The sequence below is a fragment of the Sarcophilus harrisii genome, chromosome 3, assembly GCF_902635505.1.
Source record: "Sarcophilus harrisii chromosome 3, mSarHar1.11, whole genome shotgun sequence".
In the NCBI taxonomy this organism is placed as follows: domain Eukaryota; kingdom Metazoa; phylum Chordata; class Mammalia; order Dasyuromorphia; family Dasyuridae; genus Sarcophilus; species Sarcophilus harrisii.
The window spans coordinates 120,145,991-120,218,079 of NC_045428.1; the positions used below are offsets into that span (position 1 = coordinate 120,145,991).

At 34.1% G+C, this 72,089-nt stretch overlaps 1 protein-coding gene across 1 annotated transcript; it reads right to left on the reverse strand.

Annotated features, from left to right (window-relative positions):
- Positions 1-18,978: 18,978 nt before the first annotated feature.
- On the reverse strand, positions 18,979-46,560 carry EDNRB (endothelin receptor type B). Its single transcript, XM_012546287.3, has 8 exons — positions 46,458-46,560; positions 44,949-45,471; positions 27,523-27,635; positions 27,182-27,386; positions 24,742-24,891; positions 23,563-23,696; positions 22,977-23,085; positions 18,979-21,826 (listed from the first exon to the last, which is right to left on the reverse strand). Exons 2-8 carry the CDS (start codon positions 45,402-45,404, stop codon positions 21,692-21,694), a joined length of 1,302 nt encoding a protein of 433 aa, XP_012401741.1. The 5' UTR covers positions 45,405-45,471; positions 46,458-46,560; the 3' UTR covers positions 18,979-21,691.
- Between the last annotated feature and the right edge of the window lie 25,529 nt (positions 46,561-72,089).

Here is a 72,089-nt window from a genome sequence, read left to right on the forward strand (position 1 = left end):
GAATGTAGAATCTTGTTTAACTGGAATAGGAAACTAAAAAAAGCTTTTGATAAGACATAGTGATATAACTTAGGATGGGAGTCCTTTGTAGAGTATGTGTAGATTTTAAAAGATGAACGTTTCTATGAAAACATAATTTAAATGACCTGCATTCAACATGAAAATATGGTTCAAAGAGATCTTAATGATTCTCTGATGTGGCTAAATTTCAGCAAAAAAAATTGACAAAATCATTCATACCATATTTTTGTGGAAAGATTAAGAGATATGTTCTGGACGATGGCACAGATGATTGTGTAGTTGAATGGATTCAGAATTAGTCAAATGTCTGAATCCAAAGAGTAGTTGTTTTTGGTTATGTCAACTTAGAGAAGAGATTTTAGGAGAACATAGAAATATTTCTTTAGCCCTTTATTGAACAATGTTTTCTTTTTAATGAATAAAGTAAGACAGGAATAGTATGCTTATCAAATTTGCATAAGGTACAAAGCTAGGAGGTATAGCTAAAATTTTAGGTGACAGAATCATATAATAATAATAAATCCTATCCTTAGTTTCAAAAAAAGGTCAATTTTCCAAACAGGATACAGGTGAGGTATGCTTACTAAGAGTTCATTTTGAAACAAAACAAAAGAAAACAAAACAAAACCTAGGGGTTACAATAGACTTCGATTTTATTATATAGATCAACTATGACATAGAGAAAATTTATACAATCATAGGGTACATTAAGATAAGCTTAAATGATGTTCCTAACAAAGAAATTCTATCCTAGTCAGACCATATCTGGAGTATTGTCTTAATCTCTGGCCACAACATTTTAGAAAAAAAGAATTGACAAAATTGAGGACATTCAGAGGTAAGTGATCAGATAGTCAGGGAACTCAAGACCAATATGGGAATTAATTGAAAGTACTAGGCATACTTAAAAGATGGAGGGAAGACATAGTAGCTATTTTTAGTTATCTGACGTGTTGTTACATGGAAAAGGAGTTACACTTGTTCTGTTTGGTTTCAGAAAGAAGCACTAGTAGCAATGGATGGAAGCTCTAGAAAGTACAGTGTAGGACTCATTGCAAGTGAAAACTTCCTAATAAAGTTATTCAGAGTGAAAGAAGTTACCTCTGGAAGTGGTGGGGTTCCCTTCTAGTGAAAGTATTAAAGTATTCAAGCAAAGACGGAGTGACCAATAATTATTATGTTGTGAAAGGGATTATTGTTCAGGTATGCTTTGGAACAGATGCCTTTGCACATACCTTCTAACACTGAGACTTGGAAACTTTCCCCTTATTTTGACCAATTAAATTTGTTGAATCTCGAGTATCAGTTAGGAACTAAGAGAAATCTAAGTAACCTGGGGAGATGGAAGGGGGAATGTTTTTCAATGTAACTGAACCATGAAGAAGGATATTACCCCTTTGTTTTGTGCTCATCTTCCTTTCCCCCTTTTCAACTCTTTCTAAGGGCTGCCCAGTGAGCCTAGGCTTCTAAGGTCCTGTCTCCTCTTACCTGAATGATTAATCCTGACTTCTGTTTCCATACCATAGCCCTCACAAACTGATTTTCACTTCTGCCTCTCCCATAAAGTCCTGGGGAATTGCCCAATTTGACTGTAGAACTGGGAAATACTTGTACTTTCAAATCTTCCCTTCCCTTTTTTCTAAGGCTGCTTTACAAAACTCCATTGTACTGTATGACTTAATGCCATGCTTTTTTTTCACACATATCCTAGCCAAATGTATGCTACTTGATGAATTTTATTCCACTCCTTGCAGACAACTTGTTAACGATTCTATAGCTCACCGAAGTCCACTAAGCACAGAAAGTCTTTGTGATAGTTTGGGATCCTGGAGAAGAAAGATAACACTCCTCTTTGGGCATTTTCCATTTTTATCTATGGATTCAGGTACTGCTATCTCCCTTTTAGATTTTTAAAAATTGTATATAATGGAGTTATTTTATATTTCATGACAAGAAATATCATCTCAATCTCTCCAACTTTGCCCACATATCAACTTTGCCAGAATTCCTGAAGACAGTTGTGAATTAAAGGTGGGAAAAATAAGACTGTGAATTGGAAGAACCCAGAGACAGGATAATTAAGAGTCAAGAAATGAACACTGGTGAATTAAGAGCTTTTGGCAAAACAAGATAATGTGTTTTATATTTTGTTTTTCAGAAAATTAAATAACATGTCTGGTTTTATATCATTTTCAAGGACCTCATTGTAGCTACATGACATGGATTTGAAGTAGGTCCTGAGAAGCACCATTTCATCTGTCCAACAGTACCATAGTCTCAAAGAGGGAATGGAAGAGGCTTGCTTAGCTTTGTTAACCTATAAATGATGAGTATATTAGTTCTGCAAAAAGTTTGACAGACTTTGGAGTTCACTGGAGTCTCACAACAACCATTAAGGTAGGCACTGCAGATGTGATTTGGGTTTGGAAGTCAGGACTTGCCTCAGATATATACTAACTTTGTGACTCTGGACAAAATAGCTTCTGTTTCCTTGTCTATAAAATTGATAATAATCCTTTATTCTCAGATTTGTGTTGCAACACAAATTAGGTGAACATGTAAATCTTTTTGCAAAATTGTAAACATTATGCAAATACTAGTTATTAGTTTTCTTACTTTGTGGATATGAAAATTAAACCTGAGAGAAAAGCTGAGAGAAACTTGCTTCAGCTAATAAATGTCAGAGCTGAGATTCAAAGCTATGACCTCCTGACTTCGGGTTAGACCTCTATTTATTATACCATTTAAAGATATATTTGAACTGGTAAGATGAAGTGGTTTTGGTTTTGTCATTAGATTTTTTTCCCCCATTATTTTCTCCCTTTCTCATTTTTTTGGGAAAAATAGAATTCATGTTCTTTGTGATTTAGAAATACATATTTGGATGATAGAAGAACTGACTTGTTTGGATTTCAAAGGAAAGTAGCTACTGAAAGTTCAAAGAGGACTGGAAAAAAAAACTCAGAATCATGTGAGATAAAGTTTCTACTGATTCTTATCTCATTTCAACTAGGCCCTTACTGCTGTTATGTCATCTCTTTATTCAGTTCCAACATGCATCTTTGGGAGTTAATCTGAAATATTCTGAAGACGAGTCAGGAGGCAACTAAGAGAAACTCCAAATCAATCTACAGTGATTAGAGAGAAAGATTGATAAGAGGATGGGACAACTTTCTTCTGATAGGCATCTTTCCTCCTACATACTTTGTCTGTTTAATCTCTTGCAACTGTGGAGTCTGATGAACCAATTTTCTGAAAGGGGAGAATGATGTTATCTCCTGGGTAAACTTGAAAAGGGAATAAACACTGCATTCCTATTCCATTAGAGTACTTCACCCTGTTGGATCTTCCATGTAAAAGTTTACCAGAGACAATCTGGAAACACTAAATGCTCCTTACTCAACTAGTACCTTATAACCACAACATGTGGCCCTTTGGAGGAAAAAATAGCAGCAAAGCCAGAGATCTTGAAATTACCCAAAGTATCAAAACAGTATAAAGTCTCCTACTCTGGCATATGCTCTGAAATGTGTGGATAGTGAACCTCATTGTTAGGCTGCCTTACCTGCTGGGTTTGAGTTGAGGCAAACTGCCTGTCTGTCAATTTTAGTGAGCCTACATGTAGTCCCACTGAGTCCCAGCAAATATTGGAAAACTTTGGAAGAGAAGCGATTGCACACATTTTCAGATTACAAACCCCTTAGGCCTCCCTCTCACCTCTGCCCCTCCCCCCAATGCAATTTTGGGATTTCCTGTCCTCTTGTTTTCAAAGCACCTAGAGCTCTAGTGAAACCTGTTGGATATATCAACAATGGGATTTTTCTAGTGTAACTCTTAGGTGATTAGTATCATCAGGTTCCCAAAGGGTTTTGATTTAGCTTGTTTCATAAAGAGGATACTAGGAAGCAAAAAACCTTAGGTAAAATGTGCCCTGAAGCTAGATACTGAACCTGATAAATGGCTTTAGAAAATTCCTTTCAAGACCTGGGGTGGAAATCAGTCAATTAATCAACAAATATTTATTGAATTTCTTCCCTGGTCTCTGCATTGTGTTAGGTTCAGTGGGTCAAACAAAAGGAATCTAAGAAATAATTCCTACGCTTAAGGAATTTAGAAAAGGGGGAAATATCAACCCTTCTCCATTTTCTTCTTAAACTGTTTTGCATATGAAATGTTTAAAACTATTCCTAACACTCTCAAAACATGATTCACAGAATCTGTTTAAGTAAAGTGTGGGGCAGTAAGTGGGGGCTTTGTACTAATCAGTGCTCAGAAATAATTCATTTTTAGTGAATGTTGGTAAAAAATATACATATATGGAAAGTGAGGTGGTTCTTGCAATTGGGCTGAGGGTCCCCAAATGAGGATCCTGATTCATTTTGAATAATGAATCATCTGATGTGGTCATGTGTAATTAGTATTACATATTCTTCTTGAACTGGACCATTGACCATATAATTTTATATAATCATAACTTCAAATAATATGAATTTTAATGCATGGGACCACTTTATAATATTTATTATTTGTATTAATCGGGTCAGCATTGCTCACAAATGTATTAGTGTGATTGTAATCCCATATAATGACTGGGTCTTGGTCCCTCAAGCATATGCTTGTTCCTTGCCTCAAAGGTCATTTCAGTCTGACCTAGATCACCCATAATAGTATAGTTAAGTATAAAGAATACAAACTTGAATAAGAAGGAATTGGGTTAAATCCTGCCTCTGACACTTACTATCTTTGTGATCTTAGAAAATCATTCAGCTACTTTCTATCTCATCTTTATACATTCTTTATAGATTTGGGGGCCTCCTTATTGTGATTTCTGGTGGAACTACAATAGGTCCCCTTGTACCAGACTAAGGATATCTCCTTTTGAGACTACTAGGGGTGCCACTGAAAATCTACGAGATTTTCTCAATTGCTATCAACTCCATGCCTTATTTCAGGGTATTTGTCATCCTATGTTCTTTACACTGCACCAGAAAGCTTAGAAAGGGCTAAGACATAGTTCACTATTTTACTTTTATGCTCTGAAAGAAGAGCTTAGTCCTTAGAATTACCATTCTCCAGAATCATGATAGTTTTTTTTTCCCCTTATAAATCCTCCTAAGAGGTTCTACGCATGTGCTGATGATAGGGAGAGATTCCTCTTATTCCTTAATATCTTGGAATATTAATGCATCATTTGAAATATTGTTCTGTTCTGTCTTTTTTCTTAACCAGATCATTATCTTTTTCAGATAACACATAATTTCCCTTTTGGCCAGACCTTTAGTTTCATAGATTTATATCAGGAATGGGCCATAAGAGGCTCCCTCATCTTACATCCAATTCAGTCCTCTAATTTTACAGATGAGTAAATTAAGTAAAATAAGACGCAGTAAGGTTAAACATCTGCCTAAGATCAAGTAGCTAGTATCAGAGATGGGATTTGAAACCGGTCTTCTAACACAAGACCCAAGGTTTGTCCCACTGTACCACTTATCCCAGTGCAGGAACTTCCAAAGAGGCAGCTCCTCCAATGTACGATAGCAACTCTAAGGAGGCATTTTAGAGAGTGGCTTGGAGATTTCAAACTTTTAATTGACTTGCCCAGATTTACATTATCAGTATATGTCAAAAGTAGTATTTGAAATCTGATCGGGATCCAAGTTCAATACCACTGCTTCTCTTATATAAGCTAATCATATAAATAGTTTCAAAAACATATTTTATGCCACATCTTGTGGATAACTTTGTATTGCCACAATAGCCCATATAATTCCAAACAGTGTAAGTCTGCATGATTAGACAGATGCTTGAAGAAGGAAAGTGAAATTCATCAGAAAAAAATAACTCAGCTATCTATACTCTGGAACTGAATCTCCTCCTTTTTTGTATTCTTTACTCTGTGTAATAAATGTTCTATATCCCAAGTTTTGTTACTGGCAAGGGAAATAAAGAGGCCCTTAGATGAAAGCCAGAAATATTTCAAAATAATTTCCAGTGTACTCTGGGTAAAGATATAAATAATAAAATGAAATCATAAAAAAAATCATAAAATAATCAATTCTAGATTGAACCAGGTCACATTTCCTTCCTCAATATATGGGTTATTCAGTAGATCTCTATTTGTTTGTTTCTTCTTATCTTCCTTCAGGGTTCAGCTCAGATTCCATATCCTTATGAAGCCTTACCTGATTTCCCAAGGTACCAGAGCTCTTTCCTCTATATACCTTGTATCATACTCATTTACCTGTTGTACCCTTTCAATTGAACAAAAGCAGGATTTTTTTTTTCATTTTAATCTTGTTATTCTCAAGACTCAGCACAAGCTTCATACAGAATAGAATGAATGTGTTTGATAAAAGTTTGACGATGAAATTGAATTGAACTTCATTCTATTCTGCTGTGTAAACTGACAGTCTTTTCACCTACCCAAAGCACAATTTTCTCATGTAAGAAAAGAGAACACTTTATTTCTTGAAACTGTTGCAAAGGTCAGATGAAATGATGTATACAAAATATTTCATAGCTGTAAAATGCTTCTATTGTGTTGACTACTGTTATATATTATTTCTCACTCTCTAGAGTCCAGAACACTGCCAAGTATCTGAGAGAAGCACTAAATGATGAGAATAGGAAAGAAATTAAAATAATGTTTGATGGGTTAAAAAGCATCTACCATGTGCCTCTATTTTCCATAACAGCAATATTTCAGAGTGGCTAGTTTGCAAAGTAGAGTATTGGGCTTGGAATCAGGAAAACTTATCTTGTTGAGTTAAAATCTGGCCTTAGATACTAACTAGCTGGGTGATTCTGAGCAAATCACTTAGCCTTGTTTGCCTTAGTTCCTCATATGTAAAATGTGCTGGAGACAGAAATGGCAATCAGTCTACAGTATATTTGCCAAGACAACTCCCAAAATAGGATCCCAAAGAGTTGGGCATAACTGATAAGACTAAATGACAACAACAACAATAATAATATTGGGAGGATTCTTTCTCCATTGTTTGTCTTTTCGTAGAACTCCTAATAGAAGGCACTATTCAAATATAGTATATTGTTATTATAAGTACTAAACTATGTTGTTTGTATTAAATAACTTATTTGTTGAATCTAAAGAAAGTCTCTTAGAATAGTAACAGTAGATATATTGTTTTCAATAGACAAGATTTAAAAGTTGAGATTAGGTAATGCTCAGGAGGTACTTATACATGTATTTACTTGTTCAATTTGAACATATTGCCAGGAAGAAAAATAACTTATTTCCTGTTTCTGAGTCCCTGCTACGTCATACCTTTTAAAGAGCCCAAGTCAAACAAACTTTTAACTTAATAGCTGGATGTATCTATTGAGATCAAGGGGCCTAGAATAAGAAATTTTGTTTGGCACTTTGGGATATTGGATCTATTTTAACGCATACAACATTAACTTGAATTGTTCTGTGATCAAATTCATAGTATTTGTCAAAAAATACAATTCACAGCATCTTGAGCTGGTCAGTGCTGTCTATGCATTGACTTATTCCTATGAGATATCTTGTTATAGAGATTGTGACAAAATGCCTTAATGATTGTCAATTAGGATTATATGACTAATAGTTTAGAGTATTCCTTTTCAAAAGCCTAGTATCCTGACAAGAGAGACAGTATGGTAGAGAGAATAGCGGTGATAGAGACCTAGCAAGATATGCCATCAGTTCAACTAGGTATAACCTTACTGTTTGATTTAGGTGTTCTTTTTCTTTAGGTACTTTCCTCCTGCATTCCCGCTGCTAAAGTATTTCTGGTGATGAACTAGTGGAAATTCCAATCATTCCTAAGTATTATTTTGCATACCTCTGGTTGTTCTGGTTGATAGGGATATAGCTGTCTCTGACTATATTTCTTTGAAGGTGTTATATGCATATATCCAGTGTGCCTGTTAGGCAGATGGATGAAACTAAGGCAAGATGACTGAACCTTTTCAAATTTAGTTTCACCTTTGAATCTGAATATACTACCTGGATGTTGATTGTTTCATGTTTGTTGGTTTATATTAGGGGTTTAACAATTTTTTCTCCAAATTGAATTTTTCCTTTTTTCATATCTCATAATCACCCCCCTCACATTTAATTCAGGTAAGAAAAATGATTTAAAACAACACAAGTCTGACTAATATGTCTGTATGAATGTAGATTTGGAAAAATAGGATTCAACTATCTAAGAAATTATCTGGAAAAACTGCATGGTTCAGATAAACATGGTTGCGAAGCTGGCTATTTATAATAGAATGAGAAATTTATAGGACTTTTAAAAGACAAAGTTTTTGCTTGAAGGAAAGAGGATTTTTTTTTAAAAAGGTAGTATCTCATTCTAGACAACTTGGCTTTATTTATTATGATAGGGCCTATTAGTAATGTGACTAAGGAAACATTTTCTTTTCTTCCTCAGCACTTTGATTTGGACCTGGAGTTACAGTGGTATATCAGCAATCTCTTTCCATTGAAAGACCTGCATGCAATAAGCTTATAAAAAGAACAACATTTGTAGATCCTGGCTCTGTGCAGTCACTATAGAGGCAAAACAATGTACAGTGTTCTAACATGTACTCATATCCCTTTTCCTAAATGTACCTCTCCACAAAATTAGCAGCAACATTTGAGAATATGAGGGACAAAAACGTTTTGATTCATTTTTCTCTTTTCATTTTCTCATATATTATATGATATCTTCTTCTGTTCCTTCTCATTGCAAAGTCTGTTGCTCAGGGAATAGGAGGTCTGGAGAATGATCTGCCAGAAATTCCATAGGACAGACCATATCCCCTCTTTTATGGAGGGAAAAAAATAGTATGTCAGCTAGTATGTCAATGGACAGAATTTCTAGTTTTGAATGTAGTTTCAGATTAAACAACTGGACTGAGCAAGAACTGATTGTTCCACTGGGTCCCTCTGCTCTGAAAAAGAAACTGGATTCATATTGGTTGGTGATTGTTAAAAAAAGGGAGTCAATTGCACTATTCAAGCCTTGTCCTGATAATAATCTGAACCTTCTTTAGATTTACACAGTTTTGGTTTATTAGTTCCCCATTTCTCCCATGAGTAGAGTTGCCTGTAATTTGTTCTGGTCATATCAGAATTTCTCAGAATGTAGAGTTTTGGTGATCTGACATTTGATTCATACCAGATACCAAAATAAAAAAAAACTAACTAACTACTAATTAACATGAAAGATAACAATTCCTTTGAGGATATGCCCCTTAGACAACATTGCCCCCTTGGATTCCAAAGTGTCTATTTTGTTCCATGTGTTTTGAAATTCCCTTAAAAAATTAAATTAAATAAATCTTTATTAAGTTGTCTTTGTTAGTCACTGAACAAGGCAGAAAGGCAAAATCGATTTCATTTTTAAACATGATAAATCTATATGTGACATCAATAGATAAGAATCTAATAGTGAAAAGACAAGTGGAAAGAAATTTAATTTGATTCTAATCATCTTATTGCTAATTACTGATATTTATATGTCCTCCCAAAAGTACAACTGTGGATTTAGGATATGCCATATGGCACTTTATTGGAAATATTTTATATCTGCAATCTTATTTGAGTCTCATAATAGCCCTGTGAAGTGTGTACCACAGTATTATTATTCCCATTTGTATAAATGGAGAAACTAATACTCGGGAGTCCGTAGTCCAACAGCTACAGTTACTGCATCAGAAGCAAAGTTTTGATTCAAATATTTCTGACTCTAAGTCTGGCACTCTCTCTATTATACCATGCAGTTTCTCTCTAATAATTAATAATAGAATAAAAATGATAACTCATTTTTATTCAAGAGGATATGTCTAATTCCTTGAAGCAAATTCAGTGCAATTCAATCCATTTGAAATCAACAAACATTTATCAGGTATTTATTATATGATCAATAATATATTAAGCAATGGTTCTACACATTCAAAAATAACGTTCAATGAATACCTTCAATTTTATACTCAGCACTGGTATTTTATAAACTACTGAATCCACTCTGAGTTCCATAATTGGAGAAGTATACAATAACAGATTATCAGAGTTGGAATGGATTTCAGTGGTCACCTAGGACAACTTATAACCAAAAAGGAATTCCTTGAGACATGGCAATTGATCATCAAATTTCTCCTTGAAGATTGATTGAGTTAGCCCTTTTAACTTTTGGTTAACTTTTTGTTGTTGTTGTTTGGGAAATTATACTGACATCTAGGCCAAATTTGCATTACTGTGATTTCCAGGCCTTGATACTGATTTTGCACTCTAGAGTGAAACAGAACAAGTCAGGCTCCTTTTCCATGTGACATCCTTTCAAATACTTGAAGTATGTGAAGAAAGGAAAAGGTCCAGGGGAAAATTATAAAAATGAAATACTTGCTTAGGGACAAAAAAGGCTTTGAGTTGATTCTTGTTTAGCTTGAATAATATAAGCCCGAGGGGTGATTAAATAAAAGTATTTGATGGATTTCAAATATCTGATGGATTGTTTTTAGAGAGAATGATGAGCACCTGTTTTGCAGGTCTACCGAGGACAGATCACATTATACAGCATTAAGGTTTTAAGTGAGTTCTAAGAAAAGTTTTAGAACAATAAAAGAAAATTTCATGCCTACCCAGATAAAATTAAAGAAATCTTTTTCTGAGAGACTCCTAAAATCAAGATAGATTCCAATATACATGGGCTTCAATTCAAGTCATAAGCATTTATCGAAAAACGAATCTATGTGTGACACAATTCCTTGGCCTGGGGATGCAAAGACAAAGAAAATAAAACAAAACACAGTGGTTCCTCTTTTGAAGGAGCTTACATCTTACCAGCTAATCACTATCTACAAATTAACATGTCTCTAACTTATTATTTTGAGATTTTCGTTAGGGAATTATAACTGAGATCAAGAAGATCACATATCTGTATGAGATTCTCAGGTAGAAATTTTATGGTACTAATAAACAATGCAGTTGTCACAAATTCTTATAAAACTTTATTTTTTGCAAATGAAATAGAGGAGAATGTTATGAAAATGTCAGTTATCACTTTAAAGTCTGTGAAAAATTTGCATCAACATATATGTAGTCAAAGTAATGGCACTGTAAAATAAATCTTGAAAGATTTCACAAATATGGCTTTTATTTTATTGAGTATTTGTACATCTAATTAGAACATCATCTGAAAGTAATCATGAAACCCCTGGAGACACATCATCATAATGTTCCATGTGATTTCCCTTTGGAAAGAGAACAGGCTCTTGATTTTACATCTTATTCTTATTATTTCAAGGAGATCATGGATTTTTTTTTTTTGTTGGAAAATAGTGATCTGGTCCGAAATCCTTATTTAATAGATGAGGAAGTTGAGGCCCAAATTTACATTGATAGTAAAAGGAACAGAAAATTTTAAAATCCACATCTTTAGCTTCCAATCTTTCCTCTTCACCATGTTACATTGTTGGACACTTGAGGATCACTTCAATCTCCTGTATTTCACAAATATGGAGTGCAAGAAAAAGCTCTTGTTTGAATGACTATCAGATGAAATAACTTTGCAATTATTTCCACAGTAAGTTTTTTTTTTAAATAAATAAGCACCAAATAATTTCCTCAATTGATATAAACCAATCTCCATTATTTCATCATTTTCAAAGCTGGGTTATAGAAAATATCAATATTTATAAATTTTCAATACTAGTAATAGATAGGAAAGACAGTCATCTGGGCATTTTCTGCTATATAACATCTGTATGGAATATAATGTTACCTTTTAAAGGCTAGCATCCAACATTTGGGACTAGGAAGAGGAAACCATGGTTAAAAGAAATTGATGTGGATATTCAAGCAGGACCTCCTAAAACCTCAACAATTGAAGAATAGGGGGTAGATATAAAATATTTAGATCAATACTATGATGGATGACAAGCAAAAATGTTGATCACTGAATATTAGAAGAAAATTCTAGAAGTTCCTACACTCAACTTTCAATTTCAAATGACGAACCTCTGTATTACATTGTGATTTCTATTTTTGGCTTTGTTTCATAAGACAATAGACCTAAAAGGACCCAAGAAATCACCTAGTCCAAGGGTTCTCATCCTTTTTGTGTCATGAAGCCCTTTGGAAATCAAGTCAAGTCTATAGACTTTTTCTCAGAACTATGTTTTTAAATACATAAGATGAATACATAAGATTATAAAGAGAAACAATGATATTAAAATACAATCAAAATGTTTTGAAACAAATTTATATATTTGTGTATATATGAACACAGACATATATATACATAAAAATACACACACATACACACACACAAACACACACACACACACACACAGAGTTATTGGCACTTTATCTCCTTTACTAGAATATGAGCTCCTTGACAAAAGGATTGTCCTTTTGCCTTTAAAAAAAGATTTGCCCTAAGTTCAGTGCTTCACACATACTAAATGAATAATAAGTGACCTTCATTTTAATCCTAATTCAGTCTCTGACTTTAGATAAATCACTGAATCTCTGTGTTATTTAAAAGTTCAGGATTTAGACACAGAAGGATTTTTGGATATCATCCAGTCCAATCCATTAAAGCTTTTTCATCTGTAAAATGGGAGTCTTTAAAACATAGTTGTAAAAAATAAAAGTGATCTCACAGATAGTCTAATCCATCCCCACCATTTTACAGATGAAAAAACTGAAGTTCATGGTGTTCAGTTGCTTTCATAAAGCCACACCAAGAATAAATGATAGAGCCAGCGGCTCTATCTATGTTGACTCTTAAGTATGACATTCCAAATCCAGTGTTCTTTTGCCTTTAGGAGGAACAGTATTCTTCCCCTATCAACTTTATTGTGCCCTTATTATATGAAACAGTGGATGTGAAAGTACTATGAAAAATATATATTTGTTGGAATATTGAATGTAAATCATCATCATCAGCATCATTATTGCTATTATCTTCATCCTCATTGAATTACTGACTCATCCCTGGAGGTTGACTTTTTGCTGGTTGCCATAGTGATTGCAGATTTTGTTAGCATAGTCCCAAAGGCCCTGAGAATTAGTTAAACCACAAATATCAAAGTGATTAAAAACATGTCTTTCTTATCAGTCTATGAGAAGCCTGCATCTACAGTTAACTCCATATACTATATTGATGCTTCATGTGTGTTGCTGTTTATATGTGGGGGTGAGTGGAGCAGAAGGATAGACATAAATTCTTGAGTCTTTACTAGCAGAGCATACGCCCTTGAAGATATATCAAACTGAAAAGTCTCCTTTATTTGATAGACAACATGGTCACATAGTTAGTTACTGGAATAACTGAGATTATAATTTACATCTCTTAATTTACAGTCAAATATTCCTTATACTGCCTTCAGAAGGGAAGCCTGGTTTAATATAGTGAATTTGTCCTAAGAAAGGTCAGTGAATACAAATTTTCAAGTTTTAAAGGCAATGGATAGGATTTCAAGTTATAAGTTTGTGAACAGTAGTATGCTTTTTAAAAAGGTATAATGCCATCTATTTCTAATCACTGGACACCCAAACTGGGGGTAGAGATAGGGAATGGGAGTGGCACTTTAAAAACTTTAGGTAGGATTCATGAAAATGTTGTAGTTTTTATTATTCAGTCATTTCAGTTATGTCCAACTCTTTATGACTCCATTTGACTTTTCTTGGTAAAGATATAGGAGCTTTCTTGTCATTTCCTTCTGAAGACCATTTTACAGATAAGGAAACTGAGGCAAATAGGGTTAAGTGACTTGCCCAGAGTCACACAGCTAGCAAGTGTCTGAGTCTTGATTTGAGTTCATAAAGATGACTGTAGCCTTCCTCAGCCTCTTCAGACTCCAGACCGCCATTTAACTGCCACTAGAGAGGGAAGTAAGTATACAAATACATTTTTATTTCACAATTTCACCTAATCTAGCAGAGGCTTTTATCTTTTGTGCATTCCTATGAATATAATGTAAATACAATATTCCATGAATATTGATGTAAATGAATTTTAGGCACAAATGAGAAATGTATAAGATACATATTTTATTTGAAAAAGAAAGATAACAGAAAATGAGAATTATACTATTTAGGGATTATAATCATAATGTAAATACTAGAAATGTTGTGGCATAATGGAAAAAAGTATTGTAAAATGAGTTGGGAAAACTTGGGTTTTAGTTCCAGGAAAGACATTAATTCTGGCTATATTGGTTTGGGCAAGTCACAACCTCAGTTGGTCTTTATTTTCTCAATGTACAATTGGGGAGTTGGATTAAATATATTTTAACCAACCTTCTACTCTAATTGTAACATTTTGTGAATATAAGAATGAAAAAAATCTAATTTTTAAATTGATTCTATTCCTTAATCCAATGGGGTCAGGGAATCTCCTATCCCAGAGCTAGTCCCAGGAAGACTAGTGATGACTCTGTATACCTTGCTATTGGACCCAGATGGCTCTGGAGCTTCTACATGAGGTAGATGACTTTGCATAGCCCTCCCTCACCTAAATCCAACTCACTTGCATCATTCTACATCATCACCTCTCTAACATTATGATTCTCTTCACAAAGGAAAGACAAGAACAGCTAGGTGGTACAGTGGATAGAGCACCAGCCCTGAAATCAGGAAGACCTGAGTTCAAATCTGGTCTCAGACACTGAACATTTTTTAGCTGTGTGATCCTGCGTAAGTCACTTAACCCCAATTGACTCAGCAAAAAGGAAAAAAAAAAAAAAAAGAAAGGACAAATGATAATATCCATATCTATATCTCTCTATATATCTGTCAAAGAGAGAGACAGAGACAGACAAACAGTCTCAAAGCTTGGTGATTCAGTGATATAGACAATTTATGCAATGTGCTGGGAAATTTGAGAATAATTCATGTTATATAGCTCACTCTGTGTCCAAATTAGTCTTTCCTTTATGATCTATGCAAAGTCATGTTAAATACTTTGCAAGTTGTATGAAGCAGGGGGAAAGCACTTTCCAGTAGAAAAAATCCAGGAAAAACAATCTGGTAAAAAGATCAACCAGGAATTTAGCTTCCACTAGACTGAAAAAGTTATTTTGTGCAAAAATTCAAATTCTATTAAAAACTATTCCAAAATTCTCCAGGAATTGATAGAGTTGATACCTATTCTCAATCTGTCCCAGATTTAGGATTTTGCATTTTTCCCATTATCATTTTTAACATACACTTATTACCATGGATTTTTTAAAATGCTAAAATATTGAAAAACACATTGGAAGTAGCTGATTCTTGCCCTCTCGCTCCTTTTTTGACTATAATCTTTATTGTTCATATTTATATTTGGATGATTCTTATTCATCTTGGAGTAACAAAATTCTTACTATAATTCTCTTGGCCAAAAAAATTGCTTCATTTTTTACTGCAATGATTTTTTTTTTGAGGGAAATGAAGTTGACCCTAATTTCCCTTCAGTGTTTTTATAATTTCCTCTGACTTAGCAGAAAAGCTTACACTTGTGGTAATTAATTTAATAAGGCATTTTAATTTGACTTTTCAGATGAAATAGATATGTTGATTTTTTTACATATTTTTAATCTATCTACCCTGAGTTTCAATTAACTATTCTTTGCTACAAAAAACCTTTTGTTACAGTAAATCTTTGTGAAAACATATTCATTCCAAACTGTGTTTATTGAGTCATTCATTTAAAACAAAACAAGCAAGGAAAAAAAAGACCCAAACAAACCAACAAAAATAATTTCTTTATTCAATAGCCAGCACAAAGGGTCCCAACCATCCCCTAATGTAATGAAAATCAGCAACCAGCAGGTAGTTTAAGAAATACTAGTAGAATTGTTTCAGGACTGATGTGGGAAGACTTCTCCCCACTCAACACTTCATCTTCTGTATTAAGAAATACCTTGCCCACTTTGAAACACACATTTCTTCCTATATTTACTCCTATAATTCATCTCTCTTGGTCACATTCCAGCACATTTAATTCTTAGATGGCATGCTTATCAAATTTTCAGGTGAAACTTGTAGCTTTGAGGGATAGCTAGATAACAGAATCTGAGTCTCCAAAAAAAACTAAAAGAATGGATTGAATCTCATGAAAAGAAATTCAAGAATAAGTGTGAAATGTTGAATGTGTGTTTACATCAGGCAACTTTACAAGTAAAAGACAGGGTAAACATGTCTAGACAGTGGTTTGTCTGAAAAAGAGCTAGGGGTTTTATTAGATTGTAAGTGTAATATCAGGGGCAATTAGGTGGTGTAATATACAGAGTGCTGGACCTGGAGTCAGGATCTCATCTTCCTGAATCCAAATCTGACCCCAAATACTAGCTGTGTGGTACTAAATAAATAGCTTTACCTTGTTTGTCTCAGCTCCTTTGTCTATAAAAATGAGCTAGAGAAGGAAATGGTAAACCACAACAATGTATTTGCCAAGAAAACCCCAAATGTGATCACAAAAAGCCAGACCTGATTGAAAGAAGTGAACTACAACAGCAAAAGCATATTTTAACTGTGTGTGACTCTTCATGACCCATTTGGGGTTTTTTGTGACAGAGATGTTGAAATGTTTTACCAATTCTCTCTCCAGTTCATTTTACAGATGAAAAAACTAAGGAAAGCTGGATTATGTGATTTACCCAGGGTCATCCAAATATTGAGTGTCTGAGGTTGGATTACAATTCATGAAGTTAAGTTTTTAAACTCATGGAGATGAGTCTTCCTTTCTCCAGGCTTGGTGCTCTGTTCATTTTTCCACCTAGCTGTGTACATTACCATTTTTCCATCTATAGCATGAAGAATTGGAACACTATGATTCTTTTCAGTTTTGAACTTCTCTGCTTCTCCTTTTGAATAGGGGTGTTTGAGTCTACTGTTTGGCTTTACAAAAGTTAACACAGATGACATATTTCTAGAGCTTCTTATTACTTAATTAGCATGGCACTTATTCTGTCAATATTTGGTATAATACAAAAGTATAAGAATGTTTAATTTATGACACTGAAGTAAAGGTGATTCATTCTTGGTGACCATCTATAAGTGGTCATTTCTTTCTTTCTCTTCCCCTTTACCCTCTTCTTCCTTTTTCTCTTCTTCCTCCTCTGCATCCTTCTGTTTTTCTTCCTTCTCTTCCTCCTCCTCCTCCTTTTCCTGTTTCTCCTCCTCCTCCTCCTCCTTCTCCTCTTTCCCTTCCTCTTCCTCTTCCTCCTGGTTCTCCTTTTTCTTCTCCTCCTCCTCCCCTTCCTCCTGCTCCTTCTTTTCATCCTCCTCCTCTTCCCAGTCCTCCTCCTCTTTTTCCTCCTCTTTCTCCTATGTATGCCAAGAATGTTAAATAGAGAGAGGGCAACGAGAATGTAAGTGTAGTCAGAGAGGGCTATTGGCTTCAAAAAAACTCTTAAAATTCTACCATTTTGAGAATACTATGGAAAATAAAAAAACAGCTCACTGGCCATTAATGAATGAGATCATATAGAGTCTAAATCCTTGTGATGAGGTTTAGGGAAGAAGAGGTTCAGCTCCCCTAGATTCCCAGTGGTCAAGGAGCCAAATGAAGAGGTTTGGGATTCCGTCCTCAAATGATGAGGTTCAGCACAAGACAGGGAATTGTGGGAATCTCTTTGGTAAAGGAATTTATGAACCTGAAAAGCTAGACTGGTAAAATAAGTTTATTATTGGCATTGGGAAGTCAGCCTTTGCTATGCATGAATAGAAAGACTTAATTCCTTGGTGGCAAGGTCCTGACAGAGAAGTAAAGTTCCTAGCAGAGAAATCCTGACAGAGAGGTATAAAGTCTTTTTAGGGAAATAGGTGAGAAAGAGATAGAGTGGTAATGCGGGCAGAGGGTTGCTGCTGTGCCAAGGGGAGAGAGAGAAGTTCCTGCATGGTAGGCTCTCTGCAAGGAGTGAGTCCTAAATTGGGTCTTTTTATAATTGAAGCCTAAGCTAGAAGCTGGGAGCAGTTCTTGATGGGGGCTGGGTGCAGCTCGAGCGGGAATTAGAATAGAAAATCTTAGTATTGAATAAGTGTCTCTGGACTGATCTCCAATTCAATAGGGTTAGGAGTGGTCCTGGACTCAACTAGCCCCACCTAGATAACAGAATGAAACAACTTTATCTTTATTCCCTGGGTTGAGTCTCTCAGGGGAAAGCTTAGCATCCCTCCTCCAAAGTCAGAGAGGGAAAAAGAGAAAGAGTTTCCGAGCTCCCCTAGTCACTTGGAATCAGGAAAGACCTAGGCTGGAAACCTGACTCTAAACACTTGATCTGTGACCTCATGAAAATTATTCAATCTCTATGGGTCTCAGATTCTTCATCAGTAAAATAAGGAGTTTGGATCTGATGACCTTTAACTTTATTTTTAAATCTAAATCTAAGTCTATGATATAGATGCTATTATTATTGGTAATTGATATTGGAAATGAAGCAGATAATGTCATTTCAATTAATTAATTCCAAACATTAAATTCTGTCCTTTGCTCTCCCTTGGTGGAGGGGCTGTTAAACACTGAAATAACTAAAGAGAAGGGAGCAAAATGAAGGAAAACTCAAGAGAACTAATTACATCAGTTTCTTCACCTGCAAAATGAAATGGACAATCTCTGTGGACTCTTCCAACTCCAACAGACTCTCATTCTCTCATTTACAAACTGAATAATCAGCCAGGGGATAAATAATCAAAAGTGTTTTCATCTGGTTCCTCACAGTAAAATAAATATTATAATAAGGATAAAATCCATAATGTACAAGATGGGATGTCAGCAGGCTTGGCAGTATATCCTAAATAATTTTCATCTTTAGTAAAATGATTCAGAGGAAGTTAAAATTAACAATTCAGCTCAATTCAGGAAATATTTACTAAGTGTCTACTATAAGCAAAGATCCTCTGGTAGCAACTCTGTTTCCTTGGAACCACATTTTAAAAAATAAGTATGTAATGAATGAAAAGTGTTTACAGTAGGAAAAAATACAACATGTTCCTTTAAACAATTAAAAATAATTTTATTGATAATTTCACTTTGTTTACCTAGCAAATAAGCACTTAGCAACTACAATAGTGGCCACTTTAAGTGACCATAAAAGCAAAATATATATTGTGTTATATATAATATATGTATATATATTGTTATTTTACATGGTTCTATACAACTTTATGAAGAAAACATTTCTTTACTTTGAGTTAACTACAGAGTACCCTCACTAAGCCATGGGTTGCGTGCCTACAGACATGTAATCTGGTGATACTCAGCGGGGTATGAGCCACAAATTAAGTAATACTGACATATTAGCAGGACATGACAAAGATTAGAAATATTGAAAATTTGTAAGCTACAATATAAATGCTACTCTTTGGGGCCATTACTATATTACAATGTTCTTGATGGTGGGGAATAGTTTTTTAGCTTAAGCATAATTTGGTCATTATTACATGGATCAAGTAGCACCTTTCTGAACTTAGTTTAAGCAAAACCAAGAAGTCACCAATGCTTTTTTCCCCAGCCTTTATTATTACTTTGAAAATATCAAACTAGCATTTTCAGAAATTATTGGATATGATTATATTCTTAAAACAGTGCATATGCTCTTTGTGTGTGCAATTTCCAGGTTTGGCACAATTCTTGTGCAATGGAGTTTAAGTATGAATCACAGGGCATGAGAATGTAGCCGTGCCCAAGGATGCTTCACTTAAAAAGGAATTAGTGCAGAGAAATGAAAACGCATTACATAGGAGTAAAACACTATTGCTGCAATTTAAATATAAACAAAAATATGTAATGGACCTTTGAAAATAACACTGAGCAATGGATAATTTAGAATTTACTGTTTCCCCCTTTTAAGGCACTGAATATATTTTTATGATGATAGGAGTTCAAGGCAGTGGCTGTGAATGCTAAGAGACAGGACCCATTGTGTGATATATAAATAGTATGCACATGACATGTGAATTACCCATATGGTGTTATTGTCATTTCTTCTTGGCCACATTGTCAGTTTTTGGTTTAGTTTATCATCAGTTTAGAAGCTGGCAGGAAGTTACATTAGTAGCTTATTTCCTACATGTGGTCCTGGTTACCAAAAAAAAAAAAAAAATTCTGTGATATTTTAGGAGTAAAAGGCAAAGCTCTTGGGTCCAATTCATTCCTGCAGGAGCTCTGAGAACATTTCAGTTTTTGCTATGCTGGAATTGAATTAGGATCTTCTGTATTTGTATCCACAATATAATGAAAACATCAGACTGAGTAGGAATTTGTACCTTTTATTTTTCCTCATTCCACCTAATTTCTTTTCTCTCTCTTTCCTTCTCTTCTTTTCTCTTGCTCATGTGGATATAGCAATTTAATGTTATTCATAACTAAGGCACTTTGCAGAGGAGATGAAAAATTTGATGAGAATAAGAAAAGTCTGAGCCTTAAAGTTTTTAGAAGTATTTTTTGTTTGTAATGAGAGTAAAGCATAATATCACTATACGTATTTTGATGGCTAAATTTTGAGGAAAAATGGGAAAATATTTGAAGGCTCCTAAATTGCTCTGTGGGAAGAAGGTTAATAATTGACTGATTAGAGTTTCAAATCCATTTTAGAATAATTTTAGTATTTTATTCATATATTATATAGCTAAGAACTACTTAATTAGGATTACGGAACTATGTGGAACATGGAGCTGTCTCATTTGCCATAGGTATACTTCTCCAGGCAATTCACCTTATGTTTGCTAGTAGCATCTCTCTTGTTTAAGGAAACTCATTGGGACCTGCCCTTAATTAAGTAGTCAACATATAGTTATACATCATCTAAATATTTATAGAAATCTAAACTAATCAAATGTAGCCTTAAACCACAGCTATGAAAGTGTAAGAATCTTCTAAAAAACAGTGATAATCATTCTGGCAAGAATCTTAGATAGTTTTTTTTTTTTTTTCCTTTAAAGAGAATACTAAGTATGTAAGAGTTCTCAAAGAATTCAGTTCAAATAATAGTTCAAATGTTCCCTATTTCTCTTTGCTACATTTGATTCCATCTGCTCTCTTTAAGGAATTTGAATGCATTTTGGGCCTATCATTTAGATGGCATTTTCTGAGTCTACCTTGGGATTATTGAAGTATATTTTTAATCTTGAACAAAAGAAACCAGCTAAACTTATTTTCACACATTTTCACCTTCTGTATCTAGTAATGATCTGTCTAGCCAGTAGTGTAACATTTGTATTAAAAAACAAAAGCAAAAACAAACAAAAAAAAAACCCCGACTTTTTTTCTTTTTAGGATTTTTTAAAAGTCCTTATTGAATTACTTCATACATCTGCCCTATTTGGTTAAGTCTGTTCTTTTGTATCCTGTGTTGGATTCACATCAACTAGAAAATAACCTCTTCACTGAAAACTCTGCGTGAATTCATGCTGAATAAAAAAAGGCAAATTAATCTACAGGAAGTTATTTACAACTATACTGAAGTGCTAACTTCAAAGATATTAAGTGCTGTGACAATGAGGTTCTCTTTCTTTTCTCTCTACTTTCCTTCATGTACTGTAAACAACTAAGAATACCATGAAGAATTATTAGTGTTAAGAAAATCACTTTCTCACTATTTTTTTGTGCAAACACAAAACTGTTACTCCAAATGCCCCATTGCCTTAATCATTACAATTCTGTCCAAATTGAAGGAACTGCAGTTCAATGACTCCACCATTCTTCTTTCATGATGAACTGTATTTATTACTGGAGCGGAAGTTGTCATATCCATGATCATTTGCTTTGAACTTTAAGCAAGACTGCTTTTCCTCCAGGGACTGTTTTTCCTCAAAAGATTGGCACCAGCAACACAAGCATGACTGTCCAAAACAAAAATAAATTATTATCATACGCTTATGGTAGTCAAATGTCAGAAGATCTGTGTATACTGGGTGACTTTCTATCTTTAACAGAAAATACAAAGACCACTTAATTTTTCTTCATGGCCAGGAGTTTGTGGCAAACCTTAAAAAGGACCAGAGATTCACCATCCCACCCCACCTTTATTTTTTGTTTTATCTCCAAAGTGTTATTTTTCCTCAGAACACATTTTAAATAAGACTGTGGAAGGACTAGAAAGGAACAATTGGAAGAGAAGTATGAACCTTCAAAATTTCCCTGAGAATCAGTTTCCTCAACTGTAATCAAAGGGTATTGATTCTTGATAGCCCTTGATAAGCCTTTTTATGCTTATTGAAAGAAGATATGATTTCATAAATTGAATTTGACTTAATAAAAGAATATTTAATAAGTAAGATGATGTATATGTAAAATGCATGAGCAATCATCATATAAAAGCAAAGGAGGTACTTTTCTTTATCATTTATGTTGTTTTAGCTTAGAAACACTTGATTTAACCACAGATAAGACAGGAAATTTATTTATTTTCTATCAAATTTCTTTTGAATGACTTGCTGAGATTATTATTATTATGATTCTGTTCAAGAGTAGTGAAATTTAATTGAGTTGAAATACTTGCCTAATCTAATTAGCTAAAGTTCATCTGTTTCGCTAGACCATGTGACTGAAACCTGGAAATACTAGTCTTTATCACATGTGTGTTGTTGTAAAGATGGTCCATCAGAAAAACTAATATTTCTGTTAGGTTCTCAAAGAGCTGTGATTATATAGAAAGAACCACGCCTCAGTAGAAAAAGGACACAATGTAACTAATTCCTGGTTCTGGTTCATTAGGTCCTAATTCCATTTTTGCCAACTCTGTCAGAGTTACATATCCACATGTGAAATTCTTGTTGATTTTAAGGGCACTTCTAAATATAGAAGAGATTAGCTGGTTTGGAGAGAATGGAAGCGAACATGATGAGAACATGATTTTTGTAAATAAAAGCCCTAACTGTATTTTTATAACAAAAATCAATCCTAATCCTATAAAGTTCAGAGTTCTCTGTTGGAAAAAAATAATGAATTTATAGCCTCTGTTTTTTAAGTCAAAAAGAATAATCTCCTTACCTTAAAGCAGTTTTTGAATCTTTTGCTCACCAAATACAGAGCTATTGGATTAATACAGGAATTCAGTGAAGCCATGTTGATGCCAATGTAATCCAGGACCAACAGAAAGCTGCAAAAACATCCCCAAAGCATGTCAATGATAAGCATTGCTAACCCAAATATTCAACATATTGATGATAAATATTTTTAAGGAAAAAAAAAGGTTTTACTCAGTTTAATTTTCTATTGGTCTTCATTCTTCCTCTTAGCTCTCATTTCTTACAATCCTTTTCCTTTGAAAGTACTATGACTTCTCTAAGCTAAAAAAGGATTTGTGGAAGATGAAGGAAAATCAAGTCTGGTAGATTTAATTTTGCCATTTAAAAAAAATATTGATCTGCTATATCCCTCTATTCTGGGCATTCCCTCCATTCTTACTCATCTTCTCTCAAATGGAACAGAAGCTGAATACTAGGATGTTTTTATGCTCTTTCAGTCAAGAATGCAGAAAGGTACCTTTCCTTTCTACCAAAGTCATTATTCAGCAAGACATACTCCCAAATAGCACTTAATCAGCCAGGTTCTTTCTATATAATAGCATTCTTACCTTAGAAGTTCACATCTGTTGGGATCATGTATATCATAGATAGTGAGCTTCAGAATCCTGCTGAGGTGAAGAGGAAGCCAGCATAGAGCAAACACCAGCACCAGACAAAAAACGGTTTTGGCCACTTCACGTCTCTGAAAGGAAAGGAGAACCAATCTTTAGGTGAAGTTTAGCATCATCACCAGAAATGCTTTCCTAAAATAAGATAGTTGAGATAGATATATTCAAAAAGAACAAACACTGAAAAACATTTAGGATAATGAGCTTTAAATTAAATAGCTATTCAAAATTAGAGTTAAAGGAATAGAACATCAGTTTGGAAACTCAATATTGGTTCTACGTAAGTTCTTTGAGGATAGGGATTCCATGCATGGGGCTCAGGAATTTTAAGGATTCTGTAAATAGATTCAGGGATTCCAGGAACTTGTATGGGACAAGATACACTTTTATTTTCATTGACCTTTTATTGAGATTTAGCATTTGGTTTAATTATTTAAAATTATTATTGAGTAAGGGGTCCATGATGAAAAAAAAAAGGTGTATAACACCTGTTTCAGAATATAAAACACCCTCCAAAATCAGGGGTTCTTTACCTGAAGTGTACAGACTGGTTTTGGATATATTTAATGTGTTCCATGAACTTGGATGGGAAAAAGAAAAATCATATTGCTATTATTACTAATATTTTGTTTCCTTTGTAATATTATATATTTTGAGAATTTCAAAATATTATTCAGATATGATACAAAAAAGATTAAGAACCCTTGTGCTAGATTTTTTTTCAGTTGTGTGACTCTGTAGCTCATCCCATTTAGAACTTTCTTGGTAGTTATACTGTAGTTGTTTGACATTTCCATCTCCAGATCTTTTTACAGATGAGGAAACTGAGGCAAACAGGACTAAGAGATTTGCCCAGGGTCACAGAAGTAGTGTTTAAATATAGATTTCAACTCAGGTCTCATTGATTCCAAACCCAGTACTCTATCCACTGTGCCATTTAGCTGCCCTTGTACTAGTTCAAAATTTTAAGTTTAGACTGCATAGGATCATCGATTATAAAGATAAAAGCAAAAGTGCCAGACACAAACACTATACAACTTGAGTCACACAAATTTGAGTAATTTACACCAAAATAAGAATAAGAATTTTGCATGCAACAGTCAGTTTTTGTTGTCTTACCTGCTTCAAGTGGTCATTTAAAGCGATTTGCATACCACTTTTCTTCCTCAACATTTCACAGGTCATCAAAGTATAGAAAAATGCAGTGATGGCCAAAGGCAAGCAGAAATAAAAGCTAAACAGCCACCAATCCTTAACTGACTTGTAAAACTAGAGGGAAAAAAAGGAACACTATTAGTAGCAAAATCAAATCCTCTTTTAAAGAAATTCTGTTATACAAAAATTTGAAGTTATAAAATCAATAAATTCAGTCAATGAATTCTGAGACTATGTTATAATATTAAATAGGATCCTGAGACACAGAGCTTGAAAGGATTTTGGCATAATTTAGTCCAACCATTTCCTTTTACAATTGAGAAAACAGACTCAGATAAATGAAAGGATTTGCCTAGGATTATGCTGTGGCAAATTTGGAGACTTGGTATCAGCAGAGATTTCAATTTGCATTCCACATTCACTGAGTGACCAAGGAAATCAATTAGCCTCTCAGCCTCAGTTTCCTCATCTGTAAAATGAGGTCAATGATATTTACAATGCTTGGTTCACAGATTGTGGTAAAGGAAGTACTTTTTAACCTCAATCAACTCTGCAATCTATAAAAATCAATCTCCTCACAAAAAAAAAAAAAGCATAATTCTATTTTATGACTTCTTCCTCTTGTCCCTTTCTTGAACTGTCTTCAAAAGAGATTTTTTTTTCTTTACAAGCATTTTCAGAGTGAGGATTTAAAAAACAAAGAAAAAACCTCATAAGCCACGAGTACTTTTTTTTTTATTAAAGGTTTTTATTTTTTAAAACATATGCATAGATAATTATGCAACATTAGTCCTTGCAAAACCTTGTGTTTCAGTTTTCTCCCCCTTCTCCCATCTTTCTCCCCTAGAGGGCAAGTAATCCAATATATGTTAAAGATGGTAGAAATATATATTAAATCCAATATATGCATATATCTTTATACTATTATCTTGCTGTATAAGAAAAATCAAATCAAACCAGAAAAGAAAATGATGAAGAAAATAAAATACAAGCAAACAACAAACAAAAAGAGGGAGAATGCTATGTTGTGAACCAGAGAACCATAGTCCTCTCTCTGGGTGTAGATGGCTCTTTTGATCACAAGATCATTGCAATGGTCTGAATCATCTCATTGTTGAAGAGAGCCATGCACATCAGAACTGATCATCATCTAATATTGCTGTTCCTGTGCACAATGATCTGGTTCTGCTCATTTCACTTGCATTTCAAGCAAGTCTCCCCAGGCCTCTCTGAAATCATCCTGGTTATCGTGTCTTATAGAATAATAATATTCCATAGCATTTATATACCATAACTTATTCAATCATTCCCCAACTGATGGGCATCCACTCAGTTTCCAATTTCTGGCCACTACAAAGAGGGGTACCACAAACATTTTTGCACATATGGACCCCTTTCCCTCTTTTAAGATCTCTTTAGGATATAAGCCCAGTAGAAACACGGCTGGGTCAAAGGGTATGCACAGTTTGATAACTCTTTGGGCATAGTTCCTAATTCTCCATGAGAACTTTTTTCAATGTGAACAGGAGATAAATTACCATTTCAATCTCCGATTATCCATACTTTTATCCTGTGCAAAAGACAATTAATTTATTTTCTACAAAGAAACAACAAAAGGGAAATAGTATTACAGGTCTTTATATCATGATGGTTTCCCATATATGATTCTGAGAGTCAGAGGATTGAAGATTTGATATTTGGCTTCTGGAAGTCAGAGTCACATCTCTTTACCAAAATATTCTTTTAATAAAGAAAAAATGATTTTATTTAATTTTAGTTTTTAGTTTTAGTTTTGGGGATGAATTTTTTAAAAAGAGCAGGTAGGCATATTACCAATCAGAAACCTTAATTATTAAGGTTGGATTCAGAACCCAAATGTTCTCTTCATTTGCTTTCTCTGATTCTGCTTTAATTTTGGCTACACAACATTTCCTTATGTCAATCATTTGTCTGAAAACACAAGCCACACTCAAACCTAATAAATTTCAATTTCACTAGTTTTAGAAGTGATCAAAGATATATGACCTATGTTCTGTGTCTGGAATTCTCTTGAAAAATAGATTTGCAGTCTGATGACCTGGTTCCCAAATGCAGTTTTCCTATTTACTATCTCTGTAATTTAGGTCAAACATTTTGGGCCATGGTTCCCTTATCTATTAACATAGGTTTCAACTCATTAATCTCTACTATCCCTTCCAGCTCTAAGTTCTTTTAACTATAAATGTGCTGGGCCACTGTATGACACATTTTGTTGCAATTATGATGTAAGCCATAAGCTATTATGAAGTACTGCAGTAATCTTGTTTTGTAAATGGGGCACGAGTAGTGATGGTTGCATTGGGAAACAAAACAGATAAACACTGATGGAACAAGAATAATTTTGTAAAACATACATCTTATTTACCTGTGTAAAGGAAGTTTTCTGATGAGGAAGAAGCAAGCAGATCCGAAGGTACTTTCCTTTATATTCCATAGTAATCATATCAAAAGCAATAGCTTCAGGGACAGCCAGAACAACTGAAACAACCCAAATTAAAACAATTTCCACCGCAGTCCATTTGGGCACTCCAATGCCTTTAATTCGGCTCCAGGAAGCAACAGCTCGATACCTTAGGATCAACACATAGAGCACATTAAAGCTAAGAGATTGATCATATTTATCAATACAGTCTTTTAAACTTCTATCTCCATTTCAGCTAGTAATTGAGCATTTACAGCATTGTTTGCTTAGATACAATATCTCACCTGTCAATACTTAAAGCACATAAACTGAGTACTGTGATGCCCACAGAGGCCTTCTGAATGAAAGGGACCAGCTTGCACATTTCAACTCCAAAGGGCCAATCCTCTGCGAGCAGCTGCATTGAGAAAATATAAAGCTAGGTTATGTATAATTTCATAAGGTGCCTTTTGAACTGAGTTTGCTTCAATATGTAGCAAAGCTTTTTTCCCCCCCAATGTATTTAATGTACAAGTGGACATCAGAAACTCATGTGCTTACTTATTCTTCTCATGGAATAACCTTTGAAAATCACTGCAGGTCAATATATGGAAAAGGGGAATGTTAGAGAGAAAAAATGAAAATTCAGCTTGTTTCTCGCTTTGGGGATTAGTTATGAATATATACTTAGTTCATTTTCAAGATCTAAACAAGAAGTATCCCTTCTTAAAAGTGGTTAAGATTGTCACTGTTCTCATGAATAATGAAAGTTAAGATATAGCAATTAAGATAAATCTGTCAAAATTTATATAAATGTGCCTCTGTGTGTGTGTGTGTGTGTGTGTGTGTGTGTACACATATATAGAGGCAGTTAATTGGCTCAATGAATAGAATTCTGGGCCTGGAAAGAGGGAGACCTGAGTTTAAATCCTGATTTAAATACTCAATAGCTGTTACTGGACAAGTTACTTAGTCACTGTTTAACTTAATCCACTGGACAAGGAAATTACAAAGCCCTCCAGTATGGACGGTATGGTCCATGGTGTCATGAAAAGTCAAAACTGAATACTTGAACATTAAAAGTAAGCATACACACATACATATATATATATATATATATATATATGTATTTCTCTCTCTCTCTCTCGCTATATCTGTATATCTCTATCTTTATTTATTTATTTAGAGAGAGAATGAGAGGGGTGAAGGGAAGAAGAGAGGGAGAGGAGGGAGGGAAGGAGAGGAGAAAGGCAGAATGTGGGAAAGGCGTGTGAGAGAGAGGGAAGACATTAGAATAAAAGGAAAGAGCAAAGTTTGAGTTCAGGTGTGATTTCTTATACTTTTGGCCATAGGCAAGCAATTTTATTTCTTAATGACTCTAGATTGTAACCTATAAAGCAGTTATTAATCTTTATCGGCAAATAGCAGATTTTCTCCTCACTGAGAAATCCCTAAAGCCACACCAATGTTTTAGCCAAATATCACCATCATCTCCTCCTCTTCCTCTTCCTCCTCCTCCTCCTTTTCCTTTTTTCTTCCCTCTCTTTTTCCTCCTCCCTCCTCTGTTTGTCTCTCCAATCTTCTCTCTGCCTTTACCTTTTCTCTTTTTCTCTCTCCCTCTTTCTCTTTCTGTTTCTGTCTCTTTCTTCTTCTCCCTTCTATTTCTCAATTATAAGTAGGAAGAAAATTTTAAAATACATGGATTTATCATGTTTAGGGCAAACACCAGAATTTTCTTTGGGACAATTGGGTATCTGACACTGGCAATGAATCACTTTAGGTGGACATCTGGATTAAATACCCATGGAGTTTTCAATACAAAAGGAACTATTTCCAGGCTCTGATTTAAAAAAAAAAAATTAAAAATAACTATTCTTTCACCCTCACCAAAGAAAGAAAGAAAGAAAATTTTCTTTGGAAATGTGGTTAGGTCTTATTTTGTTTTCTCCAATGCAGCATTTTCTTGTGGTACTGTTTTAATTTAATTTTTTTTTATAAAAATCCACCTCTCTTTGCTACCTCCCTGACATATGGGAAAAGGTAGAAAAAGAAAAACCTTGTAAGAAATATGCATAGTAAAGTAAAATAAATTTCCACTAACTAATGAACCAAATTCCCTGAATTTTTCAAGATTGGGTGAATGACATATTCAATACTTAGTCTGATGCTAGTAAATGAGGGTTTTTTGATCATACTAAAGTGAGTAAAAATTGAACCAGTTTTACTTCTGGGAAAGAAAGGGAAAAAAAGAAAGAAATGTTCATTACACACTTATTAGGTACCAAGTACCATACTAAGATGCATTACAAATATGATTTCATTTGATCCTTGCAGCAGTCTGGGAGGTGGGTGATATTATTCTCATTTTACAATTGAAAAAACTGAGGCAGATAGAGGATCATAAAACTAATAAGCATTTTAAATTGAATTTGAATTGGAGAATCCCTGACTCCTAGTCTAGAGCTCAATCCACTTCTAATTTTACTTCTAGGTTGGAACTGGTTTGTTGCTATTAAGATTTGATCTGAGCCAAGTATAAGTTGCTCTTCACCTGCTTGTTTAGAGACAATCAATCTAACATCCCTTGTTTTATTTAGAGAAAATAAAGTTCAAATCACTAGTAAAAAGTCTGTTAGATCAACATCATGTGATTTCATAAGTGTAAGGCCACTAGATGATATAGTGGATAAAGTACTAACCCTGGAGTCGAGCGACCTGATTTCAAATATTGCCTTATTTACTAGCTGCATGACTCTGTGCAAGTCACTTATTAACCCTGTTTGCTTCAGTTTCCACATCTGTGAAATGAACTGGAGAAGGAAATGGCTGCCAAGAAAATCCCAGATGAAATCACAAAGAATTGGACCCATTTGAACAACATGAACAAAGAAACTCAAGGTAAAGAAATTCCCTGTACTAATTAATGCAGATAAGCAACTGTTCTGCAATTTAGAACCTGAGAGAATCATCTGGGGCCACTTAGAGCTTTGGTAACTTGCCTTGGGTTACATAATTAAGATGGGGGCAGGATTTGAACCTGGGTTCCTCTAAACCTAAAATTAACTCTCTTTACTCAACTTTGCCCTAAATATATGCTTGACATATTTGTTCAATTAAATGAGAATGGACCTGATAAATACAGGGACTTTTTTGAAGAAGCATTAAAAAAAGAGATACTGCTTTCTACAAGTTCTCTAACAAACAGAAACAGTAGGATTAGACAAAGCTTTAGAAACAAACAGGTTTGTATCTAGAAAATGCTGAATTCTCCAGATGAAAGTCTACACACATACACATACCCACATATACTTGTGTATATATAGATGCATATATATTTACATATGTATATATATGTACATACACACATGTATATATACTATACATTCAGACACAGTCAACCATCTGAACATTTTATCTACATGACATCAAAGTATCTGGATGTCCAAATCTAAAAATTTTATTTCCTCTCCAAATAATCTCCAATAAATATGGATGTTGTGATTTGTGAGTGAATACCGTCACTAGAGAATTCAAATATTAAGAGAGATATTGGGTGGAAGCAATCCAGTCTCATGAAAAAGAGCTCAATTAGCAGAATTGAGATCTTGTTTCAAGGCTGAATTGAGCTGGGTTGCTATTTTTTAGGGATGTTATTTCCTTTGGCTCATTGCTCTTTATACCAGCTGGAGGTCTGTACTACAGCCTCTGACCTGAAACTATCATAGTGAAAAAAAAGCAAACTAAAAATTTTAACACTCTCACTGCAACTTATTAACAATAGGTAACAACATCACAATTCTCTTAGTATTCTCTTGCTATCCTATGGGAAAAAGCCTAAAATCTTTCTAGCTGGTAAACTCTTACTCTGCTAAACTTCAATATGATCCTGCATTCCAGAGCCTCTTGTACTCATTCACTTTATCTTCAAACTTATATACACCAAATAGTGATATAAGATCAGAATTTAGTAAATATTACTACAGTGTTTTGTTATTGTTCAATTGTTTTCAGTCACATTTGACTCTTTGTTTCCCCATTTGAAGTTCTCTTGGCAAAGATACTAGAGTGGCTTGCCATTTCCTTTTCTAGATCATTTTACAAATGAAGGAACTGAGAGAAGCAGAGTTAGATGACTTGTCTAGGGTTACACATCTAGTATCTCTGAAGCAAGATTTGAATTTCTGTCTCCCTAACTCCAGGGTCAGCAGTCTATCCACTACACCACCTAGCTGCCCTCTTCTATTTAGGAAGAATTTGTTTTTATTGTTGTTTATTTATTGGTGAGGAAATTGGAGTTAAGTGACTTGCCTAAGATTGAGTGTCTGAGGCTGGATTTTGAATTCAGGTCCTTTTGACTTCAGGGTTGGTGCTCTATTCATCACACTATTAGCTGCTCCAAGAATTAGTGTGGCATAGTTGATACAATTTTGTTTTGAAATGGAAAGAATTCTGGGTAAGGAATCAGAGGATCTGAGAATAAATCCTAGATTTTCTACTTAATATCTATGTGCCAAGACATTTAGCTTCTCTGTGCCTCAGTTTCTTCTTCTATAAAATGAGACAGCTGGCCTAGATGACCACAAAGATTTCTTCCAACTCTTCCCCAAAGCAGGAAATCCTGGGTTCAAGTGCCACTTTTGACCCTGAAAAGTCATAATTTTTCAAGATTCGAGTCAACTTCTAAGAAATGAGTTTGGGCAAGATTTTAATCTTTGTTTGTACAGACAGTCTTTTTACTTGGGGATTTCCTAAATCACTCATTTAGTCCCTATCTTTTTTCCCCCTAACTATCAGTAATAAGCAACTGTTTGAACTCCCTGAAAAGTTCCCTTGCCAAGTCTGACAGCATATGACATGACCATTACTCTCTACTATTGCTCATGTCTCTTGGTCTAAAGGTCTGGAGCAGCAGAAGCTTTGGGTTATATCAATGCTAAGAATATAGTTAAGATTCAGATGATTCCTAAATTGAGGCAAACATCCTTGAGAGGTAAAGGACTGAGTGATCTGGCAAAATGTCACACATACAACCTATAAGAGTTCCCTAAAATCTAACAGGAAACGCCATCCACCTCCTAGGCTATGTTGATGACCAGAACCAATTTCTTCCACCTTCCATTGACCAGAATGATAGTTCCTAGGATTTGGTGACCTATTTTAATTGGATCAGTCTTTCAAGAGAGATAAGCAAACAAGCCCTCTGATCCCAACTTTTATCTTCAAAAGATCTTGAAAATATTCCATTCCTTTTTCCCCCTCAACCCTGAGAAGAAACTATTCTGTTTCCTTATTTCTCAGGTGGAAATGAAAACGATTCTCACTGTTCATTTTTTCTCTCACTATTTAATGGGAATATTCATCAACAACTGGAGTCAAAATTCAGTTAACAGAGGCTCTTTAGAACCTTCTGAAACATTCAGTTATCTTAAGTTAAATGAGTGGGGGGGAAAGATTGATTTAAAGCGCCACAAATAATAAAATAATACCTCACATTTATATAACCCTTTTAAGATTTATTAAACAATTTTTTAGAAAAATCCAGTGAGAAAGGTAATTTAAAGTAGGGATACTATCCCCATTTTGAAGAAAAAGAAACTGAGATTCAGGGAAAATGTGCCAGAAATTGTTCATGTTAATAAGTTAGTAAGAATTAGAGATGAATTTTGAACTCAGATCTCCTGATTTAATGTTTTACATTTTGCAGAAAAGGTTCATACAATCACGGATTCAGAGTTGGAAGAAATCTTTGTGGTCATCTAGTCCAGTTGCCTCATTTTATAGAAGAAGAAACTGAGGCACAGAGAAGCTAAATTTCTTGGCACATAGATATTAAGTAGAAAATCCAGGATTTATTCTCAGATCCTCTGATTCCTTACCTAGAATTCTTTCCATTTCAAAACAAAACCTTGATTATCTGAAAGTTTTCTAAATGATGTAAAGTACTAGTACATTTCTATGTTTAGTCATGTGAAGCAAATCTGGATTCTCCCCAAAGTTAAGTTTGAATAGGCATTTGAGGTAGAATTCTTCACTGATACTCTCCATATAGATACATCTTTTTCCAACCTAATAAGCTCTTTAGCTATTGGTTATTGTACTTATATGGTCCAGGAGTTGGGCAGCATAGTGTTGACTAAACTTGATATGGTCCACGCTCATATTGATATTAAGCTTTTTCTTAAAGTTAATGTAGTTCTTAACACTTTTTTTTAATGTACTAAGATCCCCAAGCAAGAACAGATAAATAGCAACAAATTAGGCATTCTCTATTAATCTCTGGCTGCTAAGTCCTTCTAACTTTGAAATTGGAAATGTTGTTTCTTTGCTCCAGAAAGGAAGAATGCTCACATATATTTTTTAAAGTTCTGCATGATATTATTAAAGCTATTAATTTTTAATGATACTTAACATAAATATTGTATAATTTTCTATTCTTCTTCAACAGATTCTTCCACAAGCTCAATGGTGACTCGCAAACTCAGATTTCTTTTCTTTTTCTTTTTCTACTTTCTTTTCTCCCCCTTTTCTTTTTAATTAAAAAAAAAAAACACATTCATGGCAAAATTAAGTAGGGGGGAACATCATTAATAGATTGTTAATGCAGAAAGGAGTCAAGTCTTGTAAAGTCGGGAAATGCCAAAGTTAACAAGCTTTTACTAATTAATGTCACTGTTTTCACGGATTATACATATTACTTTCCCTTCCTGTTTTTCTTATTCAGTGTATACAGTGATATAGGGTCATTTGTGGTTTTCTAAACATTCCATAAAATGTCTACCATTAACAAATGATTCCAGAGGCAGACATTTCAAATGCTACCATATCCACTTATTACCAAGCTTTTTCTTTTCTTATTCCATCTGTCAGTTTTTATAATGATTTGAAGATAAAATATATCTAGCTTTGTGTGTTTTATGAAATACGGACTCACCCTTGAAAATGACAGAATACTTAGTGACTCTGAACTTAGGGCTGGGGTCCTGAGATAGAGTTTTGTAGAGTTAGACCTTCCAGGAAGACTGGAAGAGGTGAAACTCATAGCTATTAATTATCACTTTTCTCCCACTATCCTACAGTCCCCCTTCACCTAAAACCTGTCAGGAAACTGCTGTTATATTACAGAACCTACTATTTCATCATTATCTAATGGAATTCTGCAGGGAATTTTAATTGCTTGAGGGAGTCTATCCAGGGTAAAGATGGATATATAGGATTTGAGGAGAATATTGTTAAGAGGTGACTTATTAAGTAAAAATTTGCTTTTATAAGCATCTGGATGATAATTGTATTTATAGGAGATTCATGTAGTGTTTAATATTTCTGTGATGTATGAACTCTATTTTTAAAAGAACATTGTATAAAAATATTGATAGGCAAAGTGAGGGAGAATGAAAATGTTGCTGTTCACTAATTTTGGAAAGGCTATTCCTTTGTTGTTTTTATCTTGACTTCCTGCAGGAGATAAAAAATTTTAAAGGATTTTTGCCATTTTTCCAATTAGTATAATTCATTCTAGCACATTTGTATTCCATATTGTTCTTTTTCAGTTACAACTGCAGCTATTGGAGATGAATAAACTTCAAGTGAAATACAGCAAAATTTTTTTCTGAACCTTATAAGTTATGAATGCCTGGAAAAGGAAGTGGGGGTCATATAATTAGATAATAGATGGGTGGTTTTTCCCCTTAATTCATGTTCAGGAGCTCTAGAACCAGGTTCCCACTATATTTGGTGGACCTCATAGGAAAATTTACAAGAAGATATGAATAAGTGCTTAGACAGAAGTCCAGAGACCCTGACTCATCACATAATTGATCTCAGGATATATTTCTTCCCATCAGACTATTTAATAAGAAAACTCCAGGACCTGACTAATGTATAAGCATTTTGACATCTGCCATGCCATTGAATGTGTACTTATCTCCTGCCATTCTATAGCTTGCTTAAGGAATGATAGTCAACCAGCATTACCACAACATTACTACTACTGCTAGCAAGAGTATAATAACCCATTGTCTTATGACTTTACTAACAAATCTTCTAACTGCCTGTGCTAAAATTCCCTTTCTTGGCCACCATTCCTTAATAGGGACTATAATTTTTATTTTTAGTTGAAATTTAACTTTAACTTTACATTTTACACTTTAATTTATACTTTAATTTACTTGCTTATTATTAAGGTGAAATTGATCTTAAACATAATTACTGCTTTTGTCAGTATGGGAACTCACTTCATTTATATAACAACCTGTCTCATCTAGATCACAATTCTATCAGAGTCTAGATCGGGAGTTCTAAAACTTTTTTTTTTTTTTTTTTTTTTAATGTGTGACATGGACTTCCATAGGCAGTCTGACAAAGCCCATATACTTTCTGAAAATAATGATGTCAAATGAATAAAATACAATACCTAAAATTATAAAAGAAATGAATTCTATTAAAATAGAACAAATAAATTCACAAACCCAAGATTAAGAGCTCTTCGTATTAATAGTTGGCTGATGGATGTTCCCAGAGACTTAATAATTTGCTCACGGTTATACAGCTAGTTGGAGAAGGAAATAGCAAACCACTCAAGTATCTTCGTCAAGCAAACCCCAAATGGGACCATGAAAGTCACACTTGACTGAAAAATGACTGAATATACAACTGATATTCTATGTGTTAGAGATTTCCCCTTAACTATATCTAGAAAATAAAAATCAAACCATATCTATACTTTCGCTCAACAGCCATCATAATTGAAATGTTGTTTATGCCAAAATAGGGGAAATAAACCTATCTTTCCTTCCATATAAATACAGATTATAACATGTCCTTCTAATGCTCATACTAGAAAGAATATATAATTTTTTAAATACTTCAAAGATTATTTGTTTAATTGCATGGGTACTTTCTCTATAACCTCTCTAGATTTCTGTGAGTTTCTATGGTTCAATAACCATAACTTGACCACATAACTAATCTATTCTTCTAAGGAAAGCTCATCCTGAGTCCATGTTCAGTTTCACAATATTTTAAAAATTTCAAAAATGTCTACAGCATAAGATTATGACCAGAGCTTCTTATCCAAATTGGTTTCCCTAACAAGAACCATGATTCAATTTGTCCGCTAAAATACTTGCACAATTAAATCTTAGTAAAGGAATTTTCAAACTTTTTAAAATCAAGCAGTCTTTATATTAATGATGATGATAAAAAGAGATGAAAAAAGCCAGAAACTTTATCAAGCTATAAAATACAGTGTTTGCTTTCTGGCCTATTCCTTGATTGCACTTGGAAACATATATTGCACTAAAATGGATAAAGATAAAAATGTCATTTCAAGACAAAAAAAGAAAGAGGAAATTAGGTTACAGTGTATTTGTACAAATGGTGTAACCACCTTTCCTGCCCCCCTTTCCCTCATGGAAGCTCCTTGAAGGTAGGGATTGTTTCTTTTTAATCTTTGTTCTCCTAGCAGCTAGCGTAGTGCTTTGACATAGTATGTGATTAATAAATGTTTAATTGAATTAAATGGGTTGCTATATTATAAATATTAATATATGTAACTGAGAAGAGAGGATTAACATACTAGCAACATTAGCATATCAGCTTAGATTTCTTTATTAAACTGACAAAGTGATACTGAATAGAAATAAACATTCCAAGGGAGCGGAATAAAAATAAGAAAGAGAAGGTTGCCCCTCCCCTTTTTCCCCCCTCATCCCTCCCACCATGAGCAAGACAATGCTCAAGGGCTACCTGTTCATGGCAAAATGTCATGGTATTGGAGAACATTTCATTTTTTTTCTTAAAAGATATTTTCAAATTGAAATGACTAAGATAAAATTTTACGTGGTGGCAGAGGTCATAAAAATACTATATCAGAAATTTGTTAACTGAAAGAAGAAAGGGTGGTTATAAAAACAACACTTTAGCTGCAATTAGAAAACTAATCTTGAACCAGACACTCTAATTATATGTGACCTATGTCATTCCATCCTCTTTACTGGAGTTTAGTGTCTCACATGTTGATCAAATGAGTTTGACTAGATAAAGTGTGCTTGGATTTATAAATATGTGTATCAACTTTTTAATATCAACTTTTCTATTGAGAATATTATAAAATGTGTTATATATCTTGAGATATAATAAAAGTTGATTTAAGTGGATATAGCTATATGGAAGTTTATATATAAAATAGTATAATAAATTTTAAAAATATAGTGTATATATATATAGATAGATAGATAGATAGATAGATAATGCAAACATATAATCTATCTGTATCTTGATTTTACTTTAATTCACATTTTTTATAATCCTAAGAATTTTATTGTACATATTTAAAAACAGTCTGAGATGTGATTCATAGGCCTCATCAGACTGTTAAAGAGTTTTATGATAGGAAAAACATTAAGAATTTGATGAAATCATCTCTTAGGGTCCTTATACCTTTAAAATTCAGTAAGTATCAGTTGATAAATTGATAGTATTCTATACTTTCTCAAATCTACTATCCGCATTTTTATTATTCCTCTATCTTTAGGTGTGTTCACAAGTGAAAAGAAAGAAACAACAATTTAGATCCACATTTTAAGAGAAAGCAAAATTACAGCACTGGAGAGTTCTTCAGTGGTTACTATTCATTGTATATCATTCTCATAAACACAACTAGCCTCTTCTTGTATTTCAAAACTATTAAAGAGAATGTTTCACATTATAAATTATTTCTTGAATCTTATTTCAACTCATGTTTGATCCTGTCAACACCACTTAAAATGCTTAATCATTTATTAGTTTGTGACATGTTTTTCTAAATAAAATCAACTATAGCATAATGGGCATACATACATAACCATATATAGTCAGTTATTTGTCTTTTGGAAAAGCAAGATCACAGATGCCTGGATCAGAGACACAGTGCAAACTGAATTGCACAATCCTCCCTCTGTTAGCTTTGAAAATATTATTCAATCTTGCTTGGATAGTTCAGAGTAAGTAAGGAAGGAACAGTTTAAAAAAACAAAATAATTTTGTTTGATAGATAAGAAATCCCATATAATGCTTAACAGTTTGATGAGACTTGGGGACTTTAAAGTCTATGTTTTACTGATGCTGAGTGAAATGAGCAGGACCAGGAGATCATTATATACTTCAACAACAATACTATATGATGACCAGTTCTGATGGACCTGGCCATCCTCAGCAATGAGATGAACCAAATCATTTCCAATGGAGCAGTAATGAACTGAACCAGCTATTCCCAGAGATAGAACTCTGGGAGATGACTAAAAACCATTACATTGAATTCCTAATCCCTATATTTATGCCCACCTGCATTTTTGATTTCCTTCACAAGCTAATTGTACAATATTTCAGAGTCTGATTCTTTTTGTACAGCAAAATAACAGTTTGGTCATGTATACTTATTGTGTATCTAATTTATATTTTAATATATTTAACATCTACTGGTCATCCTGCCATCTGGGGGAGGAGGTGGGGGGCAAGAGGTGAAAAATTGGAACAAGAGGTTTGGCAATTGTTAATGCTGTAAAGTTACTCATACATATAACCTGTAAATAAAAGGCTATTAAATTAAAAAAAAAGTCTATGTTTTAGTAAAATCTTTTCTGTACTCATAACACGTTTGGCTAATTTTATTTTTTCCTAAATAATTATGTTTGCTTTATTTTGGTCACTTTTATTCTTTTTCACTCTCAAAAAATATGTTACTGAACAAATTTCCTGAGTGTGAAGCACCTAAAAAGGAAGTGAATAAATTTGTTTTTTTTCTAGTTTTTATCTTTATTATCTAAATATTTATTTAAATAAATATTTACTAACTATCTGCAGGCCTCAAGTGGCAACAGCCCTATTCTTGTCTCTTTCCCAAATCACTTTCTCCAAAAGAATGGTATTATTTAAAGTGCACTCTAGCCACAGAAAATAGTCCACTACACTACAGCCTATTGTAATGGGATAAGACACTACCATATCTTAAGTCAAGAAACCTGTATTCTCTGCTGGCTAAATAAATAGGCAAGTAGTTTTATCTTTCTGAGCCTCATCATTTTTATCACCTGTAAAATATGAAAGTTAGATTATATTAACCTCTAAGGTCCTTTCTTAGCTGGTCTCTCTCATTTAGAGAAAAGGCCTCAAAGATCCTTTACAATTCTCCGTTACCATGTTAAGTTTTCTAGGGCAGCACCCAGCCCATTTTCCTTCCTTTCTTCTTTTGAGAGGAACTAGTTGTGTAAAGATAAACTTCTCTTGAGGAAGTAAGGGAAAGGAAATAGATGAACAGAGATACTACTTGGTAAAACCATAGGAGACAAATGGACGAAAAACGAAGATAGAAATAGAGAAAGCTGAGAGTGGGAGAATGGAAAAGTGATTGGGGGAGACTAATAATACTGCATCTGTGGTATAATTGAATGATCTGTAAAATGAAAGGTATGGTTTTCAATTCATATCTGTGTGAAAGGGAAAGCCTTAAGAAGAAGAAAGCCCAATAAAAATAGCAGATCATAGAAAAGAGAGAATGAGAGGAGGACAGATAAAAGCAACAGGGAAGAATAGAATAAGAGGGACAATAGACCATCTCACACACACACACACACACACATCTCATACACACCATTTATTTTCTCCCAACTCCCAAGACTTTCAGGCAAATATCATTACCTCACACTGACAAGTGATCTTCTCCAATACAAAGTGAGATATTTTAACATTGTACAGTGAAGATAATTTTTGTTCCCCATTTTTTCCCTCTCCCCTCTTCTCCTCTCCTCTGTTCTCTTTTCTTGTCCTCTGCTCTCTTTTGCTGTATTCTCCTCTCCTCTCCATTCATCTCCTTTCCTCTCCATTCATCTCCTCTCCTCTTCCCTTTCTTCCCCTCCTCTCCTTTTCCCTTCTCTCTTTTCTTTCTTTTTCTTTCTTTCTCTTTTTTCCTCTCTTCTCTTTTTCTTTCTTCCTCTCTGATTCTTTTTCTCTCTTTTCCTTTCTTTGTCTTTCTTTCTCCCTCCTTCCCTCTCTCTTTCTCCTTTCTCTCTCTTTTTATTTCTCTATTTTTTCCTTCCTTCCTTCCTTCTTTTCTTCCTTCTTTCTTCTTTTTAATTTGTTCATTCCTTTTTTATTTTATTTTTACAAAAACTGATTTTGATAGTTTTTTGTGCAGTCGACTTGATGTTATAGAAGGGCATTTGTGATGATCAAAATCATAAAATGAGGATATAATCAAGCAATTTCTTATCTTGACATGCCAGTGTTTACCAGTTAGGATTATAAAACAAGCACATGCCTTCCTGAATGCTATCTTTTGTTCTGTGATCCAGACCCTTGCCTAGTACCTTCATACTTAGATTCTGGAAGTAAGATTTACATTTCCCTAGAGTCAAGAGTTTGAACCTTGCTGCACCTCTGAAAACTGTGGACTATATGGAGACCCATGAATTAAGAATAAATAGTGTCATATGAGAAAGTTATCGTTTGAACCTTGATACTGTCTTGCTGCATATCCTTGGACAAGTTATTTTATTCTTGGATTTGAAGAAATAAATACCAATGGACATAAGTGCCATTCTCTTACCAATATGTCTTGAGGCAATTGTAACACAACTTTATTCAGGCCTTATTTGTAGTAAATTATTTGTAGTCTTTAATTAACTGCCTCCAGTATGTTACAGAGGATTGAGAACTTGCCTCAGAATCAAAAGGTTTTGCTTTTGATACATACAAACTTTGTGGCCACAATGGGGAAGTCACCAAACTTTTCCTGACCCCACACGTCTTCCAGAATTTGTCAGAATAGCTACCAAACTGCATTTATAGAGGGAATTTCTCATCAGAAGATTCTCTTGACCCATTAAGTAATCAAAGATACTAATGAAAAATAATAACCCCCAGTCATCAAAAGGTAGCCCATTGTATCCTGATTTGTCTTAACTTGAAGCAAAATTCTTAATAAAAACTTTCTTTTAAACTATTTAAGTTGTACTTGCCACTCCCACTCAAAGATTCCTTACGTTTGCAACTTCCTACATTAACCTGATAACAGATGAAGTTCCAATGATAAACAGAAAAAAGGAAGCTTCTTTCCCCACTTCTAAATTCTGGTATCTAGGAAAGGGGATAAACTTCATTCAACTAGTTGAAAAGCTGAAGATTAGAAGTTTAAAAGTTAAAGTTTTAACTTTTTGAAGTACTAAATTAACTAGATCTTAACTTTACTCAACTCACAAATATTTGACTAGCTACCATTTTAAAGGCAGGAATTACCTGGTTAAAAGGTGAAGAGTTGAAGAACAGTAACCCTCCCACTCTGTTAGAACATCTGGACCCTTCACTTCCCTGACAACACCCAAGAACACCCATCCCTGCAAATAATCCCAACTATCATCTTTGACCTCTCACCCTTATCAGGAAGCTTTGTCATTTTTGTGATTATTAAGGAGTTAATTCCTATCTACCTTACATTGAATGTCAGGCAAGTTAGCTATTATGTCCTCTATAATAGCTCAAAATGAGTTTATAGGAACTGTGTTGTCTATCTTTCTTCATCGCCCATTTTAATGCAGTGCAAGAAAAGTAAGATTGAGCAAGATCTGTGAGTCCTACTCCATTCCCCAACTCGTTTTATTTAAGAGACAATCTCTCTCTATTCTAAACTATCATTTTTTATGCCTTCAGTTGCAAGTCTTACTAGAAAAAACATAGGTTTTGGAAGCATCTGCCTGTTAATAGAACCGTGATATCACTTATAACCTTGGATGTAACCCTGGTTGAGAACAAGCCAATGTTTAGATATGTTTGCAGAGCAATCCTTCAGGTGAGAGTATTGAGGAAAGTTGCAACAAGTTGCTTTGGGAAAGTAGATTTGTAATTTATATCAAATAGAGGAATAGAAAGGAAGGGTTTTGAATTTGGAATCAAAAGACTTTGGATTTGAGTTCCTGGGTAGCTCTTTACTTACTACATATTGACACTGGGTAATTCATCTAATCTTTCTATAACATAATTTTCCCATCTATAATATGAGGATAATAATTTGTGCCCTACAGATCCCCTCAGATTATTGTGAGGATGGAATGAAATCATATATATAATGGAATTTCATGTCTTACATACATGTAAGATTTCTTTCTTTAGTTCCTAGATATATTAATCATACTTCATTTTTTTAGTGCTTTCCCTTATAAAGCACTTTCCATACTGGAAAGTTCTGTAAGTTAGACAATGTTGATTTCTTCACCACAGATGTGGGCCACAATCTATATTCCTCATGTGTTGCTGTGACTGGAAAACATCAATTATCCAGTGGTCAATCTTTTATGAGGAGCCTCACAGACTTTAACTAGGCTGGTCCTCAGCCAACAAACACCCCTTCTGTCAACAGGTCTACATTCCAAGCCTTTTCAGATAAGTAAATCCTAACAGACCTTTCAATCCACTTGTATAGCCTCTACTAGCCCAGAATCCCCTCCTCTTGGATTACCTCCAAGGCATGGAACCTCAGTGGTAGTGAGGGAATTAGCATGTGCCATTTTTGTTTTACAAACCAGGAAACTGAGGCTTAGTTAGGTCAAGTTACTTGATGAGAACAGTAATATAACTTACAAAGAATGTAAGCTCCTTGAGGGAAAGGAGTAGTTCATTTTTGTCTTTTTATACCCAACACTTATTCCAATATCTGGCACATTATAAATATTTCCTGATTGAATGTCAAAATTCAGTATTTTGTCTACTCTTTCCTCTCCTATACAGGAATAAGGATGAGGGCAGAGAATATCATTATCATGCACTGACAAGCCAAATCACCTTAAACATCAGAGCATTTGGAGTGGTTTAAAATCATCTTTTCCTCATTTATAAGTGTTCTTGTAGCAGCAATCTTCATTCAACACAGAACACCTGGGGGGAAAGGACTCTGAATATGCACAAGGATTTTACTTGTTATAGAGTAGCTCTTGTACTCTATTAGTTATAGTTATTTCTTGTTATAGTTATAGTTATAGTTAGTTCTTGTTATAGTTATAGTTATAGTTAGTTCTTGTAACTTGCTAACTTACTGTACTTAAGTGATCTGGAGAAAAGCTGTTGGTATTTGGAAGTGTCCTGAAGTCCAGCTCTTAAGGACAGAGCCCAAATACAGTACATACTTAGTCCCCACAATGGATTACCAGCCAGACCCTGAATAATCTCTGTGTGAGGTCCTCATTCAGCCCAGCTTTTAGAGAGTCAATCATTCTGGCTTCCATCCAGACTTGGGGAATTTTAAGGCTTTTCAACTTCAATGAACTAACTTATCAGGTGTCTAGTTTTAGATACAGAGCAATGTACTAATCTCACATTAAGGATCCATTGAGCTAGATAACCTTAGTCAGAACAATAATTAATAACAATGAGAACAAATAATTAAATTAGAAAGTGAAAAAGTAATTCTAACTTAGTGCTTAAGCCTACTTTCAGTGAATTCCATAACCCTAAATGATTTTTCCTTTATGGTTATGAGTCCTAAAATATAGCCCAAATTTTCATTTGCATAAAAAGTGTTAATGTTAAATTAAATAAAAGTGTTAATGTTAAAATGATGTGGAGTATGAACAATCTAATTTAAAACGACTGTGTGTGTGTGTGTGTGTGTGTGTGTGTGTGTGTGGTATGTGTGTGATGTGTGTAGAAACTCTCCATCACTCAGGATAAGTTTCAGAGAATTGCCTGGGGCATTGACTGTATATGATTTGCCCATAATGACAAGCTAGTAAGTATGAGAGATAAGACTAGCCACTAAGTCTTCCTAACTCCAAGGCCAGTCCTTCATCTACCCCATTTTGCTTCTCTCTAAATACAGGAGAAAATATTTTTAAAATGTTCCTTAACCATTATATACTGCATTAGGGCAGTATCTATCCCTATGTAGTAAAACCCCCCAACACAGAACTATATGAATCAGTACAGTTCATTGTTTGCTGTCCTAAGGACTGATCCAAAATACTTTCAGACTGTGCACGGAATATTCCCCTACTCTCAGTCCTGCATATAGTAGGTACTCAATAATTGCTTGCTAAAATAAACTTAAGTGGAGGCCTAGTTCCTAAAGGGAGATATTACCGTATAGGGGGGAGTTTATTTCAGTATTCTTCTATAGATATAGCTTGCTGTCTCCATACCCCTACCTCCCAATGTTTAGAGATATTGAGAACCCACTGATCTGTCCAAATCAATAAGACTATGAGCTTGATGAGTAGGATCACTTCTCAGTAGTTCAATGAAAGCTTTCACATGAATGTCATCCAAGGGCTGCCTCAATCCTAACCCATAGCTTTTACCCTTGGTTCTAAGACATAAATATAGAGGCTGGGTTAGAAATTTCCAAGGTCTTTCGGTATCAGCTTATTAGCAAGTACAGTATCACCCATGCCTTTCCCCTTTTATCATTCTCAATGAATCCTAGGGTTTTGACACTAGGCAAGACCTTGAATTAGGTGAAGTTCCCAAAAGCTGTCTTTGCATTTACCCATCAGTACCCTTCTAAGTTCACATATTGCCCTTCTCCACCAATTCTGTGCTTTGTTCTGCAGGCTGAAGTGTGCCCTACAGTGTTAAAGTTTCAGAACTCTCAGAGGGCTCACATTTTAAAGACCAAAAAATCCCTAGGAGGCTGAACCCCTCAGCCTTCCCCCAAGCAAGCCCCAGCTTTCATACCATTGTTTAGAACCACTTTCATTCAGATGACGTTTACCTTATAGACATTAATGGGAATGTCAGTGATGATATGAAGAAGGTCCCCCAAAGCTAGGCTAGCGATGAGGATGTTGGGACCATTCCTCATGCACTTATTCTTGTAGATGATTCTCAACAAGGTAGAGTTTCCAATGATACCAAGCACGAACACCAGACAGGACACCACGGTATTGATGTATTTGAAAGTCTCCTTGATCTCTGTCCGGCCAGAGCACAAGGTGGGCGTGAGGCTTCGGGAAGGCCCCTGCGGTAAGGATGGAAGAGGCTGGCTAGCGTTGGCTGCCTTGGGCCAGGCGGCTCTGACCGTGGGGGTTGTCACCTCCCCGGCTTCCAATGTTGGCAAGGTGTCCCGGGAGGACAGGAGCTCATTCTCCTCTCCCCAGACCTCCAAAGTGTAGCAGGCGAGAAAAAGCAGTAGCAGGAGAATACAGCAGAGACTGCGATGAACTGTCATGGTGCTGCTCTGTCCGAAATAAGAGTAGAAATCCCAGAGGACTGTTCTCCGACTAGGCGTCGGGAGCCTAGAAGGATAAAGTGGAGTGTCGGGAGTGGGAGAAAGATAGTGGAGAAGGAAAGAATACGCTAGATCAATTGCCTAATAGTCACTCCTGCAAACAGCCCCACCAGCCCTTTCCCCCTAGCCCGGAGCTGGGTGCTGAGACTCCTCCAGTCCGTGCAACTGGGGAAACTCGGGAATTCCCCCGCACAAGTTCTTCGTAATTCTAACTCAAGAGAGAAAGAAGGGGGTGGGGGGAAGGAGAGAAGGTGAGGGGGGGAGGTGAGAGGGGGTGATGGTGGAGGAGTGATGCGTTTTTTTTCCCTACAAAAGAGCTCGCTCTCAGTTGTGGGGACCCGCGCAGTGAGATGTCGGGGGCAGGGGAGGGGAAGGGGTGCTGACATAAACGGCTCCGTTACTCTCAGGTCTTCAGAACTCCAGGCTATCATCTAATTGGGAAAGGTTTAAACAGCAGGCAGGCATGAAGGATCCGTCATATATTGGCATGTAACAGGTTCTCCTTATTTCTTGGGGCTCACAACTAGCCAAGCAAGCAAGCATTTATTAAGTGGCTACTATTCGCCAGTCTTTGTGCCAGGAGTAAAGTGATTGCCCATGTCTTCTCACTCCGGATAAGGGAAGGGAGAGAAGATGTGAAGCTGACGATCTTTGCTAGAGCAAAAGTTTGAGAGTCGCACCGAGTATAAGGTTGAGGTTTTCTGAACCCAAAGGAAACAGTTTCAATTCTCCTCCCTTCCTCCCAACCCCCACCCCGAAATATTCTCTATTATTAATTCCCCGACAACTTTCTCCTTTATGTAGCCCCGAACAAATGAAAATAATAACCAAAAAATTCTCCCAGCACAGACGTTAACTTGTCATCTATATTTGTAAGCTACTTTTAATTTTTTTTTTAACTCCAAAAAACTAAGCATGTTGCTGTAAGGCTAAATCCCATAAGTACAATTACTTTGACGGTATTTTAAAAACTAAAGGAAGCTATTTATTTACCTTGCAATTCGTCCGGGAACAAAATATTGAGCTCTCCTTCCCAACAGGCGGGAGCTCTTGGTTATGCCTCTGGATTGGTGATGATTCTAGCTCTGAAAAGCACATTCAACTTTCAGCTCAGCTAGGGGCTGCACATGGGACTAAGCACGCCCCTCTGGAGTTGCAGGCGGGTCTGACTGACAAAATGACTCAGATGATGCCAGACAGGCAGCATCTACAACTTGCTGGGGTCCGTGCTCGCCATCCACAAGTACTTTTATTCATTCCTATCTTTCCCATCAATCATTGCCAAAATCCTCCCGCGTCTTCCTACACAGTAGAAACCTTTTCCCCTCTGGCTGGTGCTGGTTCTCACGGTGGCCTGGATAACATCAGCAAAAAGTTTCTCCGATTTCACTGGCAGGACAGAGGATGGCCCTGGATGAGTGTCCTCTAGCTCGATTTTAAAGTGACTGATTTTATTTTTACTATAGTAATGGTCGGTTTGTGATTGTGTCTGAATTTTGTCTTATTTTTTCTACAAGTTAAGGAGATGGATTTTTTTCTTTATTTCTAAAATACTTGCTGCTGCATCTAATTGCCAGACTTCCAAAATTGTTTTCTTTCAAATTAAATTTTCCATAGTATCTAAACCTGGGGAATCTTAATACTGGTCACATTTTTAGGCAGCTAGTGTACACAGTTTTGGTTTTCTTATCCAAAGTACCAGATGTACTGTGATCCCCAAACTGAAAAAAGTAAAATCCATTCTTCTTATGTCTTCTGACCCTACCAAAGGGAGTTAAAAGCCCTCTGTTATTTCCCCTAACAGAAGCTTCTCAATACCACCCCACCCCTCATCCGGTCTAATTCTATAATGAAGTATTGTGTTGGGGCTACTCTAGTCTTCAGGGATTGTATGCTGTAGCGATGAGTGACATAATTGCTCTACAGAATTATTTGTCATTGGCAGGAGCTGCTATATCAATTAGGATGCTATTCATTTAATTGGCATAACATCAACAAATTCTTTATGTCTTCATATTTATGCTTGAGAACAACTTTTGAAATTAGGAAGATCTGAGTTCAAGTCTCATCTTTGGAACATCCTGGCTTGTTCAATTCTAGGCAAGTCACTTAACTTCTCAATGCTCTAGGCAACTCTCCAATACTTAGTTGCAGAAAAGGTACTGAATTGCTTTCATATATTGGATTTCCTCCTTTGGGAATCTCTGCATCAATAATATCACCAGTTCAGTCCCTATAGATGACTATTAGTTTTTATGAAACAATGAAATTAGAGTAATTGAATCCCTTTGACATTTTTGGTCTAAGGAGTGGATAGAGTAGGAGAAAGAGAAATGTTGAGAACATATATTATTTTTACATTTTTCCAATATTAAAAATAATTTTGTTAATACCTTTTGTTATATAATAATTATTTCTGGGGAAGAAAAAAATGACCCTTCTTCACTAGTGGCAATGTAGACAACATTCTCTCCTAGTAATTATGGTTCTCTTCAATGAAGAAAGAAATATTTTTCAATCTCTTGATCCTACTAATTTAATTTTACATCATTTCCTATCCTACCCAGAATTTTAAAGTCAGAAGAAAACTTGAAAACTTCTCCAAATGCAAAACATAATCTGTGGACATCCACTTTGTTTCCAACTCCTTAATACCACAAAGAGTGCTACTCTGACGAGTCTGGTGTCTACTGGATCTTTATTGCTTCTTCAGGAGATCTTTAGGGAATACAATCAGTAATGAGTTCATTGGATCAAGGAGTATGGGCAGTTTAGGAATTTTTCTTGTACATTTTCAAAATATATTCATACTAGCTGAACCAATTTACATCTCTACCAATAATGATCTAATATACATGCTTTCCAACATGAGCTTCAACATTTGCTGTTCATTATATTTGCCAGTTTTCACAATCATAGAGTGAAGAGTGAAATAATAGAGTTGTCTCTGTTTGCAGTTATCTTGCTTTGCATGTTATTTGGATTTCTACTTACCTTCTAGGGCATTACTTTAACATATTTAGCTTCTCATAAGTTTATAAAATCATAGTATGTTAGAGTTGGAGGTACCTTAGTATGATGTGATACAACTCTTGCATTTTACAGAAGAGCAAATTTAGTTCTGTAAAAATTAAGCAACTTGCCAAGAATCACACAATTACTTAGTATTTGGGCTAGATAGAAATCAGTCTTAATGTCAAGTACTGGAGTCTTTCCATTATACTATTGAGCCCCAGAAATGTAGTACAGAACACTAATATTTATTAAATACAGTGAGTTAGTTTTAAAAGATATCACTCTGAAAAGGTAGTATATAAGTTTGAAATATAGACAAAAGGGATTAGGAGGTAAGTCAGAATTTTTATATGTGTATACATGTCTAAGTGTGTGTATATACTTACTAATGTATATATGCCCATATATCTTTTTTTTATATTAATAAACATCTTAGCTCAGTCAAACGTGCTAGATTCTGAGGACTGCGAGTTCTAGTTCTAATTACAGTTACACTGGACAAATTATTTAACTTCTGTGTGCCTCAGCTTCTTTTACAGAATGATTGTCATTCACCTATTTCATCAAGGTGTTATATGCCCCAACCAAAAGTTTCAGTAGATGCAGACGATGAGGAGAATGCTCTAGGGGGTGGGAATGGCATGAGCAAAAAAGATTGCTTTTCATTTTTTGGAAATATTCAGAATCATATGGCATTAAGTCTGGTGAATAAAGTGAAATCAATCTATAAAATACAATACTCAGGCTAAAAATTTGGCTTGACTATAAAATCCTAAGGGGCAGCTAGGCATCATAATGGATAGAGCTCTTTTTCTTGAGTTCAAATCAAGTTGCAGACCCTGGACAAATCAATTAAACCCATTTGCCTCAATTTCTTCATTTGCAAAATTATCTGAAGAAAGAAATGGCAAACCGCTCCAGTGACTTTGCCAAGAAAACCTCAAATGGGGTCACAAAGAGTAGGACAAGACTAAAAAATAACTGACCAACAATTATAATTCCAAAATGATTGTGTCTTACACAGCTTTCATTTTATTGATCAAAAATCATAATTTTGATGCAGACACTGAAAAAATATTATATGTGCTGTGATCCAAGACAATTCCAATAGACTTGGGATGGAAAATGCCTTCCTGTATTCAGAAAATGAACTATGGAAACTGAATGTGAATTAAAGCATAGTATTTTCATTTTTTTTTTTTTTAAGTTTGCTTATTCTCTTGGGGTATTGTTGTTGTTGTTTTTGGTTGTTTGTTTTGGTTTGTTTTGGTTTCCTTTTTGTTTTTGACCAGGCAATTTGGATTAAGTGATTTACCCAATAGTGAGTGTTGTGTTTAGTCTAAAGCTGTCCTCCTGACTTTGAGATAGATAGAGCCCTCTCTCTATTGCACCATCAAGTTGCTCCCTCCTTTTTTCCATTTTTGATCTTTTTTTTTTTGTACAACATGACAAATGTGGAAATATGTTTTAAAATAATATACATACGGCCAGAAACTGGAAACTGAGCGGATGCCCATCAATTGGAGAATGGCTGAATAAATTGTGGTATATGAATATTATGGAATATTATTGTTCGGTAAGAAATGACCAGAAGGAGGATTTCAGAAAGGCCTGGAGAGACTTACATGAGCTGATGCTGAGTGAAATGAGCAGGACCAGAAGATCATTATATACTTCAACAACAATACTATTTGATGATCAATTCTGATGGACGTGGCCCTCTTCAACAATGAGATGAACCAAATCAGCTCCAATAGAGCAGTAATGAATTGAACCAGCTATACCCAGCGAAAGATCTCTGGGAGATGACTAAGAACCATTACATAGAATTCCCAATCCCTAATATTTTTGTCTGCCTTCATTTTTGATTTCCTTCACAGGCTAATAGTATACTATTTCAAACTCCGATTCTTTTTTGTACAGCAAAATAACTGTTAGGCCATGTGTGCTTATAGTGTATTTAATTTATACTTTAACATACTTAACATGTATTGATCAACCTGCCATTGGGGGGAGGGGATGGGGGGAAGGAAGGGAAAAATTGGGACAAAAGGTTTGGAAATTGTCCATGCTGTAAAATTACCCATGCATAAAGAAAGAATAAAAAAAATATTATACATACATACCATACTTTATCAGATTGCTTGTTGTCTTGGAGAAGGAGGAGGTAAAGGAGGAAGGGAGAAAAAATTTGGAACATAAAATGTTGCAAAAATGAATGTTGAAAATATACTTGGAAAAATAAGATACTATTAAGAGAAAAAAAGAAAATATATTGTATAGCTCATTTAAATTAGATATATAATGGTATCAAGAATGACTTCTGTAGGAAAAGTGGTGCTAAATTCTTTTTCAAGAATGCATGTGACTAAAAAGTTAAGTGAATTGGTCATAATATGTACCCAATAGATAATATTTATATAATGATGTAAGGTTTAGAAAGTACTTTATAATATTATTATTTTAAAATATTAAAAATATTTTTATAAATCTTAACAATCCTGTGAGGTAGAAACTATTTATAGATGAATAGAGTGTGACTGTGTAGTTAAATGACTTGCCTGGCTTCATATAGCTTGTTTTTGAGGCAAAATTCCAACTCAGGTCTTTCTTGCTTTAAAATAATCATAATAGTTCCCATTTATATGGCACTTACATATGTCAAAGCAGCAAAATCATGCAGTGGATAGAATTCTGAGTTTAGAGTCAGGAAATGGCAAACCACTTCAGTATTTTTGCCAATAAAATCCGATAAAAATAAATAATAATAAATGGTTGTATGTGACTGAAAAATAATTGAACAACAATGTGACACATACTAAGCCAAGAGGGATATAAATGTTATCTCATTTAATTTTCACAACAATTATGGGAACTAGTTACTATTATTATGATGAAGAAATTGAGGGCCCTGTGCTCTACCCACTTCATCACAGAAGAGAGGTTCAGAGCTTTAGAAAAAAACTTCAATGGAGTACAAACAAATACCTGCAGTCCCCTCAACCGCCCCCCCCCAAAAAAAAGTGCTACAGGAAAGATTGTACAGAGTAAACAGGAATAAACAAGTTATCATTAGCATTGGTATAAAGAGTATGCACCTTGAAAGAATCATTCAACTATCAAAATATATGTAAATGAAACCTACAGTATATAATACTATAGATAAATACCTGCTAATTAATTCATTGAGAACTATTAAAAACTTTCTGATTTTAAAGTTTGTTATAATGTTAAGTGATGAAAAAAGCATATTTTTTTCTTCAAGTAATACTCTATCTTTCTGAAAGTGAAGCAACATTTTAATTAATTGAATTACAAAGTTATCTGAGAAGTAACAGAAGAATAGAGGGAGGATCAGAAGGCCTTGGAATAAGGAAGAACTGAGTTCAAGGCATGTCTCTGATGTATTTTGGTTCTGTGACCATGAACAACTTAATAAAACTGTCAGTGCCTCACGTGATTTCCAAAAACTAAAACTAAATTAGAGAAGTAGTTGATATACTAACTATTCCCTGCACTGATAGGATCACAGGTCCAGAACAACATCATCAACAGCAACAAATATAACGGCAGAGTGACGAGGGAGCTTAGAACCACCTTGTGGAGAGCCTGGCTAAATTACTTTTCTTGTTTTCATTTCAGTCTTATCTGATTCTTCATGATCCTTTTTTGTGGAATTTCTTGGCAAAGACACTGGGATAGTTTGCTATTTTCTTCTCCAAATCATTTTACAAATGAGGAAACTTAGGTAAACAGGGTTAAATGATTTGCCCAGGGTCACACAGCTAAGAAGTCTCAGAGATCAGATTTAAATTAGGTCTTCTTAATTTTGTCCTATGCTCCATCCACTGGGCTTTAATGTGACTCAATCCTCCATTATTTGTTGAATTTCTGCTATGTGCAAGAGAGTTATTTCATAGAATATTAAGGTGACTAAAATACAATTTTGCCTCAAGGAGTTTCTAATTTAGCAATGGGATGTACAAATTTTTCTAATAATAGAGATTATAAAATAATTGTAGTATATAATAAAATATATTAAGTACCATGGGACAGGTAAAATCAAAATGCCACAAGAAGCCAGAGGAGGATTACATTAGTAGAGAAGGAGAATGAATGAATGAATGAAATTAAATTTTAAAAAATTATTACTTACTATTTCAGGAAGGCTTCAGAGAGGAAATATTGAAGTGGGATTTAACAAATGAAAATACGAAGTTGAAACACTGATCATAGGCAGAAAAAAATATCATGAACAAAAGATAGGTGGAAATTATTTCTCTTTTTGGTTAACTAGCAAAACAATGTTTTAGCTGCCTGCGATAATAAAGCCAAACTCCACATTAACCATGTTAAAATTTAGGGATGAAAATTATTTCAACTATGTTCTTCACTTTCTCTTATTGACAAAATTCTCCAGGTGTGAAAGTGCTGGACAAAATTTACTGAAATTTATTGGGGAAAAGTGTCATTTAATGGAACTTAGCCAGAGGAAAATTTTTCTAGTTATAATTTTCATAACTAAAGTGTGTGCTTTCAGCAGCCATGGTATAAATTCTGAAAGTTTATGGTTTTGATTTTAGTTATTTTAATCTAACTTCCTTCCCCTTTCATACTGTTCTATTTACAAGACTCTCTAGGCTTTAATTTTTTAATTTTGTCTTTATGAAGTTTCCACTTCCTCCTTTGATTTTTTTGTTTTTATTTTATCGATTTCTCAGTTTCATCTAAAATGATTTTTAACAATCTTTTTTTTAATCTTTATGTTTCAAATTTTCACTCTTTGTTTGTTTCTCTTCTCCCTTGAAAGCACTTTGCTAAAGATTATACATGTGCAGTCATGCAAAATGTGTTTCCATGTTAGCCATACTGTAAAAGAGAACACAGACCAAAAAAAAAAGTTTTAAAAAAGTATGTTTTATATGTATTCAGACTCCATCAGTTCTGTCTCATTGGTGAATAGCATTTTTCATCAGAAGTCATCTAGAATTACTTTATATTGTATTGTTGGGAATAACTAAGTCATTCATAATTGATTGTACAAAATAGCTTTTACTGTATACAATGATCTCTTGTCTCTGCTCACTGCTCACTTCACTTTGTATCAGTTCATATAAGTCTTTCCAGGTTTTTCTGAAACTATGTTGTTTGGCATTTCTTTTAAAGCATAGTACTCCATCATAATCATGTACCACAACTTATTTACCCATTCTACAACTAAAGGCATCCCTTCAATTTCCAATTCTTTGCCACCACAAAAAGAACTGCTATAAGTATTATTGCACATTTAGGATCCTTTCCATTTTTAAAATCTCTTTGAGATACAGACCTATTAGTTGTATGGCGAGGTCAGAGGCGTGCATAGTTTTGTAAGCCTTTGGACACAGTTCCAATTGCTTTCCAAAATGTTTGGATCAGTTAACAACTTTACCAATAATTCATTAGTGACCCAATTTTCCTAAATCTCCTCCAATATTTGTCATTTTCTGTCATTTTAGTTAATTTTATAGATGTGAGGTGCTGGATCAGAATTATTTTATTTCATTTTTCTACACATTAGCAATTTAGATCTGACTCCCCTTCTTATCAATAGAGGAGAATGACCTGTGTGAAATAGTTTCTATTAGCTCAAGAGGTAAATGGAGGAAAAATTTCCTCTTCACTGCCCATGTTCTGGAATGGTTTTTAAGTATAATTCAAAATTCCGTTCTCAAAGAGATTTCCTATAGAAATCTCTTTCTATATTTCATATATATATATACATATATATATATATATAGTTAAAGAAAAGTTTTTTTTGTTGTTTATTCTTGGAACTATTTTGGGGGGTGAGGTACTTCTAAAGAGAAAAAAGGAAAAACTTTTCAGAATGGGAGAAAATAAAGATCATCCACTGTAACAAAAAAAAAAATGTTACTACCTTTATTTCAATTATGCAATGTGAACACACCCTTTAAAAACTGCCACAACTTCCACAATTCATGAGTGTTAGAAATGAGAATATGAAATAGGAAGAAAGTACCATCACCTCTTTACACTTCTCTCCAGAGATGACATCCAATAATCAAATTGTATTGGGATTATTAATGTATAGAGCTTTTTAAAAATGATCCTGGATAAAGGAACAGAAAATTTAGGTATCCAAAAATCTTAGTGAAACTTTCAACTTGAATCATCTAGAAGTAAGCTGAAAAACATTTGGAACATTCTTGACTCTGAGCCCAATAATCTTTGCAATTTAACAGTTTTGCTTATTCTCTGTTTTTCAAGTTTGGGAAAGGGTTTCTCAGAATTACAAAAGGTATGTACTATTCTGTAATTAACTGACTGGACCACAGAAACTCTAATTACATACTGATATCAATATTATTAAAAAATGAACAATTTCAAGGACTTTTATAAACTGAGGGAGATTGAAATAAGCAGAAGCAGAACAACTTATATAATAACAACTGTGCAAAAATAAACAATTTTGAAAACTGTAAGACCTACAATCAATACAATGATCATTCACAATCCCGAAGGACCAATGATAAAATCTGTACCTCATTGCAGAGATGGGACAGATTTATGTACAGAATGAAATATGTGTTTTTCTATATTACTACTGAGGGAATTTTTTCCATTTGACTATGCATATTTTTGCAATAAATTTGTTTTAGTTTCTTTTTTTTCCAATGACTTTGTGGTAGGAAGGAGAAAAAAAAGTTTTTTGTTCACTTTTTAAAATACAGAGATGGAAGGGTTGCTACTATTGTAAAATGTATCCGCTTTTGGGTGAAGCTACTGTATTATTTATTTTACTGATTGATTGTTTGTAAGAATTTAATAAAATTTTATAACAGGATAATCTCTAAATGTATGTAATGATGTAATGTATAACAAGGTGTCAAAAACTTTTTTAAAAAATTGAATAAGTCCACAAATGTGGAGCAAGTTATTTTTGGAATTAATATATATATTTCTCTTTATTAAAATTCTCATCTGAAATAGAACATGTAAAGATTTTGTTAAGACATTTTGTTTTTCTTATTAGTCCCATTTTTTGCCATTAGATTACTAAATAAATTAACAGGTTATGAGTAATAAACAATATGTTAAAGAGAAGCACTCTTTAGAATAAATCATCTAAGACTGAAATTCAATTAAATGATAACCTGATGACACCACATACTAATGACTCTCGATGTTAACTAATCTATGCAGAAATGTTAAGCCTGAGGACTTAGTACAACTCATTGAAATAGAAATGGAGTTATCTTAAAAAAAGAAATAGAACAAGCTATTAACCAACTCCCTAAACAAAAATCCCCAGGACCAGATGGATTTACATGTGAATTCTACCAAACATTTAAAGAACAATTAACCCCAATGCTATATAAACTATTTGAAAAATAGGGGGGAAGAGTCCTACCAAATTCTTTTATGCCAAGACATGGGTACTGATACCTAAACCAGGTAGGCTGAAAACAGAAAGAAAATTATAGACCAATCTCTAATGAATATCGATGCTAAAATCTTAAATAAAATATTAGCAAAAAGATTACAGAAAATCATTCCTAGGATAATACACTATGACCAAGTAGGATTTATACCAGGAATGCAGGGCTGGTTCAATATTAGGAAAACTATTAGCATTATTGACTATATCAACAAGCAAACTAACAAAAAATATGATCATCTCAATAGATGCAGAAAAAAGCATTTGATAAAATCCAACATCCATTCCTAATAAAAAACATTGAGGATAGGAATAAATGGACTTTTTCAAAATAGTCAGGAGCATATATTTAAAACCATCAGTAAGCATCATATGCAATGGGGAAAAACTGGAATCTTTCCCAGTAAGATCTGGAGTAAAGCAAGGTTGCCATTGTCACCTTATTATTCAATAAAGAAACACTAGCCTCAACAAAAGGTGAAAAGTTAAAGGAATCAGAATAGGCAGTGAGAGCAAACTTCACTCTTTGCAGATGATATGATGGTATACTTAGAAACCCTAAGATTCTGAAAAACTTTAGAAATAATTCATAACTTTACAAAGTTGCAGGTTATAAAATAAATCCCCATAAATCCTCAGCATTTTATACATCCCAACAAATCCAACAAGAATACAAGAGAAATTCCATTCAGAATAACTTTCGACATCCTAAAATATTTGGAATCTATCTCAAAGGAAAGTCAAAAATTATATGGCTAAATTACAAAAACTTTCCACACAAAAAAGTCGACTTAAACAATTGGAAAAAATATCAAATCTCCTGGATAAATGGCGAACATAATAAAAAATAAATACTCCCTAAACTAATCTATTTTTTAGTCTATAACAATCAACTTAAGAAAATATTTTAATGATCTGAAAAAATAACAACAAAATTCTATGGAATAATAAAAGGTCAAAAATCTCAAAAAATTAATGAAAAAATCAAATGAAAGTGGCCTGCTGTACCTGATCTAAAAACTTATTAAAAGCAGCAGTCCAAAACCATTTGGTTTTAAAAATAATTAGTTGATCATGGAACAGTTAGGTTCCAAAGACAGAATATCAACTTGAATTTAGTTTTCCAAACCCAAAAGATCCTAACTTTTTGGGATAAGAATTCATTATTTGACAAAAATTGCGGATAACTGGAAATTAGTAGGCAGAAATTAGGCATGGACCCAATTTAACATACCAAGATAAAGATCAAAATGGGTCCATATTTGCTAAGAATGAATTATAAACAAATTGGAGGAACAAGGATGTTTGTCTCTCAGACTTGTGGAGGAAAGAAATTTGTGACTAAAGACGCTGAGACCATTATTGATCACAAAATAGAAAATTTTGATTACTCAAATTAAACAGCTTCTGTACAAAAAAAACTAATTAAACAAGATTAGAAGGAAAACAAAACTGGGAAAACATCTTCACAGTTAAAGGTTCTAAAAAGGCCTCATTTCCAAAATATAGAGAAACTGACTCTAATTTATAAGAAACCAAGCCATTCTCAATTATAAATGGTAAAGGATATGAACAGACAATTTTCAGATGATAAATTGTTATTACCACTCAATGAAAAGAGTGTTCCAAATCATTATTAATCAAAATGCAAATTAAGACAACTCTAAAATACTGCACACCTGTCAGTTGGCTAAATGACAGGAAAAAATAATGATATTATTGGAGGGGATCGGGGAAAACTGGGACACTGATACATTGTTGGTGGGCTGTGAACAAATCCAACCATTCTGGAACAATCTGGAATTATGCCCAAAAAAGTTATAAACTGGATACCCTAATCTGAGTGTTTTCTGGGCTTATACCCCAAGGAGTCTAAAGAAGGGAAAGGGACCAGTATGTGCCAAAATGTTTGTGGCAGCCCTGTTTTGTGGCTGAAGCTGGAAACTGGTGGATTCCATCAATTGGAGAATGGTTGGGTAAATTGTGGTATATGAATTTATGGAATATTTTGTTTTGAAAGCCAGCAGGATGAATCAGGGGCTTGGAAAGAATTCATGAACTGATGCAAGTGAAATGGCAGAACAAGAGATCATTATATCTCAACAAATACTTTTGAAGATGTAATCTGATGGAAGTGGATTTCTTTGACAAAGACCTAATTCAGTTTCAATTGTAATGATGGACAAAGCAGCTACACCCAAATTAAAAACACTGGGAAAGAATTAAACTGTTTGCATTTTTTTCTTCCCGGTTATTTTACCTTCAATCAATTCTCCCTGTAACGAAAACTTTTGATCCCACATACATTTTCTAGGATATACAGGGTATTCAACATATATGGACCCTTGCCATCTAGGGGAGAGGGTGGAGGGTGGGAGGGAAAAATCGGAACAGAAGTGAGTGCAAGGGATAATGTTGTAAAAAAAATTATCCTGGCATGGATTCTGTCAATAAAAAGTTACTATAATAATAATAATAATAAAAAAAGAAATAGAAATGGAGTTGGCAGTTTTTTAAGGAATGGGAATTGTAAATAATTAAACATTTTCTCCATGTGGAGTAAATTGAAAACTAATTGAGATGACATTTTTTTCATTCTATTTGAGTACCATTTAGCTACATATATTTCAGTCTACTTTAAGACAACTCACTACTAGAGTATGGATTCTATTTTACTTCCATTTGAATAATTTTCAATATTTTTCCTCACCTGTAATTTAAAGAAAAATTGTCTACTTACTACTCCCTTAAAAGAGCTTCATACAAGAACTTCCTGCACAATAATAGTAATACAGTGAAGAATATGCTCAAAGACAGTTGTGATATACTATAATAACAATTATACTAAGTTTGGAGTCTGAATATTTATGTTTGAATTCACTAGTCTACTTATTTACCTGTCTGAAATTAGGAAGTATCTTTTAGTCTTAGTCTTGTCTTTCCTACCTACATTTCCTGGCTGAAGCTGTCTAGAAGTCACCTAGGATGTTTAATTGCTCATAGTGCTTGGATGAGATAGAAAACAATTATATTTCTACTGGGAAAATGGAGGATTACCAAGTCTTATCATGTATCCTGCCTCAATGATCTATAGACACCTAGTACTATTTATCATCTGCCCTATCGATATGACCTAAGGATATATTGTTCTTGCCATCTGTTCTGTTACTGATCCTTAGGACTTAGTGTCTTTTTCATTTTCCCTAAAATTGAATTTTCTTTTGTGTGTTGTCTCCTTCAACTAGAATATGATTTTCTTGAGATCAGGGACTCTCACTTTTCCTATTTTTATCTTTAGTGCTTAACATAATGTTTTGTTGTTGTTGTTGTTCACCCATTTTTCAGTTGTGTCTAACTCATCCCATTTAAGGTTTTCTTGGCAAAGGTAAAGAGATGGTTTGATATTTCTTTTTTCAGCTCATTTTACAGATGAGGAAGCTGAGGCAAACAGGATTAAGTGATTCTATCAGGGTCACACAGATAAGTCCCTGCAGTCTTATTTTCATTCAGGAAGATGACTCCCTGACTTCAGGTCTGGAATTCAATCTACTGCATTTTTGGCACATAGTGAATGCTTAATAAGTGCTTCATTATCATCACTGATAAAAATTTTTAGTATTTTATTATAGCCACTACATTATTTATGTTAACAATTTATTAACAACAAGAAATAGCACTTGAAAATTTGCAAGGCAATTTATTTACTCATTTTCTCTCACAACAACATTGGGAGATAAGTGCTATTATTAAATTCATTTTATAGATGAGGAAACTGAGTAAGCAATTAAGTGACTAGTCCAGGATCACACAGCTACTAAATATCTGAGGCTGAGGGCTTCAGGTCTAATGCTCTATATATTGCAATATCTAGCAACCTTATTCATTAATAGACATTGTTACCAGGATGACTAAAGTAGTAGTAGTGATAGAGATAACAGTACTACTACCTTTTGTTCTAGTTATATTATAGTTGGAATGTTGTATTTGTTTCAATAGTAAATTTTAGGAAGGATATTGGGGGACATCTAGAGGAGTGGCCAAGGTCCTCAAGTCCATATCATATAAGAATTGTCCCAAGGAATTGCAGTCATTTAACCTAGAGAAGAAAGGATGAGAGTTGAGGGAGAATGTGTTTGAGTTATAACATTCCTCAATTATTTGAAGGATTTTAACATGGGGGAAATATTGGACTTGTTTTGATTGGCCCCAAAAGGCAAATAAAGGAATAAAGGATTGATTTTCTAAAGAGTCAAATTTAGAACAATCTTACCTCACATATATACTCACTTGCCAAATCTTGTTTCTACATCCCATATTTCTTGATTTTCTTTATTTACACAGTCTCAATTCTTAACTCAGGTCCTTATCATCTCCCATCTAGAACATTTATAGAAGACTTTGAATTTGCCTCAATTGTTTCCTCTTTCTATCTTTATCTCTGTATAACCACTAAAGTGATTTTCCAAAGGCATAGATCTGATCATATTCCCTACTCAATAAATTCCAGTGACTTCACATTTACTCTAGATTAAAATATTATTTTATCTAAATATCTTTGCATGTATATCTATCATATTTTATTTGTTTTATAATATACTAATTCATAATATATACTAATTAATATAGTAATATAAGAAAACAATTCACAAATAAATAAATATATCTTAGTAGTTCATGCTTAATTATTCTTAATTGATAGGTTAGCTTGTTGGAAATCAACTGCTAACTAGTTACCTAGAGTGGTCTGACAAGGGAAGCAGATGTAGCAGGAAAGAAAAATAAGAAGCCTGTATAATTTTACTTGTGAATAATTGAGATTTGTCTGCTTCTATGATATAGACTTCTAAGGTTTAGGGCTTTCAGAGACTTTAGGAATTATTATTTTTTAAACTATTCATTATGAATGTGAAGAAACTATAGGTCTAAATAATTGAAATGAACCAGAATTCAAACCCAAGTTTTGGATATTCCAAATCCAATGTTCTGTAATTTCCCTGTTCAACATGGCTCCTTTCTTAAATTGGAAAAGATTTTTTTTTTTTTGGCAGCAGAAAGTAACCAAAGAATATTAAAGAAAAAGGAGACTTCCACAGCAGGATTCAGAAACAACTGGACTAATTTCAGCCTGTGCAGCTTTTCTTAATTTTCTGCTTATAACTGACCATTGCTTTTGTTTGGAAATATTTTGAATTAAAACTTCCTGACACCTTAGGGGGGAAAAGTTTCTCATCATATGAAGCTCAGCTGTTGGAGCCTGAAACCATGTAACCAAAATATAACAGGAAACTGATTTTCCTGAAAGTTCACTTACTGTGCCTATAAGTGAATAACTTGACCCTTTCCAGTATAAACTTATTGAAGTGATTTTTAAGAGGTAGTGTGAAATGATTCCTTTCAAAATCATGGTCAGTTGTCCAAAGGAATTTTTGGTAATCCCCTATTTCTTTTGGACTTACTGGAAATCAGTCTTTGCTTCTTATGCTTCTAGGACAGAGAGTTAGCACTAGACATGGAGACAAGGTTCTGAAATGTCTTTCATCAAGCTATGGATTGATTCTAAAAAACATTACTCAAATAATTCCACAGGATATACAATACTTGAAGTGTGCTAGATACTTTGAAGCAGACGTTCCTTCAGCAAATCAAGTCTTAGAGTGTCTTTGGTATAGGTAAACCTGAATTTCATGTATTATTCCCCTTTGCTTCAGTTCATTTTGATTAAATATGGAAGCTTTTCTAAAGTATCTACTATGTATCAGCCATAGTGTTAGGCATTGTAGATTCAAACCATTAAACAAAACTATTTCTAATTGTCAATGATATGTGATAATGTATATAGATCCTGCATCCATTAAATTTCTCACCTTTGTAGTTAAATGAGGGAGATGAAGTTCACTGTTTCATTGCTTTTGTTATTAGATTTTACTTCTTTCTGATATGCAGATATGATGTGATATCTACATAAATATATAGAATTGAACAATTTCAATTTATAATTTAATTTGGCTAAAACCCCCAAAGTATAGATGATTTTCAAGTGTCTATTTTAAGCCCAAACTATCCATATAAATTTGACTGTCAACTTAACTTTGATTTTACATATTAAAAAATTTAGACAATTTCTTAGTGACCTTAGTTTCTAATTCTGCATGTCCATGATTAAAGAATATTTTACCAAGTGATAATCCAGGGCAATTATGTTAACCACATATAGAAAAGAGGGAAGCAGATGAGGGAGTGGCATAAACCTACACAAAGATCTGTTCAGGTTGTATAATGACTTTGAAAACTACAGAATAACATTATCTATGTTTTCTTGTATTTTTATTAATTTTGTTAACCATTTCCCAGTTACATTTTCTTTTTCTTTTTATTTAATAGCCTTTTATTTACAGGTTATATGTATGGGTAACTTTACAGCATTAACAATTGCCAAACCTCTTGTTCCAATTTTTCACCTCTTACCTCACACCCCCTCCCTCAGATGGCAGGATGACCAGTAGATGTTAAATATATTAAAATATAAATTCGATACATAATAAGTATACATGACAAACCATTATTTTGCTGTACAAAAAGAATCAGACTCTGAAATATTGTATAATTAGCTTGTGAAGGAAATCAAAAATGCAGGTGGGCATAAATATAGGGATTCCCAATTACATTTTCATCTGGCTTGGACTTAACTAGAGTTCTATGTGTTTGACACCCCTTATCAAAAGGAACAAATGTTAACTGATAAAGATATAAATGATTTAAATTAATGTTTAAGTATACTAGAGAAATAGTGTACTTAATAGATTGAAAGACAATCTTAAAGTCAGGAAAAGAGATGGAAATTGTCTCTGACTGACATATACTGTGTTGTTCAATCATTTTTCAGTTCAATCTGACTCTTCTTGGCATTTTCTTGGCAAAGATATTATAGTGGTTTACTATTTTCTTCTCCAGATCATTTTGCAGATAGGAAAACTGAGGAAACCATGGTTAAGTGACTTGTCCAGGATCACATAGTTAGTAAGAGTGTGAATCAGGATTTTAACTCAAATGAGTCTTCCTGATTCCATACCTGGCATTCTATTATCTGTACTACTTAGCTGTCTATCTGTGAATAATTCACTAAAAATTTATATTTGACTTGCTAATCTGCACTGTTGGAGAACCTTTCCACACTGTGAGTTCCTTCTAGAATAAAAGCATAGTACCTGATCAAAATTCTCTATGTATACACACTTATAGTATAATCTATGTTACATTAATTATTCTATAGTTTTTAGCAGACATATTGGATCTCCTTATCTAAGAGAAATCTTTGGCCATTGTGAATTTTCCATTAAATGTTATTTCATTTCATTTCATCTGAATTTGGGAATCCTAGATAAATATTTACAATCAGTAGCAGGAACCATTTTCATATATAGTTTGTTTTTTTATTTTTTGGAGACTTGATCTTTTGATACTCCCAACCCATTACAATGAATTAACTTTGTGGACATATTTTACTTATCCTGTTCACTATGGAACTTTTTTTTTCCAGCATTGCTAACAGATATTATATTATTTTTCTACCATGGTGTTTTTAATTTAAACATAGTTAGAAAATGTGATATTTTAAGGAGTTTTGTTTTCACGAAGAAGTCCTTACCCTGAAAATGTTTGCCACTGGAAGCATCAACAATTTTGTCTATTTAAAAGTAGACTATAAAAACAACTTATTTAAATAATTCCGACTGACATATGCAAATACAAATGTATTCACTTTTAATACAAAACAAAATTGGCCCTGTTTACTTTGGAATTCCAGACTTTTGAAGGCTTCTTGGAAGCCAGAGGTAGGTTATTTATGTCTAAGCATGTTTCCACCTTTTTCTTCAAGGAAAAATTGATTTTGTTCTAGGAAAGGAAGAGAAATATAATGTGAGCAGATGTTTATTGTATTTCTTTCAAATCATTTAGAGAAAGACACTTAAAAAGGAGTATAAATGTTACAAAGTCTGAATTTCAATTACAAATTCTGTGATTGAGTCCTGTAATTGCAAAATGTTGTTAGTGTCTAAGAACACAATTGGATTTAAGATCAAAGATGAAATGTTTGATTTTTTTTTTTTACTAAGCCCTGCTATTTGAAGAGCTATGTGAGATTCACTATGTATTATATTAAAATGGTAATTCAGTGATGATGATGAACTAATCAATGAATCATATCCTCAATGATTTGTAAGCTCTTTTCAAGCCATGATGCTCATAAAAGCAGGATACCCAGGGAGGTTGATATTGGTATGATTCATATAAAGACTCAGACAAAATGGCAGTTAATTGAGACGATTCACTTTCTCCCCTTCACAGAATAGGAAAATAAAATTCCAATATTTCAATGTCTCTTTTTACATATAATGGTAAGATAAAAGATCAAAAGATTTAAATCTTGAAAATATCTTAAAATAAGTGAGTTCATCCTGAGGGAAAATTACTTGCTTGTGATTGTACAGGTAGAAAATACCAATAAGATAGAACTGGGATTTGAACTCAGTTATCCTACTCCAAAAGTTTTTCCAATATTCCATAATGTGTATAGTTAATCAACCTATCAAATATTTCACTTCTGACCAATGTATTTCCTTCCAAAGGCGATTTATAATTTTATTGGTAATAATAGCTAATAATTATATAATACATGGAGCAAATATATGTTATGATACAGTTAAAGGGAAAGGTGGTGGAGTAAATAATATATATATATATATATATATATATATATTAGAATAGGCTTTGGTTATAGACCTAGAAATATCCATTGTTTAGATACTAGCATGGCTAGGATTATAGATTATTTTTCTTTTTATCACAAAAACTTTCAAAGACCATCTGCTAAGTTATAGAAGGGTTGTGATTTGCCCCAGTGGAGGGCATATCTTCTACAATGAAACCTCAGAATCTTGAAATATTGAAGAAATAAAGGTTGACATTTAAACAACACTCTGAGGTTGATGGAGTATGTATGAAAGAGGCAGCAGGGTTTTTTATTGGCAGCATTTTTGTAGCAACATAGACCCACATGCCTGGTTAATTCTAGCAAGTACTCAAAATATATTTATATTCATGAAATGTGCTCTCAATAAGCTGGTTTCAGACAGATAAACATATATAAATAACTGGTCTATAATGGTAATTTGTTCAATTTGCTTCCCAAACCACAGCTATTTTATTATTTGGGGACACAATTTGGGCATAATAAGCTATCACATATGATTTGATTCATTCGGGGGGGAGGGATTGTAATATTATTTTGGTGAAAAGATATGGTGCAGAAGATCCTGCAAACCAACCAAGTAATCAACAAATGTTTATTAAACATTTTTTTCTAGGAGCCAGGCACTGTGCTGAATGCTGGGAAATACAAAGAATAAAGCAATCTCTATCCTCAAAATTTCATTACCAGTGAAGACACTGAACAAAATAAGGGCAGTCAAGAGAAATTTATTAAGTACCTACTGTACCAAACACTCTACTAAGTGCTAGAAATACAAATACAAAAAATGGGGGAAAAATCCTCAAGGAGTTCACCTGATAGAAGATAACATATATACATATGCACACACACACACAGAAACAGAATAAATGGTAGAAAGTAAGAATAAGTGGTGGAAAATAAAAGTATCTAGCATAGGAACATGATGGACAAATGCAAAGAATTGCAGCCAAATGGGAAAGAAGAGATGGATGCTGGGATGTCCTTTTTTCTTTTGGTTTGTTTTGCTGGGGCAAAACTTGCCCAGGGTCACACAGCTAGGAAGTGTTAAGTGTCTGAGGCCATATTTGGACTTAGGTCTTCCTGACTTCAGGGACAGTGCTCTATCCACTGAACCATCTAGCTGCCCCAGGACAGCTAGATTTGGGGAAGAGCTTTTCATTCTTTTCTTCAGAGGGACAGAGAATACTAATTAAATGTGAAGACATTAAAAAGGTCACAATGAAATTGTCTTTAGTATTTTGTATTCAAAATTGCTTTTTTTTTTCCTCAGGGTTAAAAATTACTAAAAAAAACTCAATTTATTGGTGTAAGCATGTTAATAAAGTCAAACATCTTTAAGTCAATAATTCTACATACCAAGTGTAGTCTTTACTTAAGCTTCTTTTTGGAGTTGCTGAACTTTATGGTTAGTACCAATGCAGCATCCATTCAAAATTATAATAGGAAGAACAAAACTCCAAATAGGCATTATACATATCTCTGTGTTTAGTATCCAAGTAATGAACTTTGTAAAAGTAAAGAAGCCAAAGAGAGACAGAAATTTAGTCTGCTTTTTGTTTTGTTTTGTTTTTAGGGGTTGGAGTGGGAAATAACAAGGATAGCATCTGAGTTGTAATTATTCTATATTATAAATGTGTTGTTGACCAAAATAATTCTCTCTTGTTTTTTAAAAAGTGGAATCAGATTATCAATAAAATATGGAGGGGCAGCTAGATGGTGCAGTGGATAGAACACCAGCCCTGAAGTCAGGAGGACCTGAGTTCAAATTTGACTTCAGACACAACACTTCCTAGCTGTATGACCTTGGGCAAGTCACTTAATCCCAATTGCCTCAGAAAAAAAAAAGGAAAATCTCTACACAATTGAGAATTGAAACATCCCTTGTGATTTTAAATGTTTACTACCGTATTAACTTAGAATGATAAAAGTTGACTATGTGTTTTAGAGTTTCTTATGGACCATTCCCTAAATTTTTTACTCTTTTCATTTTGAAAAATCTCTTCTTTGTACCTTTGTGAACTCAGTCCTAGAAACAATGTACAACTTTATTACTAGGAAAATGTATTGAAAGACCACCTGCAGACAAGGAGAGGACTAACTAACTTTTTTAGGAGGAAATGGACCTATTGGGGTAGTGGATAGTCCTGGAATCAGAAAGACCAAATTCAATTGTGATCTCAGACACTTCTTAGCTCTATGACCTTAGGCGAGTCACCTAACTCTGTTTGCTTCAGTTTCCTGATTTGTGAAATGAATTGGGCAAGAAAATGTTGTCACTTCATTATTTTTGCCAAGAATATCCCAAAGGGGAGTCATAAAGAGTTGGACATGACTAAACAATAACAGCAATGAACCTATGATTTCAATGGTATTATGAATAACCAGGTGTGGAAATTTTACCCTTTACCAATGACATCTGTCTAGAATATGGAGAATTTAATGTTTTCTCTAGGCAAAGCACATTGAGTAATTATCTTCACCAAGCAGAATCTTGCAAATATCCAGGCTTTATTTCCTGGTTACATACATAAGAGGCTGCAATTAAACAGAAGTCTTCTGGTCTCCAGGGCTAGTTCTCTATATTCTAAACCATACTGCTGCAGTGAAATAATTAACATTAAAACAAACAAAAACTATTAATCTGTTGTATAATCAAAGCATGCTTTTCCCCTACCCTTTCTCCTGGAAGGGCTAAAGTTTGGGCCTGTGGTGAACTGTGTGTCTGTTGCTGAAGGAACTGCCTTGTTTTATTTGGAAAGCTTTACTACCCAAAGACTATTCTGCAATTACATTTTTTTGGTCACAATTAACTGTTAAAGTCTATCTTCTTCCTTCTTTATTGGTTGAAGTAATGTCCACATCTCTTGGTACAGAAGATATCTAGTCCAGTATCTGGCAAATAGTAGGCACTCAATAAATGCTTATAAACTGGGAAATTTATTGATTACAGAATCATGGAATTTTAGAGTTTGATGTATGAGCTAGTGCAACATACAGTTTAAAATAAAAAGGATCTCCTCTACAATGTACTTAACAAGTGCTCATTCTTCTACAATGAAAGGGAACTCACTACTTCTACTGGTAGTCTATTTCATTTGGTCTTTAAATCAATATTTGCTCCTTTGAGGATTCCTAGTTGCTTCTCATTGGAACCATGTAAATGGACATACTCTTTTTTTCTTCCTTCAAGTATACAAAAGTGTTAAATTGTATTCCTCATTTCTCTAGAATAAAATCCTCAATCATACCTAATTTCGTATAGCCTGAACCCAAACTTCGCAACACTATCTTATCCTTTTCTTCCATTTATCAATTTCTTTCCTAAAATATGGGATAAACTGGACATATTTCATATATCGTCTAGGCATCTGGATCTCCCATACGTCATTCTATTATTCAGTCAATATACATTCTGCCAACTAATATCAGGCACAGTGCTAAGTTTCTCAAATTCAATCCTGAACTACCAAGTTCTGCCAATGGTGCCATAATGCTTCCAGTTGCTCAGAGCTATCTTTGATTCATCACTCATCCATGTTCTTCCATATCTAATCTGCCCCTATCATCCAGTTTTCTCAACTTACATGGCTATCACTCTAGTTCAGATCCTTATGACCTTTCTCTTGTCCCATTGTAATAGCCATTTAATTGGAATTCCTACTCGAAATCTTTTCCTTCTCACTTGGATGTAAGTCCCTCCTTTCTTTCCTGCCATCAAATCTGCAATATAATAAAACTGGCCTCGTTGCTCCTCTCCCTCCTCTGTGTTTAATATATTCTCTCTTCTTACCTGTAATTCTTGGAATACCCGGTTTTGGGGGTTTTTTTCCCCATGCAGATACCAAGAATCACTTCTGCATGTAGCCATTCTTAATCTCTCTTGTTGATAATATCTTCCTCCATTTTATATATTACTTATTATGTATTTTTATGTTGTCTAGTCTTTCAGTTTTTTGATGATAGCTTTGCCTTAGTCTTTATATCTTCAGTGTATAATATGTTTTCTGAACATGATCAGAAACCTTATAAATGCTTATTGTTCAACGTTCAATTGATGGGATCTGACAAGGGTAGAAGAATAATCTTATTCTTTTCTAAGACCATTACTTCATTATTCCTTCAAGGTGTATTTCTTTTAATGCAAAAGATTAGTATCTTTTTTCTTTCTTCACATATAAAAATAACTTTTTTTTGTTGTTGTTCTCAAGGGAAAGAACCTCAGCAATGGCCATTAAGTTCATATTTAGTTTTTCTATAGCTGTTCCTAGGGTAATAAAATTGAATCCATCACTCTTGGCTTCATACTTTGGTGGGGGAAATATTCAAGACTTAACTGGCTGGAGTTTTGGAGCATATGAAAGCATAAGAAAAGGATTTGTAGTCTCCAGGACAAAAAGTCTGGTAACATCTCTCCCTTAACCAATGTCCATGTGATTCTTGATGACAATTCTCCCTCTTAGTTTACCATTGAAGGCTGGCCCTGCTGCTAATTAAAACCAGATTTTTATCTAAGTAAAAATATCTCCAGAGGCCACACAATGTGATTTGCCCAAGCTTACCTCCTCTTACCACTACCCTCCCAACCCCAAGGTTCTATGAATAAACACAGACAAAAGGCTTAGGCTATATGACTTTGTTTTTGAAAACAACCTCCCTCCCCACAAAAAATGATTCTGATTCAATAGAGTAAAAGTCATACTTCTTTAAAATATTTCCACCAAAACTGTCATGCACATTTCTAGAACATGAAAGCTACATTTATCATAAGGAAAATGCCTTTGTTTAGTAACTTTAGTTTCTTCATGAACTTTTTCAGACTCCATGATAGTTGAATCAGGAAAGTGTATTATTACACTTGGAAAAGCCCCCTTTTTCATTTCAATTCAGTTCAATGAAGATATATTAAACAGATATTATATATAAAACACTGTGTCATGACTTGGGGACACAAAGATAGAATATATACATATGTATACATATACATATGTGTTTATACATCTCTACATATACAGTTTTATATATATGTAGATATGTATACAACACATCACATATACCCATTCTATTCTTAAAGAGTTTATATTATAATGGCAGGAAAAGACATATACGTAAATAGTTGTGATACAAAGGGAATGATGATAAGTGTAAAGGAGAGACTGGACAAAGTACTATGAGAAATTTACAGATATGTCTTTATTATCTACACAGAAAACAAAGGGTCATTTGGGAAGCCTCCTGCAGCTGAATAATTGAAGTAGCCTGGTCTCTTGACCGGTGAGGAAGTTTACCTGATACCAGGAGGGGAGGGGTAATGATATCTTCTTGGCTTTCTAAATCTACTCTTTCTGCTCCCTTAAGATAACTCCCATTGTGACAAACTGGTTTTATTGTTTGGGGATAAGCACCTACAATGCTTTATTTGTTAGTCAGGAAATGCTTTTCTTGTTGTCCTTATTGATTTAATCCTGAAAGACTGAAGAAAGGATATTTCAAGTCTTCCTCTACCAGGTGCATTTTATTTACCAAGTGTTTTGGTAAGAGGCACTCTGACCTTTCAGGTATAATTCTACTCAGTTTTCCTGTCCCTTCTTTAGTATACATACTTTTTGGTAAGTACAGCTGATGTTAGTCAGTCAGTAAGCACTTATGAAGTGCTTACTATATGCCAAGCATATTACAAAGGACCAGGGATAAAAGAAAGGCAAAAGAAATTTCTTGCTTTTAAGGAGCTCACAGCATAATATCCCCAAACAATAAAACCAGTTTGTCACAAGGGGAGTTATCTTAAGAGAGCAGAAAGAGTAGACTTAGAAGGCCAAAAAAGGCATCATGAAAACAACTGTGTGAAAACAAGAGATGGGATAAACTGAACATAATCAATAGAAGAAAAGCACTAGCATTAAGGGGGATCAGGGAAGTTTTCTTCAAATGCCTTTAAAACCAGAAAGAAGAAAAAAATTCCCCCCAAATTTTGTGCCTACCAAAGTAGTTTTTCCTTATAATCTCTTCTTAGACATTAGCTAAACATTAGCTTTTTAACTATGCAAACCCAGAGTTCAGTTCAAATTACTCCAAGATTAAAATGAATGAATAAATCAAGAGGTATAACTACTTCTGGAGAAGTGCCAATTATAATGAATCAGTTATGACTAACTAAAGGATACAGCACATTAAAGAAGCAAACTTTGATGTGGGTCCAAATATTAAAACTTGCAATGTCAATGTTCCCTAGAAGTAGATTTGTGTGTTTTAATAATGATGATGGCATATGCTATCTTGAGTGCTCAAATAGTGAATTTTTAAAGATATACTTGGTAGTATGAAAATACAGAAGATATTCTCTTAGGATTTTAAGAACTCATATATAAGATTCAAAATTGCTATGGATTGTATGAAAGTTTGTAATTTAGTTCCTGGATAAGCTTCCCTGGGACTGGTTCTGTTCAACTCCTCCTGCGTAGATAATGTGACTAGACCATTATTAAAAAAAAAAAAAAAGCTTTGCAGACCTATGTGATGGTTGGATATTACACTGTTCTATGATGCAGGTTCTTTTACTTTACTCCACTGAATGTGGGGGTCATGAAATTATGATTTATTATCAGTAAATGTGATTCATGTGCTTATTTTATATGCTTATATATTCAGGGTCATGTAAAAATTTCTCAAGGGAAAAGGGGTCACAAGTGAAAAAAGTTTAAAAAGCCCTCTCTTTGGCAAACCAGCATGTTGAATTCAAGGTGATACTGAGCTAAGCATGGACTGCTCTGTGCATTGACTTTATACTTAGGTAGGGTCCTACAGGAGAGGGAGGATTGTGAACTAACTTGTATCTATCAACAAACGCTCAAATGAAGTAATATTTGTAAGGCACTTAGTGCAGTGCCTGTCATTTAATATGAGCTTAATAAAGTACTTAATAAATGCTTGTTCCCTTCCTCCTTCCCTATCTTGCCCCCTGTAAATCTAGAAGGCATTAAGATTCAGAGAGGGATTAGATCTAATCTTGTTGTGCTCTTTTTAGTCTATGGAGATCTTGGTTTAAGGGCCTTAACTTGTGTGACATGTTAACTGTTCAGAGATGCAGAAAAATGCTTATATGTTTGGTAGTGAAAACACTACATCTGGAGTTAAAACAATTGAGTCATAATCCCAGCTATAATGTTAATTAGCAATATTACCTTGAATCTCTTCCTTTCCTGTGAGGAGCCATGGTTTCTTTAGTAGTAAAATATATATATATATATATATATATATATATATATATATATATATATGTTAAACTTGAATAACAGTTCTGAAACTTTTGGGTTTTATAGTTTCTTAACATTCTTAAAAATTCATTGAAACCAAAAGAGCTTTTATGCTTTTAGAATGTCTATCAATATTTGCCACATTAGAAATGAAAACTTATTTTCAA

Bases quoted from the DNA above. Each gene is read 5' to 3' on its own strand.
- EDNRB (XM_012546287.3), bottom strand. From the start codon at position 45,404: ATGACAGTTCATCGCAGTCTCTGCTGTATTCTCCTGCTACTGCTTTTT. The intron at 23,697-24,741 runs GTAAGACAACAA...CTTTCCTTTCAG, and splicing joins TAAATGACCACTTGAAGCAG to AGACGTGAAGTGGCCAAAAC. The intron at 21,827-22,976 runs GTAAGGAGATTA...TGTTTTGGACAG, and splicing joins GATTCAAAAACTGCTTTAAG to TCATGCTTGTGTTGCTGGTG.